Genomic DNA, 72089 nt, shown 5'->3' on the forward strand with positions numbered 1-72089 from the left:
GCTGCCACTTGTAGGTCTATCCAATTTTTGTCTTTTTCTTCTCTATTACTTTTCTCTTTAAATCTTTAATGTTTTTTTGCAGAATGGAGATTTCTTGCTTCCTGGAGGCTGAGAAGTCGATAAATTGCTGTCTAATTAAATTGTTCAATCTGCTGATGAGGCATCCCTCTAGGAAGTTTTCTGTTCCTAAGATAATGGAGTTATGAGGGACTGTCAACCTCTGTGATGTATGCGCAACCAAGGTGAGAGTGTGTTCAAACTTTGTGACTGGATCAATTGGTTCACAAGTTTGTTGAATCTGAGAAGAGGTGATTGCTGTATTCAATTTATTTATGCTATTGGTATTCAACATTGTTTTGGGGCTATTAAGTTATCAGCATTCACATCCGTTAGTGACCATGTAGAAGCAGGCTACAGACATAATTCTACTTTTAGATGGAGTATTGCATGATCATTCCCTTTTACAAATTGGGTATTGAAGTACCAACATTTCTGAAATAAATCCTGGCTACTGATTACATAATCTAATATGGAAGAGCTGGTAGCTGTCTTTTTTTGTGAATGTGGCAGGGACATCTCCATGAATTCTGCCATTCAGTATCACTCCATTCATTCCATTAGGTAGTTCTAGATGCATTTTCTATGTTTGTCTGCTTTTATGGAGACTGGAAATTCTAGAATCGTGATGGACCAGATTTTTTCAAAATCTTTATTCATAAAGGCTTTTATCAAGGCATTAGAAATTTTTGTGTTAAAATCTCGCATTAGCGGGGCGTGGCTTGGCAAGCCATTATGGCGGACGTGTGCTGAGTGAGCTCCGTCCAGCCCTCTTAGTATCCTGAAAATATCCTGACTTTCCCGACTTTAATGTGAATCTTAAGGCGGCTCAGCAGCACCGATAAAGCCCATGGATGCCTGGGGCGAATTTGAGACAACCAATGGCAGCCGAAGACGCTCGTGGTGCGGCCTGGTAGCCGGCGGAGGAGGCGCGGTGTTGCGTTGGTGATCCCTGGAGGGAGCGGAGCGACACGCGACAGTCTTGGTCCCACCTGCAGGTGTGGTGCACTGCCCGAAAACATCAAAGGACAGCGGCGGTGGCCGGGGGACTAACCGCCTCACCCCGTGGCTATATGGCATGGCTAACAACGGGATTGCAGACAGAGGTGTGGTGGCCGGACCGGGACACGCTGGTGAGGAGTGAGGCGGTGAGGCAGGAGCTGTGGTCTGCGGTGGGGTCCCCTGGCTGTTGGGGCACTTTGCAGCGATTGGTGCTTCAGCGGGTGGGGGCTGGCAGTATCGGTGGTGGAGCAGCTCGCTGAGACACACTCTCTAGCCTCCCGGGGCTGCAACAAGGGACGTGTAGGGCAGACCTCTGTGATCCAACATCAATTTCCTTCCTTTCCGACAGGAGCCCCCCCTCAGGTGGTAGTGGCCGGCTGGACTTTCCTGGTGAGTTTGCGGGTCGGCAGTGGCCGGGGTGGTTGTCTGCCACCTCGTTGCTCTGCAGTGTGGCCTGAGTGGAGGCACAAGGGAAGATACGGCGGTCGGATCGGGCCGCACAAGTGAGGAAGGCTGCAGAGGGGTGGGTGCTGCGGCCCACGGGCAAGTTTTTCTGGCCATCAGGACGCCTCCGGCGGCGAACGCCTCAGTAGTTGGGGAGGCCAGTGTAGTGGGCGAGTGGACAGCTGGTCGGGGAGCTCCCCCAGGTTGCATGGGGCAAGTCTTACTACCCCGGCATCTGTTTTCCCTCTTCTTCAAGCAGCCACAACACCCCCCCTCCCTGGGGACACCCACATCGACGGCAATTCGGACCACATGGCCCCTTAGAGTGGTGACAGCTACGATCTGCAGCAGAGATATGCAACTGGGGGTGAGCTTAGGCACCCCCTGTCATCCCAGAGCATGATGGCATCGGCGGTCGGTTGGACCATGTGCTGAGGGGGGCCCTTGGCTGTCGTAGGCTCCAGGGGTGGCTTGCCCGCCTTGGCTTAGGAGCGAAGCCCTATAGGCTGAAATTCAGGACGAACTGTGTGGGCCTGTTCGGGGGAGACCTCTACATTTGCGCCTGGCCCGGCTCTTTCAGGACTTGCGGGGAGACCACGAGGGCGTAATGACCAGGGATAAAGGCAGCAGCGGCTCCACCAAGCATGGGCCCATCGATAAATTCACTGGTCCGGGAGCGGCGACTGGCGCTATCGGAGGCCAGCAGTAGGCCATGCTGGATAATGCGGCCCTCATGGCGGCAGTCACCCAGTCTAGAGATATGCTGGATGCCAAGATCGGAGCCGTGGGCTCAGACGTTATGTTACTGCGGCAAGACTTGCGCAACGCAGTATCCCGCATCACTGAAGCAGAGTCCCGCATCTCGGGAGTGGAGGACGATGTCACGGCACTGAAGCAGAAGGTGGCGAATATGGAGTCTGTTCAGCCTGGCGCTTCAGGACGAAGATGCAGAAGGACGGGCCCGGCGCCAAAACCTGCGCTTTGTTGGATTTCCAGAGGGCTGCGAAGAGGGTAACATGGAGCGCTTCCTCACGCAATGGATGGAAAGTTGGCTCCCCCCGGAAGCCATGTCCCGGTGCTTTGTCGTGGAGCGGGCCCACAGAGCACTTATGCAGAAACCCCCGCCGGGGGCTCGCCTGCCTCCGGTGATAGCGAAGCTCCTGAACTATCTTGACCATGATGCCATACTGAAGCAGGCCGGGGCCAAGGAACCTCTGCTCTATGGTGATGTGCGTATCCTAATCTTTCTGGACTACACGCGGCAAGTGCAGCAACAGCGCCAATCCTTCATGGCCGCGAAGGCCCGTCTGAGAGACCTCAAGATCCCATATGCCCTCCTGTTTCCGGCTCACCTGTGGGTGGTATACCGCTCCCTCACTCATTTCTTCGACACCCCAGAGGAGGTCTTCCAGTGGATGGATGAAACAGTCTGGGTGAGAGCACATACACCGCCCAGAAGGGAGTTGGATTCCACATCGAGCGAGGGGGCCCAGAGGGGTCCCCGTGGACAGCAACAGAGGGGCAATAGACGATCACGATCCCGGCAGCGCTCCCTGTCCTGCGGGGCCTTCTCTCGGGGGGGGGGCATTTTCCTGGGCGACAGACATTGGAACCCTAACATTTGATGTTGATGTGGTGCTGTTGAGTGTACTACCATGATGAATAATCTTTGGGGGAGTCTCATTGGGGGCTGGTTCTCCGCCAGTCTGGTTCTGGTCGGGGCCGAGCCCGGTGGTCATGGGCTGTAGGTTGGGGATCCATTGGTTGGGGATTGGGAACAAGCCCTGCCGCGACAGGCACTTCAATGTTTTTGAGGTATGGGGTGGGGGGTTTGTTGGGGGGGACTGTTTAAGGTTACGAGTCACACTTTTATTATGGGCCCACTATTCTATACATCCAAACTGCCCCGGCTTTCTATCTGTTCTACAGAACCACTTACTCCCCTATGGCTAATGTGCCGAATGGCGGTCAGACAATTCCAGGTACTCTCCGCACTTTAAGTTGGAACATGCGTGGGGCCCTGGACAAAATGAAATGGGGGGCCTTACTCCACCAGGCAAAGAGGGCCAAAGCTGATATCCTTCTGCTGCAAGAAACTCACCTAATGGGTACGAAGGCCCTGTGCCTGCAGCGCTATGGGTTCCAACAGGTCTTTCATGCAGGGTTTACTAGGGGTTCGTGGGGAGTAGCGATCCTGGTACACCGTAGGGTCCCCTAAATACAAAAGCAACAGTGGACCGACACGCAGGGATGCTATTTGTTTATCTGGGGCAAGATTGGGGTGGATCCCCTTGTACTGGGCTGCGTATATGCCCCCCCCCCCCTACAATGGACGCTGGTGGAGAGGTTACTAACTCTATGAGCTGACATACCTGATATGCTACCCGTAGTGGGCGGGGATTGGAACGGTGTTATGGATTTGGTTAAAGACAGGAGTAGACCGGGTGGTGACCCAGGAAGTGGACATCTCACGAAATTATACTCGCTGGTGGCAGGACTGGGTGGACGTGTGGCGGCGCATTCATGGGGACAGCCGGGAGTACACGTATCTCTCGGCTGTCCATAAGTCCTTCTCCAGGCTCGACTACCTCTTTGTTCCCCAGGCGACGGTCGGTAGGGTGATATCAGCTGAGATTTTGCCCCGCGGCCTCTCTGATTATTCCCCGGTATCCCTTGAGTTCCAAGTCGGTAGGGGCCATCAACCATTTCGGTGGCGCCTCTCAGTGTGGCATCTGCAGAATGATGACTACGGAACTTATATGAGTGAGGCTATTACGCACTACTTAACCTCTAACGAGGGGTCTGCCTCTAGTGCCGAGGTTCTGTGGTGGGCACTGAAGCCTACTCTGCGGGGAGTAGATATATCATGGTGCGCAGCAGCCTGCAGGAAGCGCAGGGAGGAGCTGACTCGAGCAGAGGCAGAACTGAAGGCTCTTGAGCACCAGAGTCGGGAGACAGGGGGGACAGTTTGTGAAACAGTTGCTCCTAGCTCAACAGTCCTGCACCGCTCTCCTGATGGACAAGGCCCGGCAGGTCTGGCTTGCGACGCGTAGCAGGATATGCCAATGAGGGATAAGTCTGGCAGGATGCTGCATCGACTTTGCCAGGGCACTTTCCACTCCCAGGCCCTTCCGGGTATTCTGGACATGGCGGGGCACCAGTTTACAGACCCCATTGTCATAGCAGAGAGCTTCGCTACATACTAAGCGGATTTATATGCCCCCCAAGAATGCTTGCCGGCGTCCAAAATGGACAAATGCATAGCTGACCTACCGCCCAAATCGATATCAGACGAGGTGCGCGATCAGTTGGAGTTGCCCCTGGCGGTGGAGGAGCTGGGCATGGCCCTAGGGGAGCTCAATCCTGGTAAGGCGCCCGGACCCAATGGGTTCCCAAGTTAATTTTTTAGACGCTATCATATGCAGCTGGCCCCCTACTATTGGGCAGTGGTGGAGGAGACCCGAGAAAACGGCCAGCTCCCACTGGATTGGAGGCATGCAGAAGTGGTGGTGTTCCATAGGCCCGGCTGGCCCCCGGAACAGCATGCCTCATATCGGCCAATTTCTCTTTTAAACATGGAGGCCAAAATCTTGGCCAAAGTATTAGCCAACTGCCTCTTGCCGCACATCTCGGCTCTCATACACTCTGATCAGACTGGGTTCATGCCTCAGAGGGCGACTAGGCATAACATACGGCGGGCACATGTGGCGATGGAGGCAATTCGAAAAATGGGGGAACCAGCGGAACGTCTCCTGGCAGATATGGACAGGGCGTTCGATTCACTGAGTTGGGTATATTTCTTTGCATTGCTGCGCAGACTCAATCTTGGCCCACGTTTCTTCTCGTATCTAATGCTTCTATAAACAGATCTGACGGCATTGGTGCGGGTGGCGGATGCAGTCTCTTCCACCTTCTCCATTAGTCGGGGTACACGACAGGGATGCCCCCTGTCTCCATACTTATTTGCCCTGGCCATGGAGGCGTTGGCGGCGTGGGTGCGCATAGATGCGCAGATTCGGGGATTTGAGTGGGCGCCGGGCCTGTCCGACAGGATCGCACTGTATGCGGACAATATCCTCTTCTTCCTCACAGCCTTGGACAGGACGGGGCCGCCACTCCTGCAGATCATGCAGATCTTTATGGAAACATCGGGATTATATATGAACCCCCGCAAATCCACGCTGTGGGCTCTGGGATACTGGGCGAGAGTGGGCACATGGGCATCCACGCAACTGGTGGCAGTGGGGGGGGTCTGAAATATTTAGGGGTGTTCCTTTCGGAAGTGCCGGCTATCTCCTGGGAGCGGAACCTGGCCCCGGTATGGGAGCGCGTCCATGCTGATCTTAAGTCCTGGGCACGCATGCCATTGACATTATATGGTAGATCCGCCATATTCAAGATGGTGGCGCTTCCTCGGATGCTTTACCAGTTGCAGAATCATCCGTACCCGATCCCGCCTAGTTGGTTCCGGCTGGTGAATTCTGCACTGGGGCAGTTCCTGTGGGAGGGGAGGAAGGTACGGGTGGCGCTGCAAACATGCTTTCTTTACACCTACTGTGGAGGGCTTGTGGCCTTGGACATTCTCTTGTATTACCAGGCCTCGCAGCTACTGGTCCTCAATGAGTGGTGGTACGGCGACAGGTGAGACCCGGCAAATGCGCTGGAGCGATGACTCATGGGGTCTCTCACGTTGCATATCATCCTCTACTCGGCGCCGTTGCGGGGCATGCTGCCGTCGGCCACGCGGGTGGTATTCCAGGTTTGGAGGCAGGCGTTGCGACGCATGGGTTGGTGGAATACCCTGATGCGGGAGCCCCCCTTTGGAATAACGGGCGCCTGCCTGACTTGGCGGTCCTGCAGGGCTTCCGGAAATGGGACGATATAGGTATTGCAACCCTGGGGGATGTTATGAGGGGCACCACACTCAAGTCTTTCCACGATCTCCAGAGGGAATTCCTTATGCCTCGGTCGCAATTCTTTAGGTACCTCCAATTTCGCCATGCTTTGTCCCCTAGCTTGGAGGGTCTGGAATCTCTCCCTGAATTCAGCCCCTTGGAGGCAAAAGTCTTCATGGGGGAATATAGAGACAAAGAAGATCTCCCGGATTTACCAGTCACTAGTTACACATTGCTCTCCCACACTCCAGAAGCTTCGGGGTGACTGGGAGGAGGATGTGGGCACACTGGAGGAGGAGGACTGGAGGGAGGCCCTGGCGGCCCCACGGGGAGCGGCCATAGTGATGCGCCTTCACCTCATCCAATTTAAGTACCTGCATAGGGTTTATTTTACTCGGGCTCGATTGTGGCACGTGGGCTTAATTGCCTCCCCGGAGTGTCTTCGATGTGGTAGAGAAGAGGGCTCGTATATACACACTATCTGGCAGTGTCTCTCCCTGGATAATTTTTGGAGGAGGGTGTTTTCTTGCCTCTCGGAGGTCTTGGGCTGGGAGATCCCACGCATGCAGCGGCTGGCCCTGCTTCATGTCATGGAGGGAATAGGGAGCAATGTCTACAAACGACACCTCATTCTACTAGGCCTCACTCTGGTGAAACATGATATCGCTAGGGCGTGGAAGGAGCCGCGGGCCCCATCGGTGATTGCATGGAAGAATGGTCTGGACTTTTGTATGGTGCTAGAGCAGCCCATTTTTGTAGCTAGGGGGTGCCCACGCAAGCATTACAAAGTATGGAAAAGATGGGCAGATTACCGGGGTCTGTGGCTGGAGCCACCAGCTGTAGTGGAAGCTCAATAATTGGGGTGATTTCTGATGCATGTGGGTCTGTGGAGGGGCTGGGAGAGGGGGGGACCCGGAGGGGTGCGTGCTATCATGTTAGGACTTTTCCGTTATGGATGAAGGCTGGGGGCAGGACCAGACGGACTCTGTGCGACTTAAGGGGGAGGGGCGAGGGAGGGGGGAGTTGGGGGGGGCTGCTGTTTTTTTCGTATTCCTTTGTATGATTCTGTCATGCACTCTGATGTCACTGTTAAAAGTTGATTGCTTCAGTGGTAATGTATGGCTTGATCATGCAGTTGTCTCTGGGGTGCAGAGTTCTGCAACGTATTTGCAATCCTACGAATAATATATGTTTTCAAAAAAATCTCCCATTAGCAGAGGTTGGGAATTTCCACTTTTATCGAGAATCGATTCCACCATATTGAATATTTTTGCTGCCTGGAGGAACATAGATATTAAAGAGGATTAGTGGTTTAGCTCAATAATTTTTTTTTCAGGAAATTCAGCTTTACACATTCAGCGTTATAACAGGATAAATCAATTGTTTAAAACTCCCACTTAATTTCTTCCCTTTATAAAATAAAAAGTCCGCCTTTTGCATTGCCTCTTCTTACCCTCATAGCGGGAATTTCAAAGACAAAGTGATCTTTCTGATCAAATTTAATTAGAGACCACGTCCCTTTGAGGCAGACTATAGCAGGAGACTTTCCCTATATGCAGGATCAATTTGCAGGTTCAAGACCTGAAGTGTTCCAAGAAGTGATAGCTATATTTCTGCTAATAGGGGAGTTTGATTCCCCTTCCTTGCCTGTTGCTGTTTAGATTACCTGAAAGACAAGACCATGTTTTATCCTTTGCTGATTTTTCCAATTTGGTTAAACTCTTTTTCCAAATCTGTCCATCTCCACCCCTGATGCAGATTGTTAGATTTTCAACAGGGGAACGCAGAGGCTCATTAATGCTATGGTTAAGTGGAGGGAGTTGTTGCTTCTGCCCAAAAGGCTCCACTAACTGGGTTGGGACCATTGAAGGGATTATTTGCTTGACTCCTACAACGTCAAAACCATCTTTATGAAGTGAGTCGCTCTCTTCTAAAACTATAGACGGGATTACATTTGGCCAGAATTCCACTATTGCTGTAGATACTTCTGATGAAACCAGCATTATTTCTGTAGATGTAAGTGATTTCAGAGAATAAAGATTATAAAGGAGATTTAAGACCCTTTGAGGATTTAGGAGATAATTTCCTGTAGTGAAGAGATCAGATATTTCTAAAATTTGATATTGAGTCTGAGGAAGCTTTTTTCTGTAGTTGTTACATTTAAATTGATTTCCCATTCAGGTTGTGTCAGAGAATAAAGATCCTGTGAAAAATCTAAGCTTTTGAAATTAGGTGAAAAAAAAGGATTCAGCTGCACAGATATTTCCTTCTTGTGGAATAAAGGGAATATGCCCTCATTGTCTGTGAGCTCTTTAGTTGGGTGAATTTTCAGCTTCCCTCTGCTTTATTTCTACTGATGCCTCATTTTAGGAAAGGACTTGTTATGAAAACTTTAGTTTCTGGTTTTTCCATTTTGTTTCTTTTCCCCTTCTTCTTAGATATTTTTATAGGGATTTTTATGTTTATGTTAGACGTTTTTGAGAGTTTTGATCCTTTAGTTTACTTTATCCTCTCTTCGTCCAGTGAAAAGAATGATGTTAAGGGTTGCATTGAGAAATCAGTAGCTCCTCTTTGATTGAATATCTAATAGCTAGGGGTGGTATTATTTGCGTCGCATCACATGCTGTAGACTCAGATAATTTTTATATTAAATAATTGATGTTGGCTTGTGCTCCTTTCTTTTTTATTTCTCCCTTACTCCTTATGCACTTGTTTTTTTTGTAGTTTGATTTGTGTAGCCTCCTTGGGTTGTGATGTTATTTTGACTGACTCCAGATCCCCTCTTTTTTTGCCTTTTATCCCAGAAACATTTAAAGTTTTGATTTGCATGTTGTTTTTTTGATCCGCCAGGTACTGTAGTACAGTACTTTGTATTTATAATTTCTGATCTGAATTGAATGTAGATTTTTCTAGGAGAGCTGATAATGACTTGAGAATCCTCTGCAGAGAAAAGAGATAATGCCTTGCTTATAAGTATATTGAGGGGACATCAGCAGTGGGAATTCTGGAGAATGAGATAGATTTTCTTCTGAACCAGATGGATTACTAAGGGTACTATTAAATAGTTATAGAGAATCTCCGCGATGGTTTGATTTTTGCAGAATGAGGAACCAGGGTCAGGTTTATATCTGGGAGAGTGTAATCCATAATCGTGAATAAGCTGCTGACCGTCGAGGAAATAAACTTGGCTACATCTGCGCTTCAATCGGTGGGGACTGTGGACTCTGACGGGTATCACATTGATTACAATGAGAGATTGCCGGACATATTGACCCTTCACCTCTTAACTTTCTATGATGTAGCAATACAACAGGGTTTGTTCCCCCCGACTTGGACTGGTGTTCCTCAAAAAGGGCCTCCCTGTGGACCACTGCTGCTCTTATCACCCTATCTCAATTATAAATGTAGATATTGAGATATATGCTAAGGTCTTGATGACCTGGCTGTCCCGCTCTCTCCTGCACCTTATTCACCCGGACCAATGTGGGTTTGTGCCAGGCAGGAGCACATGACACTGCATTTGTAGAGTGCAGGCAGCTCTCTCCCATATGCATTCCCTAGATGGCACTTTTGCACTGTTCCTGGTAGATTTTTCCAAGGCCTTCAAAACGGTCTCCTGGGACTTCCTGGATGCAGTCCTGAGAAAGGTGGGCCTGGGGGAGAAATTTCATAGGATGGTTTGTCTCCTCTATAAGGACCCAGTGGTTTGGGTCGGACCAATTCCGAGTTCAGCAGGGCATATGTCAGGGCTGACCCCTTTTCACGCTATTATTTGCTTTAGTTATAGAACCCCTGGCAAGCCTCATCTGCTGTGACGTGCGGGCATGTAGATGGGTAGGCAGACTCAACGACCGCATAGCACTCTACGCAGATGACAAACTCCTGTTCCTGGGTGAACCCCAGGCCTCAGGACCTTGATGCCTCGAGATTCTCCAGCTATAAGGTGGGGCCTCCGGCTTACGAATCAACAGGAGTAAGTCCATCTTGGTAGAGGTGCGAGGGGATGCTGAGGGGCGAAGATGGTGTCCAGATATCCTAACCGAATGAACTTGTTTAAGTTCCTGGGGATCCACATATCCCATCTTCCAGATCTGGCGTGGTATAGATTGAGACCTGCTCCAATGGACTTGCCTACCCTTCAATCCAAAAGGGAGTATTGTGCTCTTCAAGATGCTTCGTCTCCCCTGCTACTTATATGTTCTGGCAAAATTTCCATACCCTATTACCCTGAGGTGGTTACAGTCCCTGACCTCTAAACTTACTACAGTTATATGGGCAGGCAAACATCATAGAGTGGCATTAAACTCAGCACGCAAATTGCATTTTTACTGAGGTCTTGGCCTGTTTGACATCTATACATACTATTTGGCAGCACAGCTGGTACCAATTAATAAGTGGTTTATCGGGGGTAGAATGACCCTTCCTATTGTCTTGACCAACATTTGGTGGGCATTGAGGGACTCCTCGGCCTCCTTTATGTTTTTCGGTTGCCCCAAATGCTACCACCCTGCACTAGGGTGTTCGGTCCTGTGAGGCTAGGCATCCCTGCCTCTTATTCATTTGGACCGCCGCCTGACAGTTATGACTCCCATTTTCAATTGACATAAATGTTAAAGTGACCCCTTTATATAGGAAATGCTACTTTTAATTGTTATGTGTTGTAAGAATTTCAATCTGAAATTAACAGTTTAAATTGACTCCCCTATGGCAGGGCACGTGGCTCCAACAGCTTTCCACCATTTTGGGCTTCATCCACTGGCACTGCATAGGCATTTCATACTTGGGGGATGTCTACAAGGGAGACAACTTGATATACTTCCAAGACTTAAAAGACAAATACACCCTCGCCAACACACAGTGCTACTGATTCCTTCAGCTGCGACACACACTGCTTTCCCACATTCCCATAAATACTCCGCTGGCTGTGTACAGCCTGTTTGAGGCCAACATTTTCCTGAGACACTGGGGAATGGGAGCCATCCCCTTGATTTATCACTGCCTGATCATGAATGCTCCCCGATGTCTTTAATTCCTTCCACCAGAAGTGGGTAATTTGGGAGGGTGAGCTGGATGAAGCTGACTGGAGGGAGGCCAGCCTTGCACCCCGGGAGCTAGCTATTTCCCCCCACTTCTACATGGTTCAATCAATCAATCAATCAATCAATCAATCAAAGACATTTATAGAGCGCACTACTTACCCGTAGGGTCTCAAGGCGCTTGGGGGGGGGGTGCCGTTACTGCTCGAACCGCCGTTACTGCTCGAACAGCCAGGTCTTGAGCTTCTTCCTGAAGGAGAGGTGGTCTTGGGTCAGGCGCAGGTCGGTCGGGAGGGAGTTCCAGGTCTTGGCGGCCAGGTAGGAGAAGGACCTTCCTCCTGTTGTCGCTCTTCGGATGCGGGGAACGGCGGCGAGGGCGTGGCTGGCTGATCGGAGGTGGCGTTTGGGAGCGTAGAAGTTGATTTGGTTGTTGAGGTAGCTCGGGCCTTGATCGTGTAGGGCTTTGTGTGCGTGGGTGAGGAGACGGAAGGTGATTCTTTTGTTGACAGGGAGCCAATGCAGGTCTCTCAGATGTCCAGAGATGTGGCTGTTTCGTGGGATGTCGAGGATGAGTCTGGCTGAGGCGTTCTGGATCCGCTGGAGTCTCTTCTGGAGCTTGGCGGTGGTTCCGGCGTAGAGGGCGTTGCCGTAGTCCAGTCGGCTGGTGACGAGGGCCTGGTTGACAGTTTTCCTGGTCTCGGTGGGGATCCACCAGAAGATCTTTCGTAGCATGCGCAGGGTGTTGAAGCACGACGAGGAGACGGCGTTGACTTGTCTGGTCATGGAGAGGGAGGAGTCCAGGATGAAGCCCAGGTTGCGTGCGTGGTCCGTCGGTTTGGGTGCGGTGCCCAGGGCGGGGGGCCACCAGGAGTCGTCCCAGGCGGAGGGCGAGGGGCCCAGGATGAGGACCTCCGTCTTGTCTGAGTTCAGTTTCAGGCGGCTGGTCGTCATCCACTCGGCTACATCTTTCATCCCTTCGTGCAGGTTGGCTCTGGCGGCGGCGGGGTCGTTGGTCAGGGAGAGGATCAGCTGGGTGTCGTCGGCGTAGGAGATTATGTTGAGGTTGTGTTGGCGTGCGATGGGCGCGAGGGGGCTCATGTAGACATTGAAGAGGGTGGGGCTCAGCGAGGATCCTTGAGGGATGCCGCAGATGACTCCGGTGGCCTCAGACTTGTACGGTGGTAGGCGGACTCTCTGTGTTCTTCCGTCGAGGAAGGAGATGATCCATTCCAGTGCCTTCTCCTGGATTCCGACGTTGCTGAGGCGCTGCACTAGGGTGCGGTGGCAGACAGTGTCGAATGCCGCGGAGAGGTCTAGGAGGATGAGGGCCGCTGTTTCTCCGTTGTCCATCAGGGCTCGGATGTAGTCGGTGGCAGCGATGAGGGCGGTCTCGGTGCTGTGGTTGGCTCGGAAGCCAGATTGTGAGGGGTCGAGGGATCCATTCGTCTCGAGGAAGGCGGCCAGCTGTTTGTTGACGGTCTTCTCGATGACTTTGGCTGGAAACGGGAGGAGCGAGATGGGGCGGTAATTCTTGAGTTCGGTGGGGTCCGCTGTGGGTTTCTTGAGTAGAGCGCTGAGTTCGGCATGCTTCCAGCTCTCAGGGAAGGTGGCGGTGTCGAAGGAGGTGTTGATGATGTCTCGAAGGTGGGGTGCGATGACAGCGTCGGCCTTGTTGAAGACGTGGTGAGGGCAGGGGTCGGTCGGAGATCCGGAGTGGATGGAATTCATCATGCGGGTGGTGTCTTCGGTGCTGATCGGAGTCCAGGCGCGGAGGGTGGTGGTGGGCGGCGTTGCTGCGGTCGTGGCGTGCGTCGGTTGAGTGGTGAAGCTGTTGTGTATGTTCGCGATCTTGTTGTGGAAGTAGGAGGCGAGGGAGTTGCAGAGGTCTTGCGATGGGGTGATGTCGTTGTTTCCGGCGTTGGGGTTGGAGAGCTCTTTCACGATGTTGAAGAGTTCCTTGCTGTTGTGTGCGTTGTTGTCCAGCCGGTCCTTGAATGCAGTTTTCTTGGCGGCGCGGATCAGTTGGTGGTGCTTCCGGGTGGCAAGCTTGAGGGTGGTCATGTTGCCCGGTGTTGGTTCCCTTTTCCAGACTTTCTCGAGGGCTCGGCAGTTCTTCTTGGAGCTCTTGAGTTCGTCGGTGAACCATGGGGCTTTCTTGCTGGCAGGTCTGCTGGGCGGGGTCCTCAGAGGGGCGAGTTCGTCCGCGCAGTTGCTGATCCACTTCGTGAGGTTGTCGGCGGCCTGGCTTGGGTTCGCTGAGCTGGCCGGAGGGTGCTGGCTCAGGGAAGCGGCGAGCTGGTCGGCTGTGATCTTGTTCCAGCTTCTTCGGGCAACCTGTTGCTGGTGGTGGTGGATCGTCGCTCTTTTGAAGGAGAAGTGGACGCAGCTGTGGTCCGTCCAGTGGAGTCCTGTGGCGTGGCTGAAGGCGATGTCTTTGCTGGATGAGAAGATGGCGTCGAGTGTGTGTCCGGCGAGGTGGGTGGGGGTGGACACCAGCTGCTTGAGTCCGAGGTTGGCGAGGCTGTCGAGCAGGGTGATGGTGTTGCGGTCGCTGTTGTTCTCCAGGTGGAAGGTTCAAGTGAATTACCTTCATGCCATCTACATCACCCCACTCTACATAGAATAGATGTCGTCCACAACCTAGTCTGTGCGCAGTGATTGCTTCCCGTGGCCGTCTTATTTCATATGGCCTTGGGCATGGGTGGGCCGAGAGCCTTCGGCGGTCTTGGGTCATTCTATGCAGTTGAACCCCCGTTCCGCTCTGCTTGGGATGTTGGAAGAACTGGGGGGCCCTTGTGCTGAGCGAATCCATGTTGGGGTTGCTTGTCCGGTGGCCAAACAAGATGTGACTCGATTGTGGGATCAGGCTACAACCCCCTCAATCCCAAGGTGGCATACAGGAGTGGATTGGTGCACGCAACAGGAAAAGCCCATTTTTGATGCATGAGGGTGTCCCCAAATACACAACAGGGTATGGGGGAAATAGTGTTCCTTCTATGGACTATCAGTGTAATGGCTGTGTTTCATTGCTGTGACCATGCTGTATTGGTGTACATCCCATTCCACTACTCTGATTGCTTCTGGTGTTCAATGCACTTGCTGTAAAACTTTATTAAAGTTAGTTATAAAAAAACAATACAACATTATTCGTGTTGAGATTGTCTATTTCCTCATTTTTTGTTACTTTTTATATTGAGACATTTTCCCAGCAAGTACATTAATATTGCAACAGCATATTTTAAAGCATACTTTTCATAGACTTTGTAATCCGTTTTTTAAATATTGTATAGTATTAAATTTAATTAAATAAAGACATTTTTTACATAAGTGATTACTCACTAGAGTCCTATATATTGTTTTAATCTTCTATCTAGAGTTCATTTTCACATGCCCAGTTATTATTTAATATTAATCTTTAATAAAAGAGTCCTTAAAATATGGTCGTATTATTTATTTTTTAAAGGTCATGAATTTCACGAAACGCTCTCTGGAATCCCCTTCATGGACTTCGAGAGTGATGTACTTTTTGGTTGGCTCTTGTGAACCTCTCACAAGATCGTACATTTTGGGATAAAGTTAAGAACGGCAATTTCCTGTAATTCTGAACAAAGTAACAGATTACAGAAGTTGATTATGTTAGTATAATTTGTTCTATTTAATATGTAAAACATTAAAATTTTTACGAACCTGCGAGAAGCTCGAGGGAGTCGAACACGTACTTCCTGTTCAGCTCTTACAATCTACCTGCAAGATCATGCATTTGGAATTAAGTTAATAGTGTGGTATCTTGTAATTCTGAACAAATTAAGATATTAGAAATATATATTAGCTTGGGAAAATTGATTTTAATTTGTTTCATGAATTATACAAAGCAATAAAATGTTTGTGATCTCATGAGGCACTTGCAGGTCTCTTGAAAGTGATTCGGGAGTAAACGACTCTCTAAGGAAAGATTGTAATTGGTTCATATGAATGTCTTTATTTAGAAGAAGAAGGTTCCATCCTTTTTCGATTTATTTCACTATTGGATTTTGGTGAGGGTAAACAGGTTTGACTTTCTCTACTTTCCTGTTTGACTCTCTTCACAAAGATGTCATCATCAGAGTAGGATGAACAGCAAGGGGCTTTTGCACCACCTAAGCCACCACAGATGTCCAAGATACCTTGAGCATACCTATTATGCTGCTTATGCAAGCAGATAATTTTTTTCATCTGAGACAAGCAGGTCTGCCTAGGAAAAGCTAGCCCAAGAGCACAAGTGCCCCCTAAGATTTTCTCCTTTTTGTTTTTGAAGAGATGCTGTTTGTGTTTGTTTAACACCTCAATTTTGATTTTGTCTCACCTTTCTAAGAAAGGAAAATACACAAAAAATTAGAAAGGTTTGAAAACCCATTTTTTATAGTTCTTCAAAACTACTTACCCTACAGTTTCATGATCTATGTTGTTTATATTATGTTTACCTTATTTTGTCTTCCATAAAGCTATCACGAGACTCTTTCAATAGCAAGGGAAGCAATCCCTCACATTCACTCTGAGGGTCAGTCCTTTTTGGCTTACTCATGCGAGCCTCTCACGACATTGTACTGTTTATAATGGACCTTGCGTTGACACTGAATATATATCCTGAAGTAAGGTCTATAATTTATATACACCAGAATAATATCAGTGTGTTAATTTAACAAAAAAAATGTAATCCATTATTTAATTGTGGAGAAAAATAAATCAAATAGATTTTTTGAAAAACCTCACTTGTTTCATCTGCATGTGAGGGACATTGGTACATAGCAAACATTGATACTCATTTATCTACTTTAAGTCCATTTATTGTCAGAAAATTCACTCATGATTTTTTTATGATCTCGCAAGATCATAAACCTGTTTTTAGAGGAAGAGTTTACACTTGCCTTTATTACATTACTTAAGCCTTATAGTACCTATTAATAGGGTGTGGGCAGAAAGTAGACTCTCAAATGAGACAATTTCACAGTATAGCATCACTACAAAGTACCGTGTAAGAAGAAACTTGAATTTCACTGACACTTCTCCACAGCCTTACAACTGTGTATAGCAATCTATGGGGGCGGGGGCGGGGGGAGGGGACTACCTCTGTCAGTGAGATATTGTGTGATGGGAACCAGTGTATACAGTAGGGTGTATAGAGAGTCTGTCTCTCCACTCACATCTTCACTCAGGTTCAGCAGTCTGCATAGTATGGTGGGGAAGTTATACACTTCACATGTAATACCTTACTGTTCCATAGTAAGTACAACAAGTATTGGCCTCTCCACTGAGACCACTCCCCAGGAAAATAGCAATATATATTAGGGTACGGGAATTGATTTCACTTTCCAGTCATAGTTCTCCCCAGGATGGCAGACATATAAAATATTGTGTTCTTCTCTCCATCAACACCTATTGCCAAGAAAACATGAAGGTGCGGAATGGTGTTGGAAAGGAGTGGCCTCTCTGCTAACACCTCTCCCTTGACCAACAGGGAAATACAGTGTCTGGAAAGGTAGTGACCTCTCCGCTAACACATCTTATTAGGGTGGGAAGTGGCTGAAGTAGGGTTTCAGAAAAATGTATCTCTCCGTTCATACCTCTTCCCATTCTGTCAAGTATGCATAGTTGAGTGTTGGGAGGAACTGCCCTGCTTGCTGACAGATCTCTCTTTCATGATAAGTCTGCATAGTATATTGTGGAAAGAAAATGGCACCTTTCCTGTGACCTGTGATTTGGATGATGAGTGTGCAAATTAGGGTGTACAAAGGGGCTTACCTCTCTAACAGCTCTCCCCAAGAAAACAGAAGTGAAAGTAAGGTGTAGATTTCCCTTTCCTTGGGCTAACCTTTTTGCAGCAGTGTATTTCCACTATTCTGCGGTAACTGTGCAGGCACGAGAGCCCATGCTGTTGATAGAGTGGAAAATTTGTGACCTATGTGGGGTGCCTGCTAGGAGTGCAATCTAATCACTGGTAGAACACGATCACATATTATCCAATGTTATGAGAGAAGATGTTAGAAGAAACATGAAACAAGCAACATGTTTCTATGAAATTCTAATATAGGGATTCATAATTAACGCATATAATTTGTGCTGGAAAATGTAACCGATGCAATTCGAGTATAGGCCTCATTAGTGAATGTGACTCAATAAATTAATTGTGTTAGATGCTTTTGTCGGCTAATGATGTAGATGCACGACATGTATTCATGTAATTAAAGAAATTATTGTTAATGGTTTATATAATTTCTAATATGTACAGTATTCATTATTTTAGCCTTTCGTAGGCCCAAATTTGCAGTACATTGAAATGTCCTCGTTTCTGTAACAAATGTTTAAATTCTCATGTGAGTTTCGTTGGATGCTTTCTGTCTAACATTTGCATTTTCAGGTGGACAACGTTTGCTAGTGAAGAGCAGGGGTATTATTCTATTAGACAAGTTTGCGGAATGAAGAAGTTACTGTTAGCTTGGCCTGAAGAAGATAAGGAGGAGGGAGGTGTTTTCACACGGTGAAGGAGATAAGACCAGGGTCAAACTGCTACGGAGGGTCGTACATGGAGAAGGCCGTGAAGGGAGTTGATCTCAAGGAAAGGTTTGCGTCTGAGTCCATTGTGGAGTATGTGCAAGAAAATCATGACAGGATATTTGCAGACTACGTCTTTGAAAATATGATGCACTGACTGAGAGCACCTGAGTACTGTCTTGCCTCCCTTTCCTTGATTGTGGTTTCACGCCTCAGACCAATGCATGGTGGAGTGACTTTCTAGGAAGGCTCTAACAGCTGACACCTTTTCTCTTGAAAATCCTTTGCTTCTATGCTAACTTAGGGATGCCACGTCTAGAGTTTCAATAGGGAAAGCTAGAGCTAAATGATGTATATAGAAGAAGTGCTGATGCAGAGGGGTGTGAACTTTTGCTTCCTTATTTTATGCATAATCGTCATAGAACGTATTATTCTTTTCATGCTACATCATTTGAACCTCTTTAGAAGATTTGGCTTTTTTTCTCTTTCCCTTGTATTTTTATTCTCTCCTTCTAAGATTTGTGTATGTCCGAATATTTTTTAACCTGTAATAAACTTGACTTACCTGCAATTGGTTGTCGACTTGGGTTCTTGTGTATTTCAATTGACATATTAACTTTTCCTCCATCTATGCTCAAAAGAACCATCGGAAAGCTGACACTGGAATGAAACTCAACTGGTGGGCCCAGGCTCCTTCATTTGGTAGTAGAGTCAGATGGTTAGCACATGAAGCAAGAGGAGAACATAGAACCCAAATCTTGAACTGTTTAGAGCCCTGACCATAAAAAGTTCCCAGGGAGAGCCCTAATGATCGAGAACTGGAGAGGACGAACTCTGGCGATGCGTGGTGAGAACAGCGGTGAAAGGAGTTGTGTGTTTTAATAGAGTAGGTGTGGAGTGTGTTAGGTTTCAGTGATGATTTGATTGTATGATGTCTTGCGGAGTTCTCACAAGAACTGAGAGAATGTGGTTGTTGGGTCCGACGTGATCCAAGGAAATGATCTTTAAAGGTCTGGAAGACACAGAGATTGAGATTGTCTGCCAAATAGTTGAGAGATGTTGTCAATGACTCCACCTAAGACAGGAAACTTTGTGTGAATGGGACAACAGTGAATCACGTAGCAGACCTTACACACAAGGGGTAAACTGAAATGATTCGGGTGAACCCCCCTGGTCGAGATTTTGTTGTAAGTGTGTATTCTTGTATGAGTGTGTCTCTATTTTCCTTTAGAAAGACAGACAGTTACAAATATAAGATTGTGTGAGTGAATGTGTACAGAGAAATTGTGAAGGAGGGTGAACTACTGCAATGAGTGGGGGTGATGTAAGATTGTGCCCTCTGGGATAGGTTGGTTGGTGTAGCACCACTCTGGGATGGGTTGAAGATTGTTTATTATATCTGAAGTGTTTGAGATCGCATCATTGGACTAATAGATTCAAATTGTATTCGGATTGCTGAGTTCCATAAACAGACAAAATCATGCAATGTTTTTAGGTTTCTGCGAGACATGTTTTGAGTGGATGAGGGCATTACAAGGGTGGGCGAGGAAGAGCCACAGTATAATTTGACCCCCGAAACTGTTTGAGTATTACAGCTGTGATCAACTCTATAATTAAACAGGACATCCTGAAGAAGATGGTGGGGAGTCCATGTAATTATCCTATTATGGGCTTGCAGAAGCCTAGCAGCAAGTACTTCATTGCTCAGGATCTCAGAAGGATTCATAACATTGCGGTTCCCGCGGAGTTCTGTGGTACCGAATCCATCAGTGATTCTGTCACATCCCATGAAAAGGTGAGAGGTTCACAGTTATCAATCTCTGCCAAGCTTTCTTCTCGATCCCAATGTGTGAGAGCCAATTTTTATTCAATTTCTGGCTTGGAAATCATGTCTTATCATGATGTCATATCCCACAAAGGTATACTGAAAGTCAATCTATCTTTAACCAGATTTTGGAGAGGAATCTGGAGTTCCTAGCCTTACAGTGGTAACCTGGAGTAGACAATAGCAAGAAACTGTTACAACGTGAGATCTATTGGATCAAAAGACTGGATACACTGCTACAAAGAGGTCTCAATGACAGGATTGACATGAGTTGATTTATATAAAGAATAACACATTTCTGGATCTTAAATCCGCTTTTGATGGGACCAACTGTGGAGTATAATTCTTGACCTGGGAGTCCCACATAAACTCTGCTACCAGCTGAAACGCCTTCAGCAAGACAATTATGCACAAATAAGATATGGCAAAAATTGTGAACTTTCTGCCCCCTTCCCCGTGGAGAAAGGGGTGCGACAGGGATGCATCCTGGCCCGACAGTCTTTTCCCTTTTTATAAACGGTCGTATTGAATCTCTGTTGGAGGGGAATGATATTGACGCACCCAGGTTAACAAACCTCAAAATTCCAGCTCTTATGTTTGCGGATGGTACGCTTTTACTTTCCAAATCTCCCATGGGCATGCAGAGGGTGCTCGATGCATTCAGCACTTTCTGCAATAATGGGGGATTGGAGATTAATCTTCAAACAACCAATGATATGGTCGCCAACACTACGAACTGCCCAAATCCCCGATTAGATGGAAAGACCCTAGAGAGGATGTCCATTTTTGACTATTTTGGAATCTCACTAACTGAAAAAATGAAATGGTGGACACAAACAAAGAAAGCTAGCCTAAAACTAACCCAATCCATGGGAGGCATTACAAAAGTCTACAAGATCTGCACACACAAAGTAATAGGTCCTGTAGCAGAAATTTATAAGACACAGGCTAGGGTTGTGGCACTGTATGGGGCAGAACTATGGGGCCATCATCCAGTTGCCTCCCTTTCAATGTCAGAGAACCACTTTCTTAGGCAATTGCTGGGTCTTCCTATTAACTCTCCATTAACATTGCTTAGGATGGACCTAGTGATTAGCCCTAAAGCAGATGTAGTCTCTTCTAAACCCCTCCTATATTGACGACGCCTTTGGAGCACACCCGAATTAGCTGAATACAACGAGGAGTTGAAGGACGTTATGAGGCTCCATGGTGCAGGAAAACTCCCCTGGTTAGCTTATATCAGAAACACATGGTCAGGCTCTAGGGAGGGTAAACATGTGGACATCCCCAGAAGAGATCTGTTCTATGACCTTTAGGAAGACACTGCTCGAGTCCTACAGAGAATTCAAACAGGCCCAACTATGGCGGGGGACCAAGCCGGGCTGTCTTACTTCCAGGTTCTCGGAAATAAAGCAGCAATACATGCTCAAACCGGCCCTAGATGACATACAACCGCTTTTAGCAAAGAAACTCTATTTTCAATTTAGACACGGGGCGCTCCTGCTTCGATCATTTACTAACAAGTGGCAGGGCTCCCACACATTAGAGTGTCCAGGGTGTGAGCAAGCTGAGGAAACCGAAATGCACGTTCTTTTCTTCTGCCCTGCCTATAGAAATCAAGGTCTTACTGGTTACTATAACTGTGCAGGAACATGGGGAGTAGACATTGCACAGAGGTGTTTAGGTTCCATAAATATGAAACCGACGCACCTATTGTGTTCTCCATCTCGCGTTTTTTATACTCCATGTGGTGCACTCGTAAAGCTATTATTAACCCCTTCCCGCTCATGACGGAACCACTCCGTCATGAGCCAAGGGTGCCGTGTGCTCATGACGGAGTGGTTCCGTCATGCTGCGGCCGTTGGCCGCCGCTCCGCCCACGCAGCGCTAATTCCCCGCCTGTGCGGGCGATTAGCGCAGTGGGCGGAGTCGTGACGGAACCACTCCGTCATGAGCACATCTCAACCGTGACTCATGACGGAGTGGCACCGTCATGAGCACAGCGCCACCGCGCTGCCCCTAAACCCCCCCCAGCGCTGCGGCGGAATTCCTGCCGCAGCCAAGGGGTTAAGAAAATTCTTATCTATGCTATATTGTGCACCGATCAGAACAACGTGGTATGCACATATTGCATTGTATGCTTATGCTCACCGTAATTAACCCTTCATCGAGGTGCTTTTAATTCTACAATTGTAGTTATTTTTATTTAGATTTTTTAACACTCCTTTTTGCACTTATTAGATAAAGATAATGTTTTTAGTACCTAATAGGTGTTTGAAACCCTAAATGTAATAATCATTTGCTACAATATGTGTCACTGTTCCCCCTTATCTCACCCAATGCAGAATTAATATATTTTCTTTTTGTACATCGCACTTTATTCTGCCATAATATCACCTCGCACCTAATGCAGAAATTATATATTTTATTCGGCATTGCACTATAACCTGCTAAAGAACCACAAGCAGGCACGGGGGAGCTAATTTGAGAATGTAGTCAAAGCTCGCTCAATTGAAATGTTGCAACTATAAAACACAGAAACAATGTATATCGTTTTTATGATGATATACTGTATTGTATTTTGTTAAGATGCTTTGCACTGTTTCTTATGCTTTTATGGCCTATGGCCCAAATAAAGCTTTCTTTGACTGACTGACTGATAAAGAATAACAGGGCCCAATCTTATCATTGCAACACGAATAAGATCGTAATATCATGCAAGATATTTTCCAATATATGCCACTGCATTTTAGAGTAGCGCATACACCATCACATTACCACACATTTCACATCACTAGTCGGCATGTCAGATTGTGGTGGAGAGAATCACTAACACGACCAATAGAATTATAAGGTTTGTCTTCACAATTCTATTCATCCATAGACTGTTGACGGACACAGGACAACGTGCGGGACTGGTGTTGTTTTTTTTCCCCTCTCAGATATTCTATATCCGTAGCTTAGTCTAACACCTATATGTTGGATGTACGGCCGACATTTTTGGTTACTGGTGGAGGACTTCTTACATCAGTATTCCGTTTCCTACTCGTATCAGAACTGTATATATATTTTTTATTTACATTTTTCTGCATTCATATAGTAATTCATTACTGGCTGTTTTATGCCCCTAACATCTTCATTGGGTGCACGTTCAACCTACTTGCGTACAAGTGGTGGACATTACATACCAGCATTACATTAATCCTATTCTTTTTATGATTGGGTATTCTTTTCCATTAGTCTTACTGAATTTATCTCTGTTCACAGAACCTCTTGGTCAGCCTTTTAGCACAATGTATAAGTGACCGCTATCTTATTTCATATGGCGTCCACGTTCAAACATGGCGGCTGTTCTTGGCATCTAGTTATCATCAGTGCAAACGACAGGTGTCTGTCTTCACTGTTAGCATCGCAGCTCCTCTAAACGCGGCTCTCAGTCCATGAGATACTCCGCAGAACGTCGGAGACTCGTGCCGGGAGGAGATGTGTTAAGTTTAACCAGTAAGCGGGAAGGATACCACAGTTAAGCAATGGGAATATTTTGTACAATAGAAGGTTGCAGTCTTCATTTGGATAACGGTTCCAATATTGAGGTTTAGAGAGACTCGTGTTCATGTTTTTTGATCGGAATTTTCACCAATTACAACGTTTTGCTACTTTTACAGTTAGTATGGTTTGAGGGCTTTAGTAAATGACTGCATTTTGACGTAAGGTTTTGTATCTACAGGGACAGTGATCTCCTACAACTCTCCTACAACTAAATCCAATCAACAACTGGACTTTTTGTTGTGGAGGTAAGCTTGAGCACGCACATTTGACTACACTGGCAGGGCAGTGTGTTGGTGAGGCATTTACTCCATATCTTGGAATTTTTTTGCAGATTGCATTATTGACTACCATTTTATATATGGATACTACATTGCGCAGGGTCTCTAGAGGTAGGATTGGGTACATGACTAAAATTTGATTGCATTTTTTAAAACGCTAGTCGCAGTAAGGTCATCAGTGCATGCTTGGTATATAGCATGCATACCCTGGATATTACCAATACATACCCACAGGCTTATATTGATCAATAGAAGCATGAATCTTGAAATGGCATGATAATCTAAGGGTTCTAGTGGACCTCTAACACAGGCACAGTTGTTTGGGCGATTGAGCATTTCTATGTTTTATTATTGTTTTAAACAATGCAATTTCTTTTAGGTTTTCAGATATGCCCCTGAGGAAGGGACACTGATGTCCCGAAACGCATTGGGCATGAAAATGAACATGGCCATAATATTATGTATTGTTTAAAGTTTTGATGTTTCATTTATGTTGAACTATGTATTCAAGGAATTCATAACATTAAATTGTTGTGTGTGAAATAAATATATGGTACTAATTCCATGGTACCAAACATAATGACAAAGTACTAACAGAAGTACCAAAGAATACTGATTGAATAAAAGTAAGTACTTTCTTAAAGATAGCAGAGGGTATTATATTATAAGCAAAAATATATTTATTAATTTGATTGTGAACAGTGCGCATCGCATCCTAGTCTGTGTACTTGTTATGAACTGTTAGTTTCAATAATAACAATCCAAAAGCTTCTGCTGCTCACAGGGGAGCCTACACCACGCGGGCGAAGTGCTGCTCTCTATGCCCCAACTCGCTGCTGCCACCAGCTGCCGGATTGCTCCTGGGAAGGGGGAGCCAACACTGGTGACACCTCCATCACCGCAACGTAGGGACTGCAAGCCCCAGAAAGCCCTGCGCCCAATCTACGCCTCTTAAGGCGCTTAGCAGTCCCGCGGCGCATGATACAAAAACTTCTGCTGCTCACAGGGGAGCCTACACCATGCGGGTGAAGCGCTGCTTTCTTTGCCCCAATGCGCTGCTGCCACCAGCTGCCGAACCGCTCCTGGGAAGGGGGAGCCAACGCGGGTGACACCGCCATAACCGCAAACTGGGGACTGCAAGCCCCAGAAAGCCCTGCGCCTCATCTACGCCTCATCTACGCCTCTTAAGGCGCTTAGCACTCCTGTGGCGTGGGATCAAAAAACTTCTGCTGCTCACAGGAGAGCCTACACCATGCGAGTGAAGCGCTGCTTTCTTTGCCCCAACGCGCTGCTGCCACCAGCTGCCGGACCGCTCCTGGGAAGGGGGAGACAATGCGGGTGACACTGCCATCACCGAAACGTGGGGACTGCAAACCCCAGAAAGCCCTGCACCTCATCTATGCCTCTTAAGTTGCTTAGCACTCCCGCAGTGCGGGACACCCGTGGGCCATGCCCGGTCGAAGCCTGGGCCAAGGGCGGGCCCGTCCTTGCCCGTCATTGCCAGGAAGAGGCAGGGCAGGGCCACCCCCTTTGACTTTGCATCAAGGATCATGCTGGTCATTGAAAAACGCTCTTTGAGGTACTGTGTTTTTGTTCCATTCTTCTTTATACATTTCTTTACTGGACCATCGCGTGGGACCCCCAAGCTGACTGTGCTGACTCTCCTTTTAATTGACTGTCGGGGTCTTCCTAATCATTTTTGCTTTGCTAAGATTGCTTATGCCCTGTTATCGTAGGACGTAGGCATCGTTAATATTTCGAACAGCCTGGGTAGCAGCGGTCTTTGATTTCTGAGGGCGCATTATGGGGAAATGGAAAACCATGGAAGGCGTGGGAGGAAGTGGGGGAACTCGAGCAGTAAAAGGGAAGAGGGCCAGGAAATCACTCAAACATCCGGGCAGCAACTGCATTCTTGACCGGATAGATACCTTAATTAACGAGTGTGAGGTCATATTAGAGGGCAATCAGACTGCGCCTAGCACCTATGGCGATCCAGCCGATAGACGCCCCCCCTAAGTCCTAGGCCAAACTGCCCCCCAGTTATCCCAACGATGTTTCAAAAGCAACTCACAAAGAGGGCTCCTATTGAACCCAAAAAGCCTGCACTGACACCTAAGGGCACTCCCCCGCTCTCCCCCGGCCTCCATTGATAATACCGGCCCAAGTACTCTTCATTTAGAGCCAGTAATCGATTGCGCCAGCATATTTTCACCTCTTCAGGATCTTAGTGATAATAACAATGACAACGAGCCTGTGCCAGCATCCCCTGATCTGGCGGGTGATACCACAACGATTAGCATAAAAAAACAAATTAGATCCATTAGACACCCACCGTATTTTAAATACACTTAGAGGAGAGATTGGGACAATGAAAATCATCATAGAAGGTCTCACCACTTTAGTCAAAATGCTAATAAAGGCAGACCCGGCTCGCATGCAGCATAACACCCTCGTACATAGTTATCATGCACACTCCACTCACAGTGACTTGCCCCCACAAGAACTAGTATCTCCTAGCAAAGGACATACTTCTCAGGACTCTATCTCACACCACCTGGTTAACCCCGCTACTTTCACTCATAAGCATGCTACTAAAGATCTTTCAGCAGGGAGAAAGAGCAGTTTTGACAGCCCCATACAAGATAAGCTTAAAATGCTAGCTGCCCCACAATATTTTACAAACAGCAATAGGGCCTCACACCCATGGCAAGCCAATCCTCCTCCACAAGTAAGTCGAGGCAAACTGCTTTTGTCAGCCACCACTAGAACGGCGGGGCCGGCATCGGCCACGCCAAAAGTATGGTGGTCGAGCCGGCCCCCTCCGCTACATCCGGGGGCGTGTCTCTCGCGCACATGGTGACGCGACATGCGCGCCCCCTATCCCCATTGGCTCAGGTGCGACCCGGAAGTGATTTGGATCACTTCCGAGTTGGGACGATGGCCAAACGCCCGTCCAGTAGGACTGGCCGGACCATCATCAGGTATAAGGGCTGGGGAGCCAGGGAACCGGCCTCTTGTTTCCTGACTTCCCAGCCTGCCCCACACGCCTCGCTAGGAGGCGGTAACTTGTATTTTTGTTTTTTCTTCCAGGGATCGTGACCAAGGGACCGAGGGACCATCGCGAACCGCTGGACCGTGTCTTCACCAGGGATCGTGCCCACTGGACCATCGCGAACGTCGCATTTTCTCTACCACGGGTCAAGAAACGCCCCACCGGGAGGTCGCATTCGACGGAGGACGGTTTTTGCTGTTTTGCGAGCAACCTGATCGCTGAGATGTGGCCGATCGGTTCGAGACGGTCCGAGTGTAGCGGCAGGTAACGGGAGGCGGTGGCGCTAGTGGCTCGTGGGATCGCGCACCCCTCCGGCAGCTGCATTGTGTGTTGCGAGCACGTGCTAGCATTGTTAGCTTTGTTACAGTCGCTTTGCCAGTTTTCAGCACTTAAGCCAATGTGGTGAAACAAGCGGGTAAACAGCGCGCGGTGTATAACACGCGCAGCGGGGCACAAATATCTGGATAACTGCTGCGGGGAGACACGCGCAAGCGCTTGGGGCACAAAAAATGTGTTTTTTATCTGCTGCATAGTGTGTGTTCCCTCGTGCTTTTTAGCAGTAGCGCAAACGCAGTAGCCTGAAAGGTCTGAGACTCCTGCTCGCAAGGGTGCACAATTAATTCCATTGTTTCGGTTCACGTAGATCTCCTTAGGACTGTTCCTGTATTATTCTATTATTGTGTAAAGTAGACTTACGGTTGAGGTTTGAGACGCTTACTCTCAAGGTTACAGGTGCAATTCGCTTTGATGCTGTTCAGGTAGATCTTTTGAACACTGTGCCATATGACCGGTTGATCAGCTGAGCGCGTAGGAACACAATACAAACGTTCTTTTGTATTATTGTACTATTGTGAGTGTAGCTTTATGGTTAAGGTCTGAGACTCTGACTCTCAGGGTTGCAGGTTTAATTCCCATTGTTTCTGTTCAGGTAGATCTCCTCAAAACTATGCCATATGAATGTGTAATCAGCTGAACGTGTAGGATCTCAGGACAAACGTTTTATTTTGTATTATTGGCTGTAGGCAGCTACACTCAAGGTTGCTGGTTCAATTCCCATTGATCTCGTGCAGTTAGCTTTCTCCGCTTTTGATCGTTAGGGGTAGTGTATTGGGATTAATTGCATTATGGCGGGGAAGGCAAAGAGGGGGGAGTAGGGCTCTTGCATGGAGAGGCTGTTAGAGGATATGATGAAGAAAGTGACTGAGATGGGGCAGGATCTTGCTAATCTCAGGGAGAAAGTTAAGGGTCGGGAAGGAGAGAATGTGCCTCCCAAGGGTGTCATTCCGCCGGTCCCCAAAAGGGTGAGAACTAAAAAGCGTGTGCCAAAGGCAATGCCTCCACTCACTCCCCAGACCCCGGGGGTAGCGACCCAGTGCCACCTACCCCATTGCCTGTCCCTGTACCAGAGCCAGTGTGTCCATTGTCACCGCCCCCGGCGACAGCCCCACCAGTACCGGCACCACCAGGGGCACCACTGACCCCACCTCTGCATCCAGAGCCACCAGCGATCTCTGTGGTACCGGTCCCCCAACCTGCCCCCCTGGGGGCGCCAGTCCCCACCATCCCGGTCGCCGTTCCTCTACCAACACCTCTGGAAGAGTCTCCACGGGGGGGGGGGCCCTCAGGATGTAGTGTCACATTTGGTGGAAATTCTGCCATGGTTGGGAAGGCAGGCATTCTCGCCCCAGCGGTGGGAGCAAAACAGTTTGGTACCGATGCTTTAGCTGAAGCAACGCGAATTGTGCATGAATTCAATGCAGGGCCCAAGGAGCCGATCAATGCTGGGCCAGTCGCACCGTTGCCTGTCATTTCATGGGGGGCTACCGGCGCTCTGGAGAACAAAGGGGTGTCAGTCCCCAGTGCGGCAGCAGGGATTCAGCCAGAGGCACCAGGGACAACAGTAACAGGTAAACTGCCAGCATTACCAATGTTGGGCGTGGGCGAAATCAGCTCCGAACGGGAGTTTTTGGGCAGGCACGTGTCTCTCGAGTTAAAGAACAGAATTTGGGCCGGTGAATATATTAACATGTTTTCGTTACTGATCTGCGAAAGGGAGAGGTCAAGGAAGAACAAAGATTATATGCTCACCAGAGAATGGGCCAGTGAGATGCTGAAGTATAGGGTGGAAGAGAACTTAATCAACTGGATTAGGGCCTTTTCCATATTGATGGCAGTCACAGCTGAGCGTTTCCACAACGTACAGGCACAGATGGCCTGTTACCAGAACAGGATAGTGCTGGCCCATGATAAATTCGCAGGCAGAGGGTGGTTAGTCTATGACAAAAATTTCAGGGTGGCAAAGGCATCCGACCCAACACTGTCATAGGACCGAATTTACACTATTTCTTGGTTGGATCTTTTCGGGGGAGAGGGCCATGGTAACACAAAGAGTCAGTCCCAGCAGCCAGCTCAGCCTTTTCAGCCCTTTCGGTCACAGGGTAACACAAGCTACACCACTAGTTCAAGCAGTAATAGTGGAAGGAAGGGGACGTGCTGGGACTTCAACAGGCAGACTTGCACCAGACCACAGGGTCAGTGCAGGTTCAAGCACGCGTGTTCCATTTGCACCAACCCATCCCACCCGAATCAAAATGCCTCAAAAAATCAAAGGATAAGGGTAGAAAAAAGCAGAGTGAGATGGTGTCCACGCTCAAAGCTTGGTCCCCCATTGATTTGATGGCTCTGACTCCATGGCTCAACAAATACCCATGCCATCTTACGGCGAGAACTCTGTTGGAGGGATTCAGAGATGGTTTTAGGATACCAGCCCCTAACTATATGGGGTCATCTGGGTGCCAGAACCAACTCTCTGCCAGGACCAATCCAGGTATAGTCTCCTCAAAGATTGCCAAGGAGTTACGCCTGGGTAGGGTGGCGGGCTCTTTCAAGTCTGTGCCGGTTAAGAACTTTGTTTCCTACCCGTTGGGTGTAGTCCCCAAAAAGGTAGAGGGGGAATTCAGACTAATACACAACCTGTCAGCGCACAAGGGTAATTCACTTAATGATGCAATTGATAATGAGTTCTGCAGTGTTAAATAAGCGTCCTTTGACCATGCGGTGGAGACCCTCAGGGGCTTGGGCCCTGGTGCGTTGATGGCAAAATCTGACATAGAATCGGCCTTTCGGTTACTCACGGTACATCCGGACGACTATCACCTGCTGGGTTTTAAATTTCAAGGGAGTTTTTATATGGATATGTGTATGCCAATGGGCTGCTCTGTTTCATGCGCATATTTTGAAAAATTCAGTTCATTCCTGGAATGGGTTTTCAGACAGAAGACAGGGCACCGGTGGGTCATGCATTACCTGGATGATTTTCTTATCCTGGGGACATGGGGCTCCCCGGAATGTGGGTGGGCGCTGCAGGAATTTTGCGTGCTCATGCATGATTTGGGGGTTCCTTTGGCTCCAGGAAAGACGGTTGGGCCGGCATCTACGATAGAGTTCCTGGGCATTGAGCTGGATTCTATTCAGAGATGTTTTAGGTTACCCAGGGACAAAGTCAACAAATTCAGGGCTGCATTACAGCTATGCTTGGGCAAACAGAAGGTCACACTACACCAGCTGCAGCAGACAGTAGGGCAACTGAACTTTGTTTTAAGGGTCATTCCAATGGCTAGACCATTCTCCAGATCCATCTCCCAAGCCATGGCGGGCCTCAAGGAGAAACATCACCACACAAGGCTGTCCGCTGAGGTTGGGCAGGACATGCGGATTTGGATGGCATTCCTGCAGGATTTCAATGGCAGAGTAGTGTGGCCCGGTCCGCCCACTGCGGCCGCGGATTTGGGTTTAATGACTGACGCCGCGGGCAGTGAGGGATTTGGTGCCATACTCGGTACCGAGTGGGTGGCACAACGTTGGCCGCCTTGGTGGGTAGAGAATGGTCTAACAGGTAACATTGGGTTCCTGGAGCTCTTCCCCATATGGGTGGCATTGACAGTATGGCCTGAACAATTGCGAAATCAGTCAGTGGTTTTCTGGTCAGACAACATGACCGTGGTTGAATGCATCAACCAGCAAGCGGCTCGGTGTAAGATGATTCTCCGCCTCTTGAAGGAGATTGTTCTCACATGCATGAAATTGAATGTGAAATTTAGGGCTACACACGTGCCCGGTGTCCTTAATCATGCTGCTGATGCACTTTCTCACTTTAAGATGCAGGTTTTCAGGGCTCACCTCCCGTCAGTGGCAGAGTATGCCACCCTCTTCCCAGAACGACTCTGGCAGATTGGTGCCCCCACCTACCGGACCTCGTGGCAGCCAGCCTAGCACCCAGGACCAGGAAAGCATACGAAGGGGCGTTTTGGCAATATTGTTATTACTTGGGTGCGGGGTGGGCTGAGCGGTGGCACGACACTGGGGCACTCATTGCATATTTAGGTTGTTTAAGGACCAACGGGTGTTCGGCGGCAGCAGCTAGGAGACAGGTGGCGGCAATCTCCTTCTTCGCTCAGATCAGCGACAGGGGTGATCCCACTAACAGTTTCACAGTGAGGAAGGCTCTGAAAGGGTGGCAGACACAAGCCAGCCAATCGGGGTGGAGCTTCTGACGTCAATACTGGCAGCCCTCGCCGCAATTTGCAGCACATCAGGGGAAGTGCGGTTATTCACTGTGGCCTTTTCGTTGGCCTTTTACAGCGCATTTCAAATTGGGGAGCTAGTGGCACAAAACAAGCTGGACATACACCGCGGCCTGCATTTTGAATGCATTAAAATCAGGGCCAACACCCTACTAATATCTATCAAGAAGTCCAAGACCGATCAGGAGGCCCGGGGTGATGGGGTAGTTCTCCACCGGGCACAAGGTAACCCATGCTGCCCTATATCACACGTTGAGCGCTACTTACAGGTCAGGCCACTTAACGTAGGGGGGTCTTTCCCGATCCATGCTGATGGGGTCTCGCTGACAAGCTATCAATTCATAAGGGTGTTGGACTTGACAGTTCTGAAATCAGGTCAGAATCCAGAAAGTTTTGGTACCCACTCCTTTAGGATAGGGGCTGCCACTGAGGCAACGGCCAGGGGTCCATCAAACAGCGACGTACAGAGGATAGGGAGATGGGTGTCCAATTGTTACAAACGTTATGTGTGCCTACACATGCTGTGAGGGAGAGTGCCACACAGCGCTGACGCATTTTTTTCTGCTTCCATTACAGTTTCTCAAGCCTGTCACGCAGGGGAGAAACTCAAGACACTGCACCAGCATCATTCAACAATGCGGATATCATCACCACGGAAGGAAAGGCTACAGACTGTGGGGAACATAGGCCATTCATATGTAAGGCGTCTGTCTAACCTTTTTACTACAAATGATTATAGCGAAAGAGCACGACAGGCAGGATTTGAAATAGCATGCCATGGAAAAGGGGGGCTATGTTTTGATCGGTTCAGGGGTATCGTACTGGACCTGTTAAAAAAGAGGGGTCCGCCCCCTAATATAATCATACTACACTTGGGGGGGAATGACTTAGCAAGACTGGGAAGAAGAGGGTTGGTGGAAACTATAGTCACTGAAATAGGCTGGTTAGCTAAGACTTGTCAGGGCTGCACTATCGGGTGGTCCCAGATGATACCCCGATTCCAATGGAGGTGGGGGGAATCTGTAAAGGCTTTGAATCACTCTGCAAGGTGAATTAATAACAAGATTGAGAGACTTTTCAGGGCTCCACACTTACAGACCATCACCCATGGATGCATTAGGGGTGAACCGTGCTTCTTAAAAGACGGCGTTCACTTAGCCCAAGTAGGCAACGAGGTGTTCCTGGAGAATATGTTGGCATGGTTGAGGGGCCTGAGTCGTAGGGGATGACCTTTCTAGTGAGCACAGGGGGGGCTAGATAGTCGGTCAACTATGCTAGCCTGTGGCGGTAAGGTCATGATTGTTGAGCAGTAAATTTAAGGTCCTTAGAGGGCGGCGCCATTCCCGAATGGTGTCGCCCAAGTGGGAGGGACAACTGGTCTCTCCTAGAACTCCAGGGGCAGTTGGGTGCGGGGAAGGAGGGAGTCACGCTTTCTCTAGGCTGATTGGCCATCCCGAACGTGTGCAACGGCTGCAAGGGCCCCTTTATAGAGATCAGGTATAGAGCGTACAGGGGTAACCGGGGAAGGGAAGTACCCTCACGGCGAACGGGCCCTCTGCGCATACGCACACCGGCTGGAGGGCGTGGTTAGAAATTGATAAGGATCTGACGCCAGTTAGTGACCTTGCCGTAGGCTCTATTAGGTACGCAGTAAATAAAGTTTGTAAAGATTAATAAAGATATGCTTAGATATGGATAGGAAACCTTTGTATTAGAGTTATGTTAAGGTTAGCCATCGGATAACTGTACTTATCAATTGTAATCAGTGTAAAGTATATTTTCTGCTACATTTTGTAAATATTGGAATTATGATTAATGTGTATTAATTGTATATAATAAATATGGCCGGGGGGTGTCACGCCCCCTGCATCCAAAACTTCTCTCCTGTCACGGGCCTTGAATGGGGAGCACTGGTCTTGAATGGGGAGGAGGGGGTGTATGTAGTACCTGGCCATATAGCCTGCCACAACCCAAAAGAATTCTTATGACCAATGTCCCGAAAACTAACACTAAGCACGCCTACGAGAGTGAAGACTCTTTGATAAATAAGGTGATCCATTGGATTCGCCATGTCAGGGGCTGTCGATCAGTGATTAGAGACGACATTCTTAGAGCACACAGGTGTTCCTCTCCAACCAATCATTTGGATAATATCGAGATCACCTTAAGGGGAACTGAGATGGCGGAAAACCTCCTTGCTCTAGAATTCCGCACCTGTGCCCCTGATGGGTCTCTCATTCAATTTAGGCATTTTCAACATTAGAGCAAGGCAAGACATCACCCTCACAACCACTAATACCTTTGGCAGGCAGCTCCTCCCTGGAAACCAATGACTGACTACAGGACATACCCTTTCATAATTCTGATCTGTCCAGCATAGCACATAGCCCCAACTATACAGCTAGCTCCTTTCCTAATTCTACTCCTCCCAACTTCCCAATCTGCTCTAGAGATAGTTCCCAATGCCGGGCATGCACATGCAGTTCCCCTATCTCCATATATGAAGAACAAACACATGGCAATTAAGAGTATATAGCCCTGCAAACATTATCTCATATGCCAACCATTACTCTCATTCCCACACAAAGCAACGCTTTCGGTCCTACAGACCCTCAGCAATTGAAGATTGTGTCATGGAATGTGGCAGGCTTAACCAGTAAAATCCCACTGCCCCATTGGAACCAACGAGTGGAAGGCTTTTATGTATGTATTTTTCAGGAGACATGGAGCTTGGTCCCTTTACATAAAGTTGGCTATACCTGTTTTCATTCACCTGCAATTTCAATGGGAAGAGGGCGTCCATCGGGGGGTCTGATTGTTTGGATAAGGATTACTCTAGATTGTCGAATCATACTTCAATCAAGTTCAAGTCCGGACATCATATGGCTAAGAATTAGGGGACCTAGGGGCGGACCCACAATCGAACTTTTTAACATCTGTGCAGGAGGAACCAAGGGAGGTAGACCCTCACCTACTCTGATAGCCTTAAACGAATGCTTAGCTAACTGCTTACCTCACGCAAGAGTGATAGTTGCGGGGGACTTTAATTGCACCTTCGAACCCCTGACACTGGAAGGCATATCATGATTAGAAGATCGGGATAGTAGGTGGGCAATACCCCAACTCGACCTCCCCTTAATCAAAAGGTGGACACAGCCGGTACCCCAACTTAATGCCATCACTATGGAGTATGAACTGAGGGCAGCCAATGGCAGGACATTATCTGATAGACAAGGTGCTAATACCTACAACAGAGCCAGCAGTCCATCCCGGATCGATTACATTCTCCTTGATATAAAACTATGGGGGAGCATGATCGATATGTCAGTGGGCTCGACCACAGACAGTGATCACAACCCCCTGTGTTTAACCTTGACGCCCTTGTGGGAGGCACCCTGTCACCAGTCAAAAAAACAATTACAGATAGCTACTAGGGACATAGTCCCATCTAACTGTAAAATATTTTTGAAATGGAAAAAGATAGCCCTGAGTGACAGAAAGATTACAGGTATTAAATACGAGCTAAGTGTAGGTACGGCTAAACTGCACACCGCGGCTCTAAGCCTAACAAGACCAGCGGATGTTTACAAGGCCCACACGTACACTATTAGCCAAATTAACACATATTTCCAAGCCCCAAAGCAGAACAAAAAACCCAGGTACACAACCAAGGACCCATACTCCTGGTACAATAAAGATTGTAGAGAAAAATAACTGTTTCTGGCCAAACCTATTAAAGGAAAAGATCAGACCCTCATAAAACTGGCAAGAAATTCCTACAAAACATCACAGCGGGAGGCAAAGAAGAAGTGAGATGAGTCACGCTGGGAACAACTCAAAGATGCATGCTCTTCCAAAGACACCAGTTTGTTTTGGAATTTGGTTACTTGGGGAAGTAAGGCGGGTGAACGTCCTCCCCCAAATTATATCACTAGCCATATCTGGTGTGACTACTTCAAGGGACTCTATTCAACAGCAGAGGCTAGTAAAGAAGGCGAGCCAGATGTACCAAACAGAACCAGTATTGAAGAGGAGTGTTTTACCTTACAAGAGACAGAAGCTGCAATAAATAAAATTGTTCCTTCCAAAGCAGCAGGTCCTGACGGCTTGCCTGGGGACCTTTTCTTGGTCGACCCCCACCACTGGGCTTGTTATATTTCACTTGTAGCAAATGAAATAGCCAATGGCACACCAGTCCCAGCGTCATGGAAGGTGGCTGAAGTTGTCCTTATCTATAAGAAGGGTGGCAAAGGTGTCCCTTCCAACTACAGATCAATTAGTCTGATTGACACTATGCAGAAGGTTTTTGGCCGGATGCTTTTGCATAGGATCCAGTCTTGGTCCGAGGAAGAAGAAATCCTATCCCAGTACCAGGCCGGTTTTAGGTCAAAAACTGGGACAATGGACCAAGTGTCCAGACTCCTCCTCATTTATTGGAAGGTAGTGGTGTTAGGCAAGGGCAGTCTCTATCTCGCTTTTATCGATTTGAAAACTGCCTTTGACCTGGTTCCCAGATCCAGGCTCCAACTTTGTTCTCCCTTTATGTGAATGGGGTAGTTGATTTCCTCTTGGAGAAGCCTGCAGACTCGCCTACCCTGAGTGGCAACAAGATACCAACCCTGTTGTTTGCAGATAACACCCAGTTGATATCAAAGACCCCAGTTGGACTACAACACCTTATTGACAGATTTCAAACCTTCTGCGATAACCGGGGATTGGTAATAAACAGCTCAAAAACCAAATGTATGGCCTTTAACTGCCATAGATCATAGTAGAACAGCAGTTTAAGAGATCTTGTTATGGCTCCTAGGTATATTCCCCTGAGTCCCTTATTGCTGGATATGGGTAGGCGGCCAATAGCTGATGTAGCCAGGCTACGTCCCGTACTTTTCTGACCCGCATTAGGCGGACTCCGGAGTTCCTTTCCTATGCTGACCCACTCACTGAGATCATCCGCCTAGATACCGGCTGCAAAATAGGCTGGATTGCTGGTATCAAAAAAACTCTGACAGCCATAGGCCTTCGAACCTGCTGGGACAGTCAGGAACCCCCAAGAAGAGAAGATCTCAAACGCATATATTGGGATTGGGTGGACCAACGGGAGATTTCCAAACCAAACGTGGGTAAACAAACAGCAGAATTTCTCTTCCAGAAACAGACAAGATACCTTGAGACCTTCCTTGACACAATTCTGGTACCAAGAGACAGAATGCTGTACATGCATTTTAGGTTGAGAACCCTTCCCGTCTGCGAGGTGACAGCAAAGTGGGCCGATAACAATGAGAAAAACTGTCCATGTTGAATGATCCTTACAGAAAGCATTGCCCATTTAATGTTTGCCTGCCCGGCATACAAAGCACCTCGGGCCAAATGGCTGAAGCCACTCTGTCAGCAATTGGACACATTGGACCACCACACAGCACTACTCATACTTAGGTCTGATCCTAGGCCGTTCTTTGCATGCTGTGTAGCAAAGTTCTTGGAACAAGCATGGCTCATGAGGTCGAAAGCCCTCGCATGATCGGTTTAATTTTACCAGAAACTAGGAAAGTGACAATTTTATGTTCTAATGTAAAAACTATTTGCACTTTACGGCACAAGCACTTTTTTTGTCAAAGCTCTGCTGCTATCGTGGGGTCTTATGAATAACAATTTAGAAATCTGTCCCCTTACTACTTTGATGATGAAATGAATAGTTTTTATACTTTCTTAACTTTAGAAATATATTTGACAAATTGAACTGGGCATCTGCTAAAGTTACCTTGTTTTTATTACTTTTAGATGAAATATGTTTTATCGAATTTAGAGCTTAATTGACCATTGTTTGCTGTATGTTTTGCTCAGGTAAATTGGAAACGTAGTACATTTGCACTATCTTTTATGGGAAAATTTATTTTAAACAGCTTTTATGCCATTTTTGTTGAATAAAGCTCATCTATCACCTATCAATAAACGTGCGTCGACAGCACATGCAGCGGTGCAGCACCACTATGCTAATTTGCAAAAACTTTCAATTTAAAACGAGGAGGTGGAGAATCAGGGGTGCACCCCTATAACATATCACTGTTCCTAGCCTTAACCCACAACTCGGTTCTGGTCCAATACATTGATGATCTTTTGATTGCAACCAACACAAGAGAGGCTTGCAGAGATGATACAAATGCGTTGCTAAATCACCTGGCTGACAATGGACATAAAGTGCTTTGTTTCTTTTTAACAAAAGATTTCAACGTTTCCACACACTGGTGATAAGGTTCCGCGGATACTGGAGGACAAAGTTGATGAACCTCTGAATTTGGAAAATCCTGAGGCAGCAGTGAGACGCAGCTTTTCCCAGGTGAGTTACGCAAGATATCTCTCCTTGTCGGGAAAGGGGAGGGTTCAATTGGGCCTACAAGTTAGCTCTAAAGACTCTCTACATTAACAGTATATTGTGGCTTAGTAAAGTTACGATATCCTCACAAACAAGCTAAAGCCATCTCATCGGTGAGGATAGTCCTGCCTTAGTTTTATGGTTTGGATCCCTCTCAGACCATGCCCCCAAGACTGAGATCATGAGGATGATTTTAACAACCAACTAAGTCAGACATCCAGAAAAGAGGAAAAAGGATTATACAGAAAGCTGGATGCGTCACGGACACAATCGATACTCAGCGTAGCAGCAAGATAAAGGCTAAGGGATAAAAGGAGAAGCAGCTTGGGGGGGCTCTAACCCCCTCTCAAGAGGAGAAGGACTGGGATAGTTGAAGAAGTGGTCTGTGTAGCACAGATGCAGCTTGCGGTGGTCTTGTGACATCTCTCGCATCCCCTAATATACCTGCAAACACCAGGAACTTAATTAAATCTCATAAAATGCCTGTCAATAGGTGCCTCAATTAAATGTATTTCAAGAGATCCATCAATGAAAACTCGCACAGCTAGGAAAAATCATCAGCCAAAAAACAACCCAGCCAGTACCTTTCTCAGACATCCAATCAACCTACTCTTTCATATAGCCATTACTTATGGTGGGGGCTCCTCCGAATGGCCAAAACAGGAATGTAGAAGATCCTGACAAAACAAAGATGGGTTTCCAAATTAAATTCAATACACCCACTACCTCGGAACAAGATTCTCAGGCAACTAATGTGCTAAGTCAGATAGGAGACACCTGGCTGCTGCAACAATGAATCCAGTACAACCCTCTTCGATAGAGAAGACATTAAATCAAATTTTAATGGAACTTTGGGAAATTAAGCTCTCACAAGATTCTGCACCTTTTAAAGTTAATGAGCAGTTAGGGCAGATCAATGAAAATCTCCAACAACTTGCTACCCATATGACCCAGGTAGGGATTAAGTTATCCAGTCTTGAAGAAACCACTGAAAAAAGGACGTAAAATGGAACAACATGCAAACCGAATTGGAAAATCTCCGGTTAAATCTATATAATGTGGAAAATCGTGTTCAGCACTCAGATTTAATATTCATGGGCATACCCGTGGATTGTGAAGCTGAGCATTCCTCCATCCAACTGATTTCAGATTTAATTAAAAAAATCGTTCTCCCATATGAAATAGTCAAAGGTGTTGACTTAACCATTTCCAGAGCACATCGGGTCCCAGCGGTTCAATCTACAAATGCGTAATACCCTCAAATAATCTAGGACAACTTCAGGGATACTCGGATTAAAGAACAAATTCTCACTCAGGCAGTTACGAAAAAATCTATCTGCACGCCGGACAATTTTTCATTTAGAATTTACCCCCATACGCTGTTCTTTGCAGCATGAAGACTTCGAGAATTTGTTGGTCTGATAGACAAATTTAAACAGGATGGTGCTCCAGCTGGTATAAAACAGCACTCAAAATTAAAGGTTCTTTTTAAGGGCCTCTCTCATATATTTCAGTCTATTGAGCGTGCTAAGGATTTTTTACTCACAGTAAAGGGGACGAAGAGGCAGCAATAATGAATGATAGGAAAGCACATACTATAGATCGATAATAAATATCTAATATAACTTGAAGAATGATGGAATATGATTATGTACAATCGGACGATGAAGCTTCTTAAGGTTCATGGTAATCTTGCCAACCTCCCTAGAAGAGCTCTCTGAGTACCATTCCAAAGTACTCCCATAGGCAGATGGTACAGTGGCACGGGTGGTGGGGTAGGGCATGAGAGAGGCACAACCCCATGTTTGGTGGGGCTAGCAGTAGGGAGAGGAGGGAGGGTAGGGGGTCACAGAAAGTAGAAGGGTTGAAAGGGAGAAAATTATCTCAGGTAGAAGAGAGGAAGAAAAAAATAAAAAAACAGGCTCATCTTTATTAAAAAATTAAGTGCTCTTGGAGGAGACACCGATCAATAGGATGGGCAACAAAAAGTAAAGCAGTGGTGAAAGAACAATTAAATGAAAATGACTGACAACCAGGTATTTCAGATCGTCTTGTGCAATATCAATGGGTTAAACAACTAAACACAATTAAAATCCACTCTCCAGTGGCTTGTGACATGACAGCCACAAGTCATTTTTGCTCCAGAAGAAACATTTGAAAATAAATAACAACTACCACAGATTGCCAAATTTTATTTTCCATGCCCTTTTTGCCTCTGCTGGTGTGGCAGTCAGGGGAGTTGCTGTTTTACTCATATGTCACTGCCAGGGAGAAATGCTACAAATTAATAGGGATCCCAGAGAAAGATGAATAGTTGCAAGTTTAAAGATCGGTTTGCAGATCCTCCAGTTAGTCAGTTTTTATGGCCCAGTAGAGGACGACACAACTGCTCTGGATGAACTTGAAAAAATATTAGGTCCGTTATCTGGTTTAATGATCATGGGAGGTGATTTTAACATTCTACAGAACTTACACCTAGATTCCACTTGCAAGAACAAAGCACAAAATAAGCCAAATTCACACAGATGACTGGCTAAAATTATCTATGATTTAGCATTAATTGACCCCATAAGAGTCCAAGATCCATTATCCAGAACTTATACAAGTTTTTCCAAAAGATATATTTCAGTTTCAAGAATAGATTTCTTTTTAATTTCACATCAATGGGAGAAAAGGAAATCATGGACTCTTCCAAACCCTTTTTAAGATCACTCTGTCCTGATGACCAAAATCAGGATCAGGACTGATGCAGGAGAACTTCCGCGGTGGACATTCGAAAAGACTCTTTTGACTGAAGAAGACTGGGTTACAATTATGAAAGCCCGCCACACCGAGTTTCTGAAGACAAATATTGGTTCAGCCCCAATCTTTTCGGTTTGGGGTTCATGTAAGGCTTTTATCAGAGGGGAGGTGATATTCTCTAAAGCACATATTCTTAAACTTATAAAAGGGACTGCCTTGAAATTGCAGCTGGAATTAGACTAGGCCTCGCAGTTGCATTTAACATACTATTCACAAGTAACTGAAACTAGGCTAAGAAAGGCCAGACAAGATATTCAGAAGCACCAGCCTACAGCAGCTAAATGGCTAGAGTGAACCTGCCGGGATATTCCTGGCCTGGTCAGTTAAAAAACAGATGTAATAATGTTGCCATCAAATCTATTTTCGATGAAGATAGCGGCCAAATAGTAGAACAAATGACGGAAATCGACAAGATATTCCCGATGCACTATAAAAGGCATTTATACTTTCTCTTCCCCGCTAGCTCCCAAGATGGTGAATAACTACCTTAGAACTACCGAATTACCCACACTATGTATGGTTCAGCAGGCTTAGGTAATGACACCTATTTTAATAAAAGAAGTGAACAAAGCCATGAAAAACTCCTCTAATGGAAAAGCTTGCAACTGGGATAGATTGCCAATAGAATTATACAACATTTTTATTCACCCTGGGCTTAGTTCGCGTAATCGCGCTATGCTACGCGAAGTGCACTTTGCACTGTGTCACGCTACGTGCAGCTACACAAACTGCGTAGTGCGGTAGGGAAATGCTGTTCGCAATGATTGCACAGTGCCGGATGCTTGTCCGCACTGTGCAGTCATTGCGAATGGCATCATGCACAGTGCAAGCGGTAGTTTTCTGCCACTCAAGTATATTTGTACTCAAGCGGCAGCTTTCTCAACGCGGACTGGTAGTTTCTCATCGCGAGCGGTCCCGAGCATACGCAACCACTCGCAATGAGAAAACTGACCTCCCCGCGTTGAGAATCTCGCCGGGAGGTTTATTTTCCACGCTCGCGATCGGCAAATTGAAGTTGCCGATCGCAAAAGAGGAAAAAGTCTCGCCGGGATGTTGATTTTGCTCACTTGCGGTCACCAACTTGACGTTGAGGACTGCAAGGGAGCAAAAAATACCGCCACGCTACGCGTTTTTGCACTGTGCTACGTGCGATTTGTGTAGCGCGTAGTTGCGCTTGCTATGCACACTCTGCAAGTGTAGCGTAGTTTTCCGCCCAGGGTTCATTTTTATGCCGCAAATAACAAGGCTGTTGGTGCTGTTATTCAATATAATCCTAGAGGGGTGGTAGTTCACTAAACTTTTTCCCCAAACAATCATAGTGAGTTTCCTGAAGAAGGAAAACCCACCAGAAAGGCCAGGATCATATCATCCAATTAGTTTACTTAATGACTACAAATTATTTACTAAAATTATGACAGCTACCTGGGAGAACCATTACCAATAATACAAATTTTCTAATCCAGGCCATTGCTTTTGTTTCAAGTCAAGTCAAGTCAAGTTCCACTTTATTCGATTAATTAAAATCATAAAAGTATTCTACAGCAAATATCATAGAATTCATCTAAAACAGTATTAAACAATTGATAAATTTAAAAAATCAGAATAAAAAGGCATTATTTACATAAAATACATTACAAATGCACTCAACTATGCGATAAAGATGGATTCAAATTTCTATTGCTCTTCCAATCTTAGCCTTAATCTCTTGCATCTGACAGATGCGGCCAAAAAACTAGCAGTGCAGTACATAATTAATGGAGAAAGCAACATCTGTAGATAAAACAATGCAGGCTTATACTGGATAAAACCCAGGTCCTTCAGAATAGATTTTAAATATCTAGTGCGAGGTTCATGATAGAAGGAACAAAAAAACAGAAAGTGGGCATTATCCTGAATAGAGAAACCATCGCATTTGCATGGAGACGATTCCTCAAGCTTGCACCAGTCTTTCTCATCCCACAGTACCGTATAAGTTTGATTAAACCGAAATTTGGATAAAAGCCATCTATGAAAGGGATTGGTTACCACTGTTAAATAAGGAGCCAGCACACAAGATGGAGTTATCAAAACATGGGCCCTCACAGAGGGTTTACATAGATCATAAGCTTCGCGCTCGGCCATGCGTATTCTAAAAAAATTTGTTTTCACCCACGGCAAGTCAGCTTTACACAGGGCTTCTGGTCTACTAAAAATTTCAGGGCGTCCCAGGAGTGCTGTCGTGGTTTCAATGTAAGACAGCCACTGAATATCCCTCCTGTGATCAAGTTGGAGACAATCTTTAATGATCCGATGATTAAGGCTAAGGTTCGGGTTAAGCCAAAGCTTTATCCACATCAAGAGTGGAGCTAGATTGATTATGTCTAGGATGTAGCCCATCCCCAACTCAAGGTGTACTGAGTGGGTAGCAGTTGACTGGGGTAGACCCAGCAATGAGCGAAGAAATTTATTTTCCTCAGTCTGGATATCTTTAGAATTAACATAACCCCAGACAGCTGCACCATATCTAGCAATTGCGACTGTCTTAGCTTTATAGACGGCCATAATAGCCTCCATAGGTTTCCCCCCCAATCTCTTAGCAAACCCCAAAATTGCAGCATATGAACTTCTTACCGCATTCATTTTAGATGTTAACTGCGGTGTCCAGGTTCCCCTTTGGTCAAAAATCACACCCAAATAGGTAAAGACTTTGACACTAGTGATCACCTCTCCATCACAAAAAAAGGTTTTTTCTTTACGCTTACCACATCCTACTGACATGGTATGTGATTTGCTTTTGTTGATCACCAGGCCGAGACTAGACATGAAATTGCCAAAGGCGTCAAGTAGCTTTTGTAGGGCAACTGGGGTCCTAGCTATAAGTACCGCGTCATCGGCATAGAGGAGCACCGGAATTGGTGCACCCCCCATGCTCGGGAAATCCTTTGTGGCTGACGTTAGGTAGCCCTCCAAAGAGTTCACGTAAAGCGTGAACAACATTGGCGCCAGGATGCATCCCTGGCGGACCCCTCTAGTGGATCTGAAACTCTCGGTACACTTTCCGTCGGTGGTCATTCTGATGCGGGCCCTCAGATCTTTGTGGAGCTCCGCCAGAAAGTGTACCAAGGAACTGTCGAGGCCCATCTTCAGGAGCATTGCCCACAGCTTAGATCTATTAACAAGATCAAAAGCTGTGGACAGGTCCATGAAACCAAGGAATAAGCTGCCCCCTTTTGCTCTGGTGTATTTGGACAGTATGAGGTGGAGGTTGAGGCATTGGTCCTCAGTACTCCTCCCTGACCTAAAGCCAAATTGTGCCTCGGACAAGATGTTATTCCCCTTAGCCCACGCAGAAATCCTTGCCAGGACAGCCTTGCCTAAAATTTTTACCGAGGAGTCCAAAAGCGATATTGGTCTATAGCATTTCGGATCTCCTCTCTGCCCTTTTTTAAATATTGGGACAATTGTAGCTAAAGACCAGGACTGAGGGAAACCCACTATTGCAGCAGCATTAAAAACTCTAGTTAAAATATTCGCCCAAAACAGCGGGTTTGCCCTGAACATGTCCGCTGGCACTCCATCGGGGCCCGAGGCCTTGCGACCTGCTGTCTCCTCTATGGCTCTAAGTACCTCACTGGTTTCAAATCTCACAGGCTCCATGGGGCACTCATTTGCTGGAATTGTGAAAGGGTCCGGCTCCCTGTTACTGTCATAAATTTTTTCGAAATGGCATAGCCAATCCTCCTCTGGAATATTTAATTCCTGTACTGAGTTTTGAACACCTGTAAGTAATGGGGAATTTATTATTGTCCAAAACTCAGCGCTATTTTTTAGAGTGGCTTTATCCCTTAAGTCCTCCCAAGCTTTGCTTTTTAATTCATTTTTACGCAAAGTAATGGCCGTGTTGTAATCCTTTCTTAATCGCGCCACAAGCTCCTTATCCCTTGGGCGAATATTGAGGGCTTTTTTAAGGCGGTTATGAGCTTTACTGCAATTTTTATCAAACCAGCCTTTAGCCGGCTTTTGTTTGGCCCCCTGCCCTTTGGCTGAGAGACTGCTAGACACAAACCGGCAAATATCTTCAAAGGAGGATATAATGTCATTGTGCCCAGCTGACGGAGTGGCACACACAATTAACTCTTCCGCGACTGAGTTGGATAAAGTTAAGAAATTTTTTTCCGGTACAACCGTCTCCCATTTAAGTCTTCTCCCCTGATCCTTTTCCTTTACAGGCAATATAGTCCGATGGAGAACAACAGATTTCGACAAGAAGGCACTATTCGTTAACACCAATCCCACAGGATTATGATCACTCATAGGCATAGCAATTGTATTATATGAAATCACATAATTAAGGAAACATCTCGAGACAAAAATAAAATCAATTATCGAATTGCTAGCCCTTCCCGTGTAGGTGGCAACCCGTGTACTATTATCATAAAATTCAGGTTCAAATAGCTCATTTTCCTGCAATACATGTTCAAGTGCCCGACCCTTCTGTGTGTGTTCTAAATGAGGGGGGGACACGCTGTCTGGCCCGTCTGATTCCACCAGAACACAATGTGAGCACAAATGAACATTAAAATCACCCATTAAAATGAATCGACACAGAGTGGAATGCTTGTCTCCGTAGAGAATTAAAAAGTCAGATAACCATTTAAAATGCATAGATTCTGGATTGCTATTAGGAGCACTATAACAGTTAACCAAAAGTAGTTTACCACCATCCTCTAAAGTTAACTCCAGAATAATAAAACTATGGGAGGCGCAGTCTATCCGGATCAATTTGCCTTTTAAATTCACCGAAACCAGCATCATAAGGCCTCCTTTATTCCGTCCGGCAGGAGAAGGCAAAGCAGGGACAAAGAAGGAAGTGAAGCCGTCTAACCAATAATCACACTCCAGATCCCAAGTCTCTTGCAAAGCGATAATATCGTAGCGCTTTACAAAATTTTCCCAATTGGGGTCTCCCTTCTTGGACCGCAACCCAGCAATGTTCCAAGATAACAGTCTAACCGTGTCCCCTTTGTCGATAATAATCTCTGGTGAACTGTTCTTGACCGCCTCAGAAGAAGGTACAAGGACCGCTGGTGTTGGGGCCGCTACGGCGGCGTCCTCTGTACCCTCTCCCTCACCCCGTCAATCACAGAGGTCGAGGCCTGAGAGCGCATTAAATCTATTATACGTTGTAATGGGGGGACCAAATGTACTAGGGTTATCACGGCCCTGCAACGAACTTTGATGAGCCCAACTGGACCCCACCGGGGTAAATGGATTTAGTCTTAGTCTGGGCAAGGAGGGAAAATTGGCCTGGTTGTAGAAATACCCAAGCGGACGGACTCGGATACTGTTATTGTCCTCCAACAGGGATGCGGCCCGTAGGAGGACTGTGGCCACATGTTGTGGGTATTTAAAGTTCACAACCACGCAATCCCCTCTACATGTTTTCCTCGATGGGCCAATCCAGTTCACTCTTCTCGTCGTAATGATATCTCCAACATGTTTAGAAGGGAAACCACATTTAGCACCTAACCAAGCCACCACTTTGTTTTTAAGAGAATCATGCGCTTCCTCTTGAGGCTCAGAATTACCTGAGCAAAACATCGGAACATTTGCAAGTACAATAACATAAGGGGCGCAATCCGGGGGCAAATTAATAGTATTGATGCGCCTACCTTTTGCGGCATTAGTGTTATATAAGGGGCCAGATCTCTGGAAGCGCCCAGCCTGATCAACATCCAGATCTACTGGTGGAGGATGGATGGCTGGGGGAACAGTAGGATTGTTAACCGGACAACTAGCCAGAGGGATCAAAGAAGGTGGGTTGGGGGCTATTGTGGCACTTTTTCCCATGACATCGGGGCTTGCTAAACTAATTTGAGGGGGTAAGGGGTTCACCTGAGATAGTTTAGCCAACTGTTGGTCCAATAGACCTCCTAGTCTTTTAAGCTCCGCGTTCGCGGTGTCCAATTTGACTGTAAGGCAGTCAATGGAAGCCTTAAGTTTTAGGTCAACAGCTGCCTCTATACGTTTAATTAGCAAACCAAAGTGCTCGCGGCTCAGTGTAATACTGGGTTCCTTTGTGATCTCTACATTTGGTTTGGATTTAGGGGAGATGTAGCTATCTGGTAGGTGATTTTCCCCTCTTCTCCTGTGGACGGTCTTACCCCCCCTCTTGCTTTGCTGCCTTCTGCATGATCTCAAAGGTCTCTTTCCCTTAATTTCTTCCAATACTTCCGCCTCTTCCTCAGAGTCAGAGCATAGCTTATCAAGCATTGTAGGATCCATCGTTACAGTATCAGGCTCCCGGTGGATGGAAGCTACTATAGTTCTGGCTGGCTCGGTAGCGTTTTGTTCACCTAACGTGCAGTCCACGCTTCTTTCGCCTTCTTGGGAATCCTCCAGTGTAGCAGCTCTAGCTGGAGGGGGGACGTAATCTAGAGCGTCTGCTTTACCCAAAGAAGCCCTTCTATCATCGTTGATTTTGTTCACCATTTTAACGAGGAAGTTATTCATGGAACCAGCCCCCGTGACCACCTTATCTTTCTTAGAGCCAGACATAATAGGATATGGGACGTGGATAAATGTCAGCTTTAACTACTGTCTTGCTGCCTGCGAGGTCTCACAGCCTTAAACCCAGGCTACTCCAGGTAATAATGCGCGGATTAACTCTCACGGGATCTTGGGACAGTTAATATCTCTACTCTTGCATGACAGTTGTCAGAGATCAAAAAGTCACAAGCAGGCAAGAAGATGTAACCGGATCCTAATTACAGCCAATGTACACTATCACTAACCGGCTCCACAGCATCACACATGGAGCAGGTGTGTGAGAAACAACAGCAGTACCTGATATGGGGCAGATGCCCTGATGTCCAATGTCAGAGGGATGGCCCAGCCCTGCCTCCTCCTGCCCCGGACGGCCACAGACGGCCCGCCCTTTGCCCGGGCTTAGCCCGGCGCGGTCCCGCGTGCGTCCCGCGAAGCGGGTCTCCCCGGTCTTTTGAGGCGTCACCTGGCGCTCACAGCGCGTCAGCTGTACGCGCCGCCGCTGGGGCTGCCGGGAGATTGAGTCCCGGGGCGGCGACGCGGTGATTATGCTCCTCTGCTGCTCGTTGGCCCCCAAAATGACTCCTGGCGGTGGCGGCGTGAAGCGGGTAATGATTACTGCTCTCCCCCCAGCTCCGCCGGTCTCCCCGGTCTTTTGAGGCATCACCTGGCGCTCACAGCGCGTCAGCTGTACGCGCCGCCGCTGGGGCTGCCGGGAGATTGAGTCCCGCGGCGGCGACGCGGTGATTATGCTCCTCTGCTGCTCGTTGGCCCCCAAAATGACTCCTGGCGGTGGCGGCATGAAGCGGGTAATGATTACTGCTCTCTTTTGTTTCAAATATTTATATAAAAGCAGCGATTATTATGATAGACACTGAAAAAGCTATGATTGACTTCATTGGGACATTTTGTTTTCCATTTTACTGAAATCTGTGTTTCCATGGAGCTTCGTGAATCTTTTACAGAAATTATATGACAAAGCCGAAGCAAAAGTTAAAATGAATTCTCATTTGGCAGGTTCTATTTATCAAACCGCTAGCTTCAAAGATAGAAATTAAAGCACCGGTACTGAGGGCACCAAAACGTAGGTTATTTGCCGATGACCTAATTTTGAATTTGGCAGCTGAAGCCCAGAATATCACCAGAAATTTGATAAAGTTAAAATATTTTCAGACGTAGGGGGCTGCAGGGTAAATCATGCAAAGTCCAGAATTGTGCTGTTCAAGTGTTGTGATCAGGTCTTCCCCATTGACTTGTGAACACGTCTGTAGGTCTGCCCCAATTAGAAATCTGGGAATATTTGCGTCCCATGACTTTTGACAACTTTTTCAATTTAGCTATCTGTCCATGCTGGATAAAGTTAAAAATATTTTAAATATCTGGCAGTCGCTACCACTCTCCATTATTGGGAGAACTGCATTAATAAAAATGATGATACTTCCTCTTTTTCTTTTTCTCTTTTGTAATGTGATATTCAAAGTCCCCCAAATCTATTTTATAGAGATAGATCAGATCTTCTGAAAATGTCTATGGTCAGGCAAAAAAAAACCTGTACGGGCTTTCTACGTGAGAGAGACAGCGGGGGTTAGAAACTGGTATCAGATGCTTCAACAACAACTTCATGGGCAGATAATCCCTAACACTTCCAAAAGATTTAGATCTTCACAGGATTAGTAATAGCAATCCCTTTATGGAGACCATATAATGAATAGTCTTATAAAGCCATCAGGGGTGCCAATTTGAGATGTATGGCCTTTATTTGTAAGTGGAAAAACTATTATACCCCAGCTCCTTAAAAAAAAAACTTCTATCCATGTCTTGCTGATGTTTTCGATGTTGCCACCAAACTGGACATTGGATTAATGTTCGTTTTACTTGTCCGATTTTAACATAATTTTGGAAACAGATTTTTCAGTGGAAAATTACTGACTTCCCTATCTCCCAACCCGTTGGCTGCTTTGTTCGTAATTGTAAATTGTAATTTAACAATGCGTCAAAAACAGTTTGTATTTATTGCATCTTTAGTGGCTAAGTCCCTCATTTTACAAAAATGGAAAATGATTGAACCACCTGCCAGTAGCCACTAGGAACATAAAATGACCCAAGTTAAATGCAAGGGAAAAATGTATTTCCAAAGAGTAGGGGCCGTGACAAACTTTCAGACAATTTGGGGTGAAGAATATGGTTTCTCTTTTGTTAAGAGAAATGATGGGTGTTATAAATGGGATCCCTGGTTGGCTAAGGCATGCGCCAAAGCCAGGAAGAGACCACCACTCTAGTCAGGGTAAGGGAGTTACACCCCAAAGATAACCCCTGCTCACCCCCTTGGTAGCTTGGCACGAGCAGTCAGGCTTATCCAGGAGGCCATGTGTAAAGCGTTTGTGTATGCACACAGCAACAACATACGAGGCACACCACAAAAGGAACTCCACACAAGGATATATCAAAAATCAAGCCTTTGTATTCTCATAACACATTAGAATAGTAATCACATAATATACATTGTGCCACCTGGCACTAGGTAATATCTACAAGGGATTATATACACCTGACAGGGCCAACTGGACCACTGTCAGAACCATCACAAAGGGCCTCATGTAGGTAGCCAAATACCGGTCGGTAACGGCCGATTTTCGGTAAATATGCCGTTACCGACCGGTATTCAGACAAGTGAGATGTAGGAGTCCAAAAACGACTTTTCGGTAAATATGAGGCAGTAAATACCGAATCATATTTACCGAATTCTAAAATACCGAATCAGATTTACCGAATACATATTTAACGAATCGGTAAATATGAAGTGGTAAATATGAAGTGGTAAAAATTAAAATGACATGTAGGAGCACTCGGTAATTAAGAAATCCAAGAAAATCGGTAAATAAGAGTCGGTAATTAACACGGATTGAAAGCAGGTGGTAACCATCAACAGTGCATATAAGCAATCCCAAAATGCAACAGCGTGGACAACATGGCCGCTATGTATGTCATTGCAAGGCGCCTACGTCTACAGGCAGCAGGACTGAGGGTTTGGCGACGGGAGGAACGCATCTACAGACAGCGCATCACACTATTCCACCTGACTGATGCAGAGATACATGAGAGGTACAGGCTACACCCCGAAACCATCATGGACTTAATCAGGGACCTTCACCCACTCCTGGACCAGCCAATAAGAAGGGCGCACGCCATACCCCCACATGTGCAGGTGCTCTGCAGCCTACATCTGCTGGCATCCGGCAGTTATCAGGTGGTGATAGCTGCGGTGGGTGGTGTATCCCAGAGTTGCCTGTCACGTTTCTTCAGGAAGTTCCTGGATGCCATGATGCAGAGAATGCACCACTACATCAGCTTCCCCAACACACAGGCTGCACTGCAGAAAACAAAAACAGACTTTTATCACATGGCACAGTTCCCCCATGTCATCGGCTGTATTGATGGTACACACATCCCAATCTGTCCACCAGCTGACACAGAGCACATCTACAGGAACAGGAAGTCCACCCACTCCATCAATGTGCAGGTGATCTGTGATGCAGGGAACATCATCACAGATATTGTTGCAAAGTTTCCTGGGAGCACCCACGACTCGTACATCTTCCAGAATAGTGGGATCTACACACGACTGAGTGCCGGAGAATTTGGAGAGGGATACCTGCTAGGTGAGTAACAGTGACGCCCCTTGCAACCTGCAAATCATAGTGTATAGAAGCATGTGACTGATGTTTCCCTTTAACTCATCTAGGCGACAGTGCATATGCATGCCGGTCATTCATCCTCACTCCCTACCTACACCCAGCAACCCAGAGTGAGAGACGATACAACGTGGCACACAAAACAACACGCAATGTGGTGGAGCGCACGTTTGGACTACTGAAGAGCAGGTTCCGCTGCCTCCACAAGAGCGGAGGCGCACGCCAGTACACACCCATCACCTGCTGCAAGATTATTGCCACTTGTGCAATGCTGCACAACCTTGCCACGAAAAAAGGTACAGATGTGGAACTAACATATTTTGAGGACAACGAGGATGAGTCAGGCCAGCCACAGGGCAACGCAGCTAGAGTGCCAACTGCAATCGATGGGAGAGAGAGACGGGCAGAGATCACATGCAACTATTTCTGAGTAAGTAAGGGGACACAGCCAGTTGTGATTAGTCATGACGTAGTTTTAATGTGGCACCACGCCATGAACACATGAACAAGCCAATCTGGCAATATACCATCTATACAAGGAGTATGTCCAGGGTTACGTCACCCATTGGGAAGTGGCTAAGCAGGGCCACATCAATGTTTGCGCATACGCGCTGCAGTGGTGGATGGCACGGCCTGTGCATCCTCACTAGAGCCAACCCCAAGCCGCCTGCTGCTCCTGCGTCCTTCTGGGACGGGGGGTGTGATGCTGCTCCTGCTGCTGGTGTCGATGCTCTCCGCAGCATCCCCTGCAGCAGTTGTCGACGCCTGACTAGTAAATAGCACCCCTAGTGCACTTGTCACCTGCACCATCCCCCGAGACAGGTCGCTGCAGCAGTGTGTTAGGCCCTCCTGCATCGTCACAGAGCGCCGGCACAGTAGAGAAGTCGCAGTTGCCAGACGGTTGAGTGCCCTGTTGGTAGTGTCCCTTCTCTGCCGTTCCCGGCGCCGTGCCTCGATGTCAGCATCTAATTTGCTGCACAACTGCTGGATTGACTGGGACATGTCCCGAATGCCCGCAGCCATGCCGCTGATGTTATTGTCCATGTTGACTAATGTAGTTTTCATCACCCGCATGTGCCTCTGGACTGTCATGACTGCCTTTGTTTGCAGGCGCTGTTGTTTCAACATTTGGCCCCCGAGACCCAAGAAGACACCATGGCCGTCAATGGGTGCTGGTGGACTCTGGACACGCGACCTGCGGCGCCCTCTTGCTCCCGTCTGTGCTGCCTGTGAGGTGTGGGGCACAGTGGCATGGCTCCCTTCCTGGGGCCTGGTGAGTTCTTCAGGGCCCATGCTGTCGTCTGACGAGGTGTCTAAGGCTCGTAGCCTGGCTGCTGGACGCCTCCTCATTCCCACACCTGCAAGCGGAGATGTGGCCGGTGATTCAAACATGAGTGGCGATGCTGGCTCTGGGCGAGGTGATGCTGGCTCTGGGTGAGGTGATGCTGGCTCTGGGTGAGGTGATGCTGGCTCTGGCTGCGGCGAGGCTGCCTGTGTTGGTGGTGCGGCTGCCAGTGGGCCTGCTCCCTGGTCTGAACTTGTGCTGGCTGGAGGTGATATTTGTGGCCGGTGTGCCGTCTCTCCTGCAGCATGCCCTGTCCTGCATGATGTCACATCTGTGGACAGAAATACAACATTGGCTCAGTGTCCCCGAAGGGCTGCATTGAAAGCATCACAATAAATAATTTCACATTCCAAAATGTCCTCTGTCTCCTTGTGCCTCGAGTGCGTGACATGCCTTGTTGCCCTGTAACATTTACGTCATGGTTGGTGTTTCCCTGACTACATCTCCCGGAATGCATTGCCTGTCTGCACTGACACGTGTGGACTGCAGTGTGATTCTCGTTTCACAATGGGGGATGTGGGATAGGGATAGGGGGTGCTACATTGCTGTGCTTTCGTCTTACCTTGTTGTGTGGCGGCTCTGGCAGAGCTGTCGGCGTCCCCAAGACCCACGACGCTCTCTTGCTCGATTGTGGCCCCCACCAGCTCCTCCAGTTCGGTGAGGGCAGGTGCCCTGTTGGTTCCACCTCCAGTCTGGCTGGCCTCCTTCTGGATGTCGCACATCTTCCTCTTGGTTACAATCCTCAGGTCATACCAGCGCTTCTTTAGGACCTCTATGTCCCTGTGGGTCACTCCCACAGCATTCACATGGGCCTGGATGGCCAGCCATATGTTGCGCTTTTCAGCCTCAGGCACTTGCAGGGATTGCCTTCCAAACAGCTTCTGGTGCTGCTTCACCACCTCCTCCACCAGCACCTGGAGTTCCTTGGGGCTAAATTTCAGCTTCCTCCTCCTTTCCCCTCCGTCTCTCTGTGTTCTCTGGCTGGACATGATGTTCGTTTTCCCGCTCGCACAGGCACAGGCACCGGCTCCCTGCCTCTCCTCTGCACTCCAAGCCTCTCCAGGGTCGGCTAATTATGTACACCTGCCTGGGTGTGGCCACTTCCTGGTTGGGTGGGCTGTGGTTGCACAGGATTAGCTGTTTCGTCAAGTCATGTGATTTTATTTACCAATTCCGTACATACCGATTCGGTATTTTCCGATTCGGTAAATACCACCTCGGTATTTTCCGATTCGGTAAATACCACCTCGGTATTTTCCGATTCGGTAAATACCACCTCGGTATTTACCGATTCGGTGAATTCCGATTCGTGATTACCGAATGTTACCGAATCGGTAACTGTTACCGAATTTTTACCTACATATAACTTACCGATTCTAATTTACCGATTCGGTACGGCTCGGTATTTAAGAAACGGTAACATTTATTTACCTACATGAGGCCCAAAGTAGGACATCACATAAACGTACAACCAGTAATCACTGGTAATCACTGGTAACCACTGTACTCAGCACCATCCTGTAACATAAAACATATTATGCACAGTATCACATTTAGGCGTGAAATTCATTCTGCGCCAACCTCACCAGCATAAACACATTATGCAATCATCTCATAAGTCTAAACGCATTAGGCCCTAACCTCCTAAGCATAACTCACATTGCAGAGTTTTATATAGCGTGAACTTGACCCGAATCCAATCAGGTATCAGAGCGCTATACATAGCACCAGTTACGTTACATTAGGACACACATTCATTCCTTGTTAGGCACGGGAGATTAAGTGATTTGCCCAGAATCACAGGATGTTCAGCGTCATTGCCGAGACTCGAACCCAGTTCCCAGGTCCAATGTCGAGTGCCCTAGCCGTCAGGCCAACTCCATTTAGGATATAATCTCACCAGCATAAACACATTATGCACATAATCTCATCCCTAAACGCATTTAAAGGCATGAATCACAGTAGAGAATCACATTTCCTATCACCACATAAATCACTGCCCCCCGGTAAGGGTGGGCGGAATCTGACCACTAAGGGGTAGAGCATAATTTTTGTCAGATTAAAACAAAATAGTCACTCTCCTTCTTCTTTTTACTTTTTAACCAGGTTGTGACCTCTCCAGAATAAAAATAATTATAGAGGATTCCCTTAACTGTTTTAACCCACACACCACATCTACATCTTACCAGGCCCCTCACACCCACGGCACCTATACGGCAAGAAACAAAATATCTCTGATAAAGAGCCCCTTTATGGGTGCCCGTCGAGCATTGCAGCGCCGGCTCAATGAGGAGCAGACCCATATGATGAAGCATGACACCTAGCTTGCTGGGTGTGTGAGGGTCCTAGTTCCGAAAGGAGGTATTTCCCACCTCCACACCACTCTGAGTACTCACCAGGTGGCCAACTTGCCACCCAGGAACACCGTACCTCTTTTTTCTTCCGGGCGGAATTTGTGAAAGTGCCTTTCACAAAATATCGCGAAACGGCAAAAATTCTCCGCGATCACGCGAAATTTCACGTAATCGCAGAGATTTTTGTGTGCTGATTAATGCGTTACTGAATTTGACCTTCAACTCGGGCACCTGCTTTATTTATATCTGTAAGACCTACAGATATAAATAAAGCAGGTGCCCGAGTTGAAGGTCAAATACTATAAGTGCTTCCTGTTGGGGTTTAATTTTTGTGACAGGAGCTTCGTGCCGGAATGAATCCTGCCCTGCCTGCATATTTATCCAAGAAGATGCCACCGTTTTGTGCAATACCTCTACTCAACTGGAGTACTTTTTACTGGCTAATCAGTAAGTGCTACGCTACCTCGTTGGGTAAATGTATAGTGCTTTTCCTACACTACAGCTGCATGAAGGGCCAGAAGAGTTGTCTACAGCGACCATGTGTGTCTGTAACGTTGCCACAGCGCCGACGGGCGCTGGGGTCCCTCGAGTGAGCTGTCCATCATAGTGGGAGAAAGGGCGAGAAGACGTTGCACACCCCTGGTGTGTGGGCCATTGCCAAATGGGCGGGGCTTCCATGCAGTTCACATGCCTCTTGTTTATAAAGGGCCAAAGACCGATCAGAGCAGCAGATGAGGAGAGAGAACCTCCTGGTGTCAGGAACTACACAGGGATTGCGCTCGAGAAACTCATGGGTGCACAGAGCTCCATCAAGGATTACAGCAAATTGTTGATGGTAGATATGGGGAGAAAGCACATCTGCCTAGCCTCCACTGTGTGCTGATTAATGAGTTACTGAAAGTGACCTTCAACTCGGGCACCTGCTTTATTTATATCTATAAGACTTACAGATATAAAATAAGCAGGTGCCCGAGTTGAAGGTCAAATACTATAAGTGCTTCCTGTTGGGGTTTAATTTTTGTGACAGGAGCATCGTGCCAGAATGAATCCTGCCCTGCATATTTATTATTTATTCAAGAAGATGCCACCGTTTTGTGCCTGCAATACCTCTACTCAACTGGAAGGGTGAGCGTCAATTTCCGTTCCCTTGCAGATCGCGGAAGTTTCGACATTTTCACGGAACGCGCGGAACACGAAAATGTCTAATTTTTGTAATTTTCGCGAGCGGAACGGAAATTGTCACCCACCCTTACCCCCTGGCCAACTGGCCTTCTCAAAGGGGCTCAGATGCCGCGTCCAAAATGTCAGGGCGCGCTGCCAATGCAGCAATATCCAAAAGCGCGTCATTGCGCTGGGGCAAAGGAGTGCATCTCACTCCTATCTCTCAAAACATGCCCCCAAAGAACTGTGGCCTAAACGTGGCAGCTGGCACTGCGCAGCTGTAAATCCAGTGAAGGCACCACTGTGCCTCCTCTGTCCCACTCAGGCACTCTACCACCACAAATGCCCCCAAGTTGCAGTTGCCCACTGTCGAGCGGGGCAACTGTGAACATGGCCAAAGCACCGGAAATGTGCCTCGAGAGGTACCGGCCCCTCTGGGCCTTAACGACAAGGAGGCCCCTCCTGTTGGGGCGGGTGCCAACAATGTGCCCCGGTGCTGTGCCTCTGACAGGCACCAACAACGCTGATGGAGCCCTTACTCACCGGGCATGGAGGTTCTCTTCTCGCTGGACTCTCTTCTCATGCGGGCTCTCTTGACTTCACCCGGGCCCCCTCCTGGGACCCGCGACTTGAATGTGAAGCCTGCGAGGCTCCAGACTTCCTCCGTGGACATCCCAGCGTGGGGTGGGCTCCTGCCTGGATCCCTGAATGCAGCACCTCTCCCACTTCACCTGGGCCCCCTCCTGGGACCTGGGACTTTTCCTCTCAGCTCGTGGAGGTGGGGTAGGCTCCCGTCCTCCCTTAGGTATGCAGCCAAGCTTCCGGCCGCACTTCTCTTCCACTTCCCTTCAGCACACGTGGGGCTTCCCTCAGCTCATGGGAGCCCTGCTCGGGATTTGCTGACGTCCGGCCAGCTGGCAGGCCCCGCCCATGTCCCAGGCAGACGTGCCTGACTCCCTGGTCGCCGTGTGATCGTGGCGGCCATTTTCTCCTTCTCCTTTTCTGGTGGCAATGAGGGGTAGGCTCCCTCTTCATTCAAAATATAAAGTGGGGTGGGCACCCACTCAAAGATAACCACATCAGCGGGGTGGGCACCCGTATCTCCGCAATTTGGGGAATCCCTACACCGGGGATTCCCTCTCCCTCCTTATGCAGCGCAGCGCTGCAAAAGCCCATACGCTCCTTTCCTGGTGGGGAAATTAAAATAAAGTGCTTGCCGAGCGCTAAACACAGACAAAGTCCTGCAGGTCGTGAAATGTGCAAAGCGCTCACAGGGTGCAAGAGGTAGCCACAGTCCTGGGAGATGTAGGGGGCAATGATAGGCCCAGGGAGGCCAGCACACAGGGCCCTCCAGCAGGGAGGTAAGCCCTCATGGCAGTTCCTCATGGGCCCCAGCAGCAGCACACCCCCACAGTTAGAAACAGGAGCAAGAACAGAACTGAACCACCTCATGGGGTCACAGCCCTTATATGTATGTACCTATTTCCTTTGTCTAAAGTGCAGCGCATGAGGGAACCAGATGCAACTGGTTCAGGGTGGAATTGGAGCACTTTGTTGTGCAAGCTCCTCTTCCCCTTTGTCAGGTGGTGGCTAGGTGATCAGACACACCACAGGGGGTGGAGCCAGCATTCACTAGGGCAGGCACCATCCTATTCAGAGTCAGGGGATTACCCCTCCCACTACTCCTAGCCCAGATGTCCTATTCAGCCCAGCGCTGACTCACCCTGCCCCACCTGTAGCCACACACACCTCCCAACCCCTGTCACTCACAAGCCAGACATGCACTTCACATCAGGCAGGCAGGCAGGCACATAGCACACAGAAATGCCAACTTCTAAAACTGGCATTTCTCCACCAGTCATCATATATCTGCGCACATCATTGCGCAGCATTTATTCTCATGAGTTCATACATACTAAACTCGACCCTGCACTCCTCTCATACCAAGAAGTACCACGGACACACTTATCCCCAATGCATTCCTATGGGAGGGCAGGCCAACGTCCCCAAATGTACACAGAGAGCGCATGCACTTTACACTGGACCACAGTGCTAAAATGCCAAGAGGCCTAAAACCACCAACACTATGTTAGACTTTAAGGCAAAAAGTTTAGGGGGGAACCTGCCAAAAAGGCCAAGTCCAACAATGGGGATTCAATACGTTCAGAGCGTTATTTGCACTTAGAGATTGCAAAGTGAATTTTAAAGCTTTGGAGTAAATCTCATTTATGCACTGTAACAGTTAGTTGCCTGGTTTCAAAATGCTGTAAGATAATTGCACTTAGAATCTATACGAAGACATGTTTTGCCTTGTCAAGATATATATAAGAATTATTGTAACGTTAAAGGTTTTCCTCATAATGATGAAATTATGATGATGAATTGTTATTTAAGTTATTGATCTGTTCCATCTTCTATCTGAGGTGATTATAAATAACAATTTCTTTTTAAAAGTGTCCCTGAGCAAACTTCAGTATTGTCTGCATGAAGTACAGTACTTGGGATATCAAATTGAGAAAGGCAAGAGGAAGGTGTCACCAGAACGGGTATCGGCGATCCTTTAAATGAACCAGCCACACACTCAGAAGGAGGCTAGGATGCTTCTGTGAATGGTGGGATACTGTCGACAATGGAACCCAAATTTTTCTCTGATGGATAAGCCCTTGCGGACATTGACACATAAGCATATGTCAGATCCAGTACCATGGGATAACGACTGCTTGCATGCTTTTCTGGAGCTGAGAGAGAGCCTGTCTCACGTTCCAGCCTTAAGAATGCCTGATTACAACAAAGCGTTTATGCTATTCTGTCATGAACAAGAGGGTTGCACTTTCTCACAGTTGCATGGAAGTGCACGCAGACCAGTGGCCTATTTCTCTGCTACACTAGATACTATAGCATCAGCTTTGCTTGGAGGTCTCAAATCTGTTGCTGTAACCGTTGTCAGTATTGAAAGAAACAAGATCATCATGATGGGTCATCCATTTTTTGTATATGTTCCTCACTAAGTGGACATTTTGTTGACCAGAACAAAGATGCAGCATTTGACAAACAATCAGTTGACCAAATATAAGCAGCTGATTTTGGCAGACAATAATGTTACGCTAAAACGCTGTTTTGTGTTAAACCCTGCTACCTTGTTACCTTTTCCAAATCCGTAGGGGAAGGAAAGCAAAGACCATGACTGTCTCAACGTCACCAAACTGTGTACCAAACCACACCCTAAAATTGTTGATGAGCCACTGCCCAATTCAGATTATGTCTTGTTTGTTCATGGCTCATGCTTAAGGGACAATGAAGGAAATCAAGGGCAGCCTTTGCTGTCTGTACTGTTTCTGGAGTTGTGAAAGCCACCTGGTTACAAGGAGTATACTCCGCAAAAGTTGCTGAACATGTTGCCCTGACCCATGCATATTGTACTTCTGAGAACCTCAGAGTGACAGTATACTCTGTCAGCCATTATAGGTTCGGGGTGGTTCATGACTTCGGACAGTTGTGGTTTCAAAGGGGTTTCCTAACCTCGTCTTGGTCTCCAAACAGAAATTGTGAGAAAATTGTTGGAAGCATTACAGCTGCCGAAGGAAGTTTCAGTTGTGAAGTAATCTGCGCACTTCAAGGGAGCAGACTATGTTACTACTGGAAACAATTACACAGATGAAATTGCAGGTTATTGTGCTATCAATGCTTGTACTTTCAATGGGGAATACAGAAAAGAGGAAACAGAATTGACCGATTTCATCATGAGGTTGGCTGTTGCCGATACTTGGGATGAGGTGAAGAGTCTACAGGAGGAGGTTTCTGAAGAGGAACAGTCAAGCTGATTCAGAGCAGGTTGTGTGAAGATATAGGATGATATCTGGGTGTCGACTGATGAGAGAGCAGTTTTGCCTGACTGATTACTATACCCGATGGCATGATAGATTCATGGTGCAGCACACGCGGGAAGAGATGCATTGGCGTGAATGTTTAGGCAGACATGGTGTAATCCAAAGTTTGTAGTGGTGCAGAGGCACTGTGTCATCGGTGTGTAACTTGTCAGCAGATGAATGCAGAGAAAAGGACTGTTGTTATGTTGAGCCACATCGGGAGGTCAGGAGGACCGCTCAACAGGATTCCTCTGGGTTTTTTAGAGATTACTCAGTGCAATGGATTGAGATACATTTTGTTTGTGGTGTGTTTATTTTCCTGTTGGGTTGAAGCCGATCCAACCAGTAGATGTGACAGGCTAAGCTGTTTTTGAGGGAAATCATTCCGAGGTTTGGATTTCCAACTACATTGGATTCAGACTGAGGGACTAATTTCAATAATGAGGTCCTGAAATTGCTGTGTGCAGCTTTGAGGGTGGAACAGAGACTACACTGCAGTTACAGGCCTGAACCCTCAGGAATAGTTGAGCAGTTCAATGGTACTGTAAAATTGAGACTGGAAAAAGGTGTGTGCTTCAACTTCTCTGAAATGGCCCAATGCATTGCAACTGTATTCCTGATAGAAGAACTGGATTGTCCCCTCATGATGTTCTTATAGGGAGAGCGATGAGGCTGCCTGCCATGCCTGCTAATGTGCTTGTGAATATATCGGATGATTTTGTTCTCGACTACTGTGAAGAATTGGCTGATGTGGTTTGTTCTGCATCTCATCAGGTTGAAGCAGCGACTGCACCAATGACGCAAGAGCTCTGTCACAACTTGACTCCTGGAGACTGGATGCTCCTAAAAAGACACGTGACAAAGAATTGCCACAAGCCCCGTTGGTATGGTCCATACCAAGTGATACTGGTGACTACGACTGCTGTGAAGTGTGGCAGAGGCCCAAATGGGTTCATGCCTCCCACATGCAATGATTACTGAAACCCTCTGAAGAAACAGCTCCCCTGTCATGAGAATTGACAAACATGACCGAGTGGTCATCGCATAGGGTTAACCAAGCTGTAGAGGGATTGGCAGAGGCTGACAAGACTTAGTGCAATCCAAGAAGGGTCCAGTTAAACAAGACACTGAGGACACTTCTGAAGGGGAGAGAACATTGGTGTCTGAGTGAGAATCTGACCTGAGGAAGGAGCCAGTGAAGGCAAGAGACAATTGCAGTCGAAATCGAGGACAGACCTGGCCAGAAAGAGAATGGAGAAGGAATCTGAGGCTTGCATCTGAGAGGGAGCTTGCATCAATTGCTCAAGTGTCCAAATCCGAACAAAGTGAGACTGAGGGTGAGAGACAAAGTCAGAAGTACTATTCTCTATCTGGCTGCCAATGCCGATTAGGGCGAACTTCGGGGCATCAGTGCTGATAATCAAAGTCCCTTTGAAGATTTCAGGGACTGATGTTCATGCTCTTCTTTCATTGGCTGTTCCCTACCCGTTTTTGATTCGGAATTATGTCACTTTTCTTCCTATGGGCATAGAACCAGTGTCGACAGAAGAAGCAGAGTTAGGAGCTTATCTGTTGCAATTGATTGAAGAACAACTAGGATCAGAGTTCATTAGCGAGGTTGAATGAACTTTGATAAACTTTGCTGAAGGTGCTGAAGAAGAAGATTATCTAGGCCTGAGTGAACAAAGAATAAAATTAGGGGTTACACCTAGAAGAAGATGGAGTAGAGTTAGGGAAGTCCTACAAACTTGTGTACATAGAAATTTTAAAGTAAACTAAAATAAAAAGGTGAGAGGGAGAATAGCTTGAAACCCACTTAAGAAGAGACTTTTGTGTTTCCTGCTTTGTTCGAGTGGAACCTAATGGAGAAAAGAGACTCTGTGGATGCTGTTTTCTCACTCTAATTTGTGTTTGAATCTGCTTTAGAATGGAGTCTGGAAATCTAAACCATAGGCGCATATGTATCATAGGCACACTTATAACCATTGTAGTGGTAATGATAGTGCTACTAATAGTAGAGTCAGTTTCTAGGTCTTCGGAGGATGGACCAAGGGCTGGTGTCCCTGAGTTAGTTACCCTTAAGCCAGGGGCTACAACAAGAAGTACTCTAGGATCAGACAAAGATTTTGCTGCTCAAGGAGAACAACATCTCCATGTAGATTTGTCTAAGGGTGAATACACCCTTAACACTTATGCTAGGCTTTAGTATGAGTATGTAGACACTATGGAAGCTAGAGATGTTTGCATGCAGTTACCCCATCTGTAGAAGAAGGCATCACCTACCACCACTTACCTGTAACTTATGGCACTAGTTGAAGTTTGCTCCTTAGCATGTTTTTTAAGAAGGGCCACAAAGAATATCTATCCAACTATGATGTAGTAGTGTCTGAAGTACCAGTTTACAAACACTTAAATAATTATGATACAAGGAAGGCAATTGAAATGATAGGGAATTACTTTGTGCCCACTGCTATGTTAGATACGGCTTATGCCCATAGACACAACCTAACCTGTACATTAACTGATGTAGAGAAGAAGTTCATAGATCATGTAGAAGATAGATATAGAGTTGTAATTAGTGAAGGAAATAAACCTTATAAATCTCCACACTGGATGAAAGAAGAGTTAGATCACCATGCCTCAGGGAGTTCAGGGCCATTAGCTTTGGATTTGCAACACAGAGGGAGACTGTGTATCCAGCAAGTTGAGAGTGGACATAGTTCCAGGTATGTGGGAAAGAGTGACTGTGACCATACGTTTCTAGTTTATGGCCCATGGAAAAAGTTTGGGATAACACTGCCCATGTTGTACCAGAGGTTTATTTTGTGTGTGGAAAGAACGTGTATCTGAGGTTACCTGGCAAATGGTATGGTTCATGTTATGTAGCTGTGGTTTTTCCCAATATATACCACATGGAGGATTTGGAGGACTTTAGTGGGGAAGTAAATCTTTGACAAAAGCGTGGACTGAGTGCAAGAGAAGTTCCGGGAGACATCTTCGGAACCATGATACCCAGTTGGGAGTTGTGTTGAATGACATCAAGTTCAGAAAATTGTCCACAATAGTTGATAAGCTATCTACTGACACAGCTAGATCTCTGTTACTCATAGATGGAAAGATGGTTTTGATCAGGGCTATGGTGATGCAGAACTGGCTTGATTTAAATGTTTTGTTCGCAAAAGAAGGCAAAGTCTGCCAAATGCTAAAAGTCCAAAAGTGCTGTACTTACATCCCTGACAGAAGTAAAGACTTGCCGAAGTACATTAGTACCATAACAGACTTACATCAAGAATTGAAGGACTTTGCTACTGAAGGTGTTTGAGATAACTTTGGACAATGGTTTGGTGCAGTTGGAATGTGGTTTGCAATTCTAGGAAGTGGATTGAATGGTTATATTGTGCGGCCTATATTGATTATCACCGTCTGTGTCATTGTCGTGATTAGTATAGTGAGAGGATATAAGTGGTAGAAAGTGAGGCAGAGGGAAAAAGAAGGGTAGAGAGGCTTCAAGACAGCAATTACAATAACTTGAGTCGTATGGAGAAGTTTAGACAAGGGCAAATGGCAACCATATCTGTTTAGATTGGTCCTTCTTATAAATTGTTTTCCTAAATGATCAATGATAGGCTTATCCAATGAGATAGGATGATTTGTGATGACTTAACATCATCAGAGGGGGGAGTAATAGAGTGGAAAATTTGTATCCAATGTGGGGTACCTGTTGCAATGTAATCGCTTGTAGAACGCACTCACATCTTGTTCAATGTTATGAGAGAAATGAAATGTTTGGAGAAACATGAAACAAGTAACATATTTCTACAAACTTAGCACATTCTGCTATAGAGATTGATAATTAATGCATACAATTTGTGCTGGAAAATGTAACCAAGGCAATTTGAGTTTAGGCCTCATTAGTGAATGTGACTCAATGATATATTCTGTTAGATGCTTTTGTAGGCTAATGATGAAGATGCAAGACATGTATTAATGTAGTTAAAGAACTTATTCTCAATGAATGTAAATGGATTATGTAATTTCTAACACATATAGTATGGAGAACTCATTATTTGAACCTAAGCCACAGGCTGGAATTTGCAGCACATTGAAAAGTCCTTGTTTCTGTAACAAATGCTTAAATTCTTATGTGAGTTTTGTGGGATGCTTTCTAACATTTGCATTTTCAGGTGGACAACGTTTGCTAGTGAAGAGTGGGGGTATTTTTCTATTAGACAAGGTTGTGGAACGAAGGAGTTACAGTTAGCTTGACCTGGAGAAGATAAGGTGGAGGGAGGTGTTTTCACACGGGAGCAGGAGAGAAGACAATGGACGAACTGCTATGGTGGGGCGTACATGTAGAAGGCGTGAAGATAGTCAACACCATGGAAACGTTTGTGGCTGAGCCCATTGTGGAGTACGTGCAAGAAAAGCATCACAGGATATTTGCAGACTATAACTTTGAATATATGATGCTTGCTTTTCTGACCAATAGCACCTGAGTGCTGTCTTATTTGTGGCTTCACGCCTCAGATACATCTCATAGTGGAAGGGCATCCTAGGAAGGCTCTACCAGGTGACACCTTTTTTCCTGAAAATACTTTGCTTATATGCTAACTTAGGGATGCCACGTCTAGAGATAGAATAGGGATAGCTAGAGCTAAATGCTGTATATAGAAGAAGTGCAGATGCAGGGGGGCGTGAACTTTTGCTTTCTGATTTCATGCATAATCTTCATAGAACTAATTGTTCTTTTCATGCTACGTTGAGTTAACCTCTTTAGAAGATTTGGCTTTCTTCTGTTTCCCTTGTACTTTTATAATCTCATACTAAGATTTGTGTATGTCCAACTATTTTTGAACCTCTAATAAACTTGACTAACCATCAATTGGTTGTCAACCTGGGTTCTTGTGTAGCCATTTTGTGTTACAATGTATTTCAATAGGTTTTTTACCTTGTACTCCTCTCTATGCTTTTATGCTGCTATAAAGGACGTTCGGAAGACCAACACTGGATTGGAACTGAACTGGTGGGCCCAGGCTCTTTCACTGTGTCTGCAATCCAGCTACCTGGAAGTCCAAAAGGAACATCCCACAGCTGTTCTCACAAACAGCTTTCTAACCCAGAAAGTAGATTCTTCCCATAGCAGGGAATATGTATTGAATAATTAGACCTTCCATCGAGACAGTTGACTTCTGTTTTGTTGATATAGCCTAGAACTGCATGGAGATTAAACACATGCAGGCCATTAAACCTGTATCACCAATAAAGCATGTGGCTGGCACTCTTTAAAGGTCACTAAATATGGTTTGGTAGACCACACAGAATTGTAATACCACATGTAATTACTATTGTTCTATAGGAAAATGGGCTACATACTCTCCGTAACGCTTACGATTCTAACTTAGCGACCAATACCATGTTGAAAGGGATTGTGCTGGATGCAGGAAAAGGCATTCTGTTTTCTCCTCTTTTTATTTTACATTTCTTGTGAGTGCAGATGGCGCTTGTACAGTGTTTTTCTAAGGTTTTATGATGTTGTATAGCAAAAACAAGCATAAGTATCATGTTTTGCTTTGTATGTTCCAACTTGTTCATTTAATTTAAAGAAACAAATAATGCATGAAGTGTAGTGTTCACAAATTCCACAAGGTGAGTCATGGTCTTCTTGTAATCTGTGCTTCCATCCCTGTGTTTTGTGTGGATGTGGTTCTAATGCACAACCAAACTCTCATGCTATCTCTCACACTCAATATCCTTCCACTCTCACATTACTTCTCTCACACGCTCACTGCCCATTGCACTGTTACTCTCTGGATTATATCTAGAATACAGAACTATTAAAGGCTGAAGAATGTGTGATATGCACATATCATTCAGGAAGCCAATAACGGGACACATTGACATTTTTATAGATGGTCACCTGGTCAAAAATAAGGTACATTATTGGACTTTTAACGTTTGACTTACATAACAATATTTTGCACCCCTGCACTCCAAAGCCTTCCAAATCATACATTTTAGCAGTGTTTTCTCCACTGATGTCATGCCCAGTTAGTCAGTGCTGCAATTACGTGGCTAGTCACAGCTGTGAAGCAGCCCTATGCCAAGTGTGACACTTTTAATCTGATCCTCACTTTTTCAAAATCATCATATTGCATTATGGTACTTGTAGTGCTCGTTCCCTTTAAAATTGTGAATAGAAGCTCAAAGTCGATATAAGGAAAGTGAAGGTTGTTAAAAAGCGAAGCCTGTTTGACGGGAGCACACAAACATGTTTTTACCACACAGTTTTCATATATACAAAGCGGTGTGTAATATGCTCATCTCTCCTATGCAGACGGTACCAAGAGACTTTTCACATAAACCTATGATCCTGCCATGCATTTAATATATATGAACGTATGGCATGGTTTGCATGACTCCTGTTATGGATACGAACGTGTGAGCAAGATTCTGTGATGCAATATAAAAAACCTGCTATACCAACAATAGTATTTTTTATAATCCCTGATACTCTACAGTGTAAAACTAATAATTAGATCGAATCTAATAACATACTTGTAAATCTTGCATCTCTACTTCAAGTATACATGAAGGGAGACACGAAAAGTAAAAATAAAAATGCACATATCCTTGCACGTCACTTTTCTTTGTTAGCATTTTCATTTGTGGGTAATATAGGGAAACCTGAGGGAATCAGTGCTCATCTATTTAAACTGATATGGGCTATTTCACTTTCGGTTGTGGTTTGAGCTTTGTGTGATGGATTAAATAAAAATATTAGACAATAAAGCCTAACCTTTGTAAAGCAAGCACCTATATCGTAACCTGACTGCTTTGGGCCTCATCAACAATCTGCACTTTGGAGTACGTTTTGTAGTGCGACAAAGTGCTATTCACAAAGTATGGGCGGAGGTTACGCCTCAGCATTATGTGTGCAGAGTTCTGATCCCCCATGCGAAGTCTCCGCACACTTAAGGCTTCTGTGGCAAAACCGGGACTTTTTAGTCTAAATATATGGGGGCAGATTTATGACGTCTGGCGCATCTCTGCTAATCAGCAGAGATGCGCCAGAAGAGTTGCGACGCATCTGCCCACCCGTGCGCCACCATTGATGCGCCGCATTTACAATGCGGCGCACCGTGGCACTCGGATGGGCAGATGCGTGACGCATCTCTTGTCGGAAAGGCGGCGCATTGCTGGAGTTGCGTCGCAAGCGTGACGCAGCTCCAGCAAGGCTCGGGGGTGCCCTATCCCTTCCATGCTGCGGCAATCCTTACGCCTGCTTCAAGCAGGCACAGGGTTTTGACGCAGCATGGCCTTAAAAGTCACTGAGTGAAATCTTGTAGATTTCACTCAGCCACTTTTAGGAGGCGTTCCTGAGCCGGAACGCCCCCCCCTGCTCCAGAACGCCTACATGTGGCGCAGGGCTTTACAACGTGACGCATCTGCCAGATGCGTCACGTTGTACATACCCCGCAGCATGGCGCAGAATTTGCGCCGCCGCTGCGTCACAAAAGTGACGCAACGGCAACGTGAATGAGGCGCAAGGGGCTCATAAATCTGCCCCATGTTGTCCATAAACTCCTAAAAAATAAAGTTGTTCACAAACTGTGACAGCTCAAAACAAGCATTGACAAAGTGAAAAGATTGGATCTATTGGCAGACCTACTGGCTTTGCCAATGATTGTTTAGTGTGAGATGCAGAGGGCCAAAGAAAATTTAGCTGTGCTCAATTCTCAACTTAAAACACACTGCCTCTGACAGAATTGGTGTTGCATCCAAATATATCAGATAAGGCACATCCACGCATTTGAATTTCATAACACCTCAATAAAAAGTGCCATGAATTTAAAAGATCTAATGTTATCATATTTAAGAATCATTTCTACAGACCAGAAGTGTAAAATCCAATATTTCTAGAGTAATAAGCTTGGCATACATTACAAACCCAAGAAAGTATGATTTAAAATCATGTTTTTGATATTTCATATTTATGTAAATAGGGACACAGACGCCTAAAAAACATATGATTCAAAGCGCCACAGAATATTGTCAGTGCTGTTCAGAGATTTATCAGGTTTGCATATCTTTGTATCGTTATCTTTACAGGAGAGTGCTACTGAGAACACTCTGGGACAGGCTGACATTCTTCCCTTCGGCTAAAATGTCTGATAAACACATGAGAGAGAAAGCAGAATTCTGGAAGAAATACCCAGTGGTGCAGAAAGCAAACAAATATTTGAACGTGTACAGCATTTAAAGTTAAGTAGAGAGCAAGCCACAGTGGCATGGTCTATGCCTTGGCTGACGCAGTGTTTGCTCTACTGAATAAAATAGAACAGAAATATGATGTAGATGCCTGCTAGAGTTGGAGTATACTCAGTCTTACTGTTAGGATCTCCACAATTTGATTCACTATAAGCTTTTCCTTACAATTTCTAGCCAAATGTGTTCAATGCACAGATGCGAAATCCTGAAGTAAAACAATTACCAATAAACTATTTTTATTTAAAAGTGTTTTGCAATTTTCTGAAAAAACAACAAACCATGGGATAGAAAGTTGACAACATATTACAACAGAGACGAGTGGACATCTTGCTGTTTTTACAGTTTTTTTTGTGTGTCTACTCAAGGCCCAGGTTTTAGCTCTAAATAGATAAGTATATGTGTGGGTCAAGATTAAAATCAAGTGGTGGGATTCACGTATGCTCTTAGTTTGGTAAAAGCTGCTGAGAGGCATGTCACTTTCATTGCTTGGTAAAACAAGTATATTGTTAGTTTTGTGGGATGTCTTTTGGCCTCTGGCTAAATTCTGTCATTGGCCTGTTTATCCACAAGTTGGCGCAGCTCCTAGGAAGGTAGATTGTATAGTGGCGTGTGTTCAGACCTACTCCTTTCCATTTACAGAGCCGTGCCCACAACAGAAATGATGTTGTCTAGTTCCAACGTAGGTCCAAGTGTTGTGTGGAGTGTTTGATTGAGATGAGTTCATGTGTGGTACCACAGATACCCACTTTCAAAAGCACTCCTCCAACAACTGGGAGCCCATTCACCATTAACATTTTGTCTGATGAATGAGGCGCGCCCATTGATTAAGCATGACATCCAGGCCACCTCTATCAGTTTTTTTGTATATGCCATTGGCCCTATACATATTAAGAGACACAACGTGGATCAAAGGGACTCCCAAGTAATGGGTAATTCCCGATGAATCAGTTCCCCACCTTTGTCTCCTAGAGACCAGTCATGTTTGTTTTTATTGGGAGACATGTGGGAATGCTGTGTGGTAGGAAATTTGTGGATCCACGTAGAGTCCAGAACTTTCCCACACAGAAATTTGAGAAAAATGTGATTTTTTCATCAAAATATGAGGTCTGCTGGGATTTCTGTGTAGGGAAACGGGGGATCCAAGCAAGCCATACCTCCCTGGACTCTCCTGGGTCTCTCGTTTTCAGAAATGTGTGGGTTTGGTATGTTTCCCTAGATGGCTGCCAACCCTGGGACCAAAAATGCAGATGCCCCCTATGTATCCAAAAATTACGTGGTTCTGCAAGGGGGTCACATGAGTTTTTGGTCCCGGGTGAGGTATGACCCTAGCTGTTTGGACAATCTTTAAGCATGGCATGTCTCTTCGATGTCTTAAGTGCAGTTCTATACCCAACCCTGCCTCGGCAGAAAAGGTTAAAAATAGAAGACAACGTTTGCTTGTGCTGCCTTTGACTTTACATTACACCCCGTAGCAGTGCTCTGGGTCACAGAAGATGGTGCCAAAGGTTTCTTGGAACGGATCATTAGCAGAAAAGCTCCCATGCAGTTTAGTTTCCAAATCCTCATCGTAGCTGTCACTTTCCCCCTTTTTTTGGATATTTTTCAAGATGAATCCTTGTTCTTGACAGTCTTGCCCATAGCTCCGCTCCAGCATTTGTTGGATAAAAACTTTGCAGCACCTTATATTTATGCTTCTGGACCTACTCCTAACAGCAGCAGTTAAGATCATACTCAACAATTGGAAAGACACACGCAAAGCATCCTTTAAATGCTGGTTAAACTGGGTCACCAACTTAAGGGGGGCTGAAAACATAGCTCTCCAGAATTCATCATGGAAAGCCCCTATCAGACACATGTGGGACACTCTTGATCTGTATTTTAACTCACACAGACCGCCATGAACCACAGCAGACCTGATAAACTAATCTCCCCATGGAATACTCTCACTAGGGTTTGTTTCACCAGACTAATGGCACCACTCTAGATCATTGATCCACACCGATACCTAAGTCGTTCTGTTCCCTGAGCTAAGATACTTCTTGCTGATTATACAGTCACACTTTGTGAAATTGTTAATCTCTTTAGTGGCTGGATGACACTAGCCAAGCAATACTTGTGTATGTAAATGTGATATTCTGCTACACTCACCTGATTACTTAATGCTTTTTTTGTTTTAGTGTCGCTATTTTGCTTTGTTTATTTTCACATGTCTATTCCTTATGTCCTTTCATTTGATGTACTGTATGTATTGCTTTATTTGGAAACAACCAATAAAATACTTTTGAAACTAAAAAACTTTGCAGCAACTATGGTTGATGAAGTCTCATCGGGGTAGTCAGAAAGGAAAATACATCTATTATCCCATTCATGGCCTGGCTGCATCCCACCTGGCAGCGCTGTGTACATTAGCACTTTCAGTTGCAGCCTCGGTACATGACCTATCACTGCTCCAATAGAGTCATAGGGCCAGATGTACGACCATTTACTTTTGCGAGTCGCAAATCACGTTGAATTGCGACTCACAATTTGCGGCTCGCAAAAGTGACTGTACAACAGTGTCTCAGAAACTGTTTGGGATTCCAAATGGGGTCGCAAATTGCATGCCTCATTAATATTCATGAGGCAAGTGCAATTTGCTACCCCATTGGGAATGGCTAGCACTCCCAGGGAGGGTGGCCTACTGGGGTCAGCAGACCACGATGTCTATGACTGCTTTTTAAATAAAGCAGTGGTTTTTTAAATGTACTTAAAAAAGAAAAATGAAACTTTGCAGTTCAATTTGTTAAGGGCAGGCAGTGGTACCTGGCACCACTGCCTGCTCTTAAAAAATATTTTCGCACTCACTCACAAAGTGGATGGGTTTTCCTGGGAACCTTTCCCATTTGCGAGTGATTTACCACCTACTTCAAGTAGGTGGTAAACTGAGAGTGTTTTGTGACCACAATCGCAGTCACCAAACTATAGTACATGGCATTGAGTTGCAAACGCTATAGTCGCAGACGCTAGAGTTGCAAACGCTATTATGCGAGCCGGTGACTTGCAAAATAGTGTTTTTACATTCCTGGACCATTTTTTGTGGTTGCGACCGTAAAAAATGGTCGTAGATCTGGCTCATAGTGTCTCCATACCCATAATAATAGGAGTATCTTTGCTAGTCAGAAAATGCTGAAAGCTCATTCAGGTCAAAGCTAAGGGCCTTATTGGATCTTGGAGGATGGGTACAAATGTGACAGATACACCATCTGCTGTATCACAAGTGCCATAGGATATAATGCACTTGAAAAATGGCAGGCGGAATATTCGTCACATTTGTGACGGAGTATACCATCCGCTAAAATCTAAATCAGCCCCTTCGTCTTTTAGAGAATGAGCAGGCATTTATATATCTTAATTACTACATCTATAGATTTGTCTTTCTCTCTCATCCTCTCTCTCTCTCTCTCTCTCTCTCTCTATATATATATATATATATTCACTGAAAAAACCATAGGTTTCACACATGTTATAGTTAGCGGGACATTTTACTGATAAAAAACCAATGAAATTCCCCCGTTATAGTTACTGTAGGCAACTATAACTCACGCGACCGTAATCCTCTGCTGATGCTAATACTGTATTTAGACACTTATTTGCCCATGTCTTCTTCCATTAAATTTTAGCTCTACATATATTACAAATATTTTTTTTTCATAAAGACACATATGTCATCAGCAGAGGATTACGGTCGCGTGAGTTATAGTTGCCTACAGTAACTATAACGGGGGAATTTCATTGGTTTTTTTATCAGTAAAATGTCCAGCTAACTATAACATGTGTGAAACCTATGGTTTTTTCAGTGAATTTGCAAGGTTTTTTAAATGCTAATTCCTAACTATAACGTGTGTGAAACCTATGGTTTTTTCAGTGAATTTGTACGTTTTTTTAAATGCTAAGTTACTTTACGCCATTTGTGGCGTGCGCGCCCACTTAACGCAGTTCGTTTCGTGCGCGCACGGTGCGCTTCGCGCACCGTGCGCGCACAGTGAGCACGCGGTGCGCCATGAACGCACGATGCGCTTCGCGCACCGTGCGCACATGGAGGACATATGATGAGCATCGTTGTGACAGGTAAAATATATGTTTTGTTTAGCTAAATTAAGCCATGCACAAAAGGTGCCCTTCGGGCACCTTTTGCACACGGGGTGGGGAGAATGTGGATATTTTTTTTTTATTATTTCTTACCGTACGCGTACGGTAAGCGTAATCGGCGAAATTTTCGAAAAAATTAAAATTGCCTTTTTTCACTTGGGGGATCGTTGGGGACTCCCTCGACATGGCTAGGTGCTTGGGAGCTGTGTAAACAGCCCCTTTACATGTTTTTGCACTTGGTTTTTCAACCCCCTGTCAGAGTGCGAGAGAGAAAATGGCGGCCGCCGCTTCCTGGTTTCGACCGATTCGAATGTTTACTAAGATCT

At 46.3% G+C, this 72089-nt stretch overlaps 1 long non-coding RNA gene across 1 annotated transcript; it reads left to right on the plus strand.

Annotated features, from left to right (window-relative positions):
• The first annotated feature begins 23232 nt into the window (after positions 1 to 23232).
• LOC146817690 (uncharacterized) lies at positions 23233 to 58118 on the plus strand. Its single transcript, XR_014962562.1, has 4 exons — positions 23233 to 23288; positions 23515 to 23581; positions 37473 to 37586; positions 57956 to 58118. It is a non-coding gene; the product is annotated as an uncharacterized LOC146817690 (long non-coding RNA).
• Positions 58119 to 72089: the final 13971 nt, after the last annotated feature.

Source organism: Triturus cristatus, chromosome 6 (genome assembly GCF_964204655.1).
Source record: "Triturus cristatus chromosome 6, aTriCri1.1, whole genome shotgun sequence".
Taxonomy (NCBI): Eukaryota; Metazoa; Chordata; class Amphibia; order Caudata; family Salamandridae; genus Triturus; species Triturus cristatus.